This window comes from Pistacia vera, unplaced genomic scaffold, assembly GCF_008641045.1.
Source record: "Pistacia vera cultivar Batoury unplaced genomic scaffold, PisVer_v2 Contig595, whole genome shotgun sequence".
NCBI lineage: Eukaryota > Viridiplantae > Streptophyta > Magnoliopsida > Sapindales > Anacardiaceae > Pistacia > Pistacia vera.
In genome coordinates this window covers 392,235-445,310 of record NW_022196440.1, presented here as the reverse complement: position 1 = coordinate 445,310, position 53,076 = coordinate 392,235, and the positions used below count along the sequence as shown (strand labels likewise).

Genomic DNA, 53,076 nt, shown 5'->3' with positions numbered 1-53,076 from the left:
CGAACAATTATAAAATTATGTACAAACTGATGTGGCAGAAAATGAATGGAAGAGTGAGTACAAAAAGTCAACTCTCATATTCATTCTTCCATTCATTTTCTGTCACGTCAGTTTGTACACAAATCTTGTAGAAGTTTGTTTGTACATTAAGCATTATTGATTTTTATATATATATGTATATGTGTGGTGTGTGTGTGTGTGTATGTATGTATGTATGTATGCATTACTAATTAAATTAATTCAAAGACTGGTAAGGAAAAAAAAGGTCATAAATGATATAAAATACAGTGATTGATGGTGTGATTGATGCACCTCCATGGTACTTTTAGATTTTTCCTTTATAAATTATGTTTTTTCGGTTAATCAATTTAAAATGATACTAAATTTTACAACTTTTTCTTAAATATAATTATTGATGCGTGTTTCCTACAACATGCAATATATAGCAAGTATACTAGCCGCACTAGTAATAATGATGAGTGAGTATCGTTCTCACGAGGATGTTGCTAAGCATCAGTAATTTTCTACCGTTTCAAGTTGAAGAAATCGAATTCTTTTGGATTAAAGGGAGCAATTAAACTATAATTAAAACAAAATTTTACTAAAATAAACTTAAACTATGAAAGCAGATTTAAAACGGGATAAAATTAATTCAAACAAACGGTAGGGTTTTGACTTCATTCGGACTCTATGGGTTAAACCTTAAGAATTAAACTAAATTCATATTCTCATGCATTGATTGTAAATCGAACTCTCTAAAGTGTCCAACATACCTTCTCAGGCTATGTGTGTCCTACTCTTCCCTATTAACCTTCCGCACCCAACAAAATGAAAGTTAATAAATCTAAGTTCATTAAGCACAAGAATCCTACATTGATTTCATCGGTTCTTAAATCTATCTCTAGCATCCAATAATACAACAGTGATTACCCAAGAAGCTAACAGAATTATCTCTCAATCTCATCATGTTCGTCACATTAAACAATAAAAATAGAATAATACACAATCAAAGCAAAATCATATGAAATTAATAATCATCAACTTTCTAACCCATTAGAATCCGAACTACATCAAAACCCTAACCCAAATTAGGTTAGTTCATGGCTAAATCTATAAAACAATTAAAGAAATGAAAAACTCCAGTGGTCACATAATGGAAACAAAAGAAAAGGAAAAGAATCTCCCCAAATTGATGAATCCACTGGTTTCCTCGAATCTTCCAACTTTGTTAATCCAAAATCACAAAAAAAATTGAATCTAAAATAAGTAAAAACTCTCTCTATCTCCCACGAACGCCCTCAACAAAAAGACGAGTATTTCTTTTGTACCTCGCCCAAAATATTACAACTTAGCCTAAACACGAAACTGTGCGTTTTACAAAAAATGGAGTACGTAGACTTCGCCGCAGCGAAGAAGGAACTCGCTGCAGCGACAAAGGAGCTGAATCTGGTGGTGTTTGGCCCATTTCGTCGCAGTGAAGAACAACCTTCGCCGCGGCGAAGCTTCCTTCTAAAATTCCAAAATTGCCCTCTGCGTGCTTCTGAGTCCAAAAACTCCAATCTGCCTTTATTCGCAAAATTCCATTTTAACCTGAAACACGAAATGTAGGAAATTAAGTCGCAATTTAGGCAAAATAGACTAAGAAGTATTTAAATCGGCCTAAAAATTTAAATAAACTAGTATAATCCTCGGATTATCAATAACCCCCAAACAAAGGACATGCTCGTCCCTGAGCATCAGGTACAAAACAAGATAACGAAAAATACAAACGTTCAAAACACAAAACAGCAACTGACAAAATTAAATAAGAGAAACAAAAGCTCGACTACCAAAACAACTGCCTAGAATTTATACCAATCTAAAAGTTGTTGCAAAATTATTAATAGAAAAGTTTAACCCCTCAAGAAGTTATAAGTTGCATCGACTTTCTTTCTCAATTGGTCCCCCGAGTAGGTAATCCCACTTCAATCCACCTTCCGACTTCCCAGATTATTTTATGCAAGAATGCAAAGTTTATCAAATGTGGCAGACTCCATAAGCCTAAATATCGAACTACTCTCCACTAATGAGGACTAGACAAAGATAAGAATCAGCAGGTCTTTATAAGCTTGTAACGCTAGGCTCGGGAAGTGGGTTCCAAGAAAAGGATATGAAATACAAAGTAAGAGAACTCGGTTTTCCTTATGCAAACACTCAAATCAAATTGAACTCCACTTCTTCTCAACCACCACTCAACGTTCACTAATGTACAACCCTCAAACTTGTATCTTCTTATTTATGATACCATTATGCGGCGGGAAGTGCGTCTAAGGTGTACGTGGCGTTGTACACCAGAGGTCGCCAAGTACTGCCAGGCAGTTTTTAAGGCGGTTACTGGTTTCCAGCCGATATACCCTTAAACTTGGCAAATGTTTTTTCGTTTTTCGTTTTTTTTTTTTATGTATCAAACTAATAACAAATCAATGTGAATTGAGGTGAACTACCTCTTTTGTTTTATTGCCTTCTCCAAACCCCAAACTATTCTTTAGTTTATTCGTAAACTCTTATGTTCTTTGTGTTTGCATTAGGATCGAATTCTCCTAAGGTACGACAGAGTGTTTGGGTTAAGGATCAGACAATTTTTGGGTTGCCAAGAAAAATAAAGCAATAATGATTCATACGGCTCAAACGGGTGACTAGGGACAATTTCATTCGTAGGTCGGCTAGAAAGGCTCAAACGTTCCAAAAAGAATGCCTAATCATCTCCTCAACCATGTCTAATCCTAGAATTTCGCCTCAAGCACTTCTCTACTAGGTTCTAGAGTCCACTAACATTATCAAACTTTACCTAAGTACATAAATGAATCTAAGCATGCCGAAAAAGCGAAAATGGTGGTTGAACCACTCAAAAACCTCAACCAAAATTCAGTCAATAAACCTAAATTTGAAGCAATCTTAACATTTCTCAACAATCCAATTCGCATCATTGATTATACAATTCATCATCGGCAAAAAACAATCAAACCAAAGTAAAATAAACAAAATCAAAATTTTTTCTAATTTTCCTACCCCCAAACAAAAGATGACATTGTCCCCAATGTCCCATTATGCATACATTAGGAATAGAAAATAAAAAATAACAAAGGTACGAGAAAGTTCCTGGTCAATCCGTGAAGTGTTGCTCCACAGTGCACACCCAGTCTTTGACTTTTTCATCACCCAAAATCTGTCAAAACAATTGAAACTGTGGTGTCCATTATTACAACCTAATCTCGTCCTTGCAACAACTACAAATTAAAGGAAAATGAAACAACTAAAACGACTAAACAATCCAAACACGAATATAAACTGAGTTTAATGTTTGAAATGAAAAACAAAATCAACTAAAAACTAATAAAAATACAGAAAAACAAAACAGTGTTCCGATGCTCATTCTTCTCCTCCTTGTCTTCCTCTTCCTCCTCTTCTGACTCTGAGCCCATCCACTCATCTGAATCCTAGTCGACCCATTGGAATCCTAAAGTGTCAACGTTGAGTTGTTAAAGCTACTCTTCTGCATCTCATACATCATGGGTCTGTTCAGCCAACCAAGCTTGACGTTTTTTCATATGTCATCATACCCATCATCTGCTGCATTATCTCCTTTTGTGTAGCTGTGGAGCTGGAGGATGTGACTAGGCTTTGTGCGCTCTGCCGCTTTGTTCCTGCTTTGGTTGCTCAGCTTCTGGGCGTTCAAGATGCTTCTGAAAATAACTGAATCGAGGAGAGGGGCAGCATCAATACGTTGCTCATCACCTTCCACCTTGGCTCCATCTTTAATGCACAAGGCTGTAATGAGATGTGGGAAAGAGTAACTTGATCGCCCTGGTTTGGCCGCATGATGAATGTTGTTCAAGATAATTCGTCCCACATTTATACTCTTTCTTGTGGCAATTGAATAAAGCAGTAATGCCTTCTCGTAAGTTACCATGCTATAGTGTGTTTCCGACATCAATCTCGCACTAACAAAATATTGCCACAGCCGAGCCATCGGTGTCAAAGAAGTTCCCTTAATGGTCTTCTTTTGTTCTTCGACACTGACCAAGTTGCATCCGATTTTGCAATGACTGGAAGATATACTATCCTCAAATTGTGTCCTCCTAAACCTTCCGTACTCATACTGATCAAACCCAAGCAAGTTATAAAACTTATTGATCACATCTTCTGTAATGGCACATCAATCCCTCTAACAATACGGTACCCTCTTACAGTTCAGGAAATTGGCATAAAACTCCTTACTAGCGGCTCTACAGCCGACTGGCAGGAGCACTCAAACAGTTCCCATCGTCTCCCTCGACTCTAGTCCAACGCCTGACTCGCAGTCAATCCGCGCTCAGAATAAAGCCCTTATCTCTTCTTTGGATAGCCACTTGATATCATTTCTGGGCCTCTTCATTCACAAACGGCTGTCCACTTTCTTTCCTTTTCCCTTTCCTTTGTATGGCAACTTAACTTTGGGTGCCATTTTCTATAATTCAACTCACAGGCACCCCAAAATTCAAGCCTAGGTCCCACAACAACCAATTCAAACCTGAAAATCAAATTGAAAACACTTCCAAAAATTCGTAATCAGACCCCCAAATTACAAGTCTCCAAATTAACAACACACTCCAAAACTCAACACACACTCCTCAATATCACAACATGCACAATAAACCCTTCTTCAACAAAATCAAACTCACAAAATTTGCAACTTAACCAAAATAAAATTTTCAGATCTAAACTTAAAACTTGAAATTTTGTGAAATGTTTAGGAACTTGAGATCTTACCATATTAAGGATTATTCGCCACCAATTTACTCAGAATCAGCCCAGATTGGAAAGCCCCAAATTCTTGAACTTGAAATTTTCGTGAATTTTCAAAAAATGTGTTGGAAATGAGTTGTTTTTGTGTTTAGGAGGGTTAAGGAGTGAAAACTTTGTTGGGAAAGCACTTGGGAGGCAAAGGATTGAAATTGGAAAATTTTTCTCTCAAATGTATTTGAAAAAAAGTGTGGAAAATGAAAAGACAAAGTGGATATATAGAAAACATTCTTCGCCGCGGCGAAGTTCTTCGTTCTTCGAACCCTAATTTTTTTGCAGTGCTAACGTCAGCATGATGACATCACCAGTCCAACCAGTTGGACCGATTGACCCGGGTAGCAAAGCAGGTTGCCCTCCGATCCGGGTTTTAAAACAGTGATCTTTAGTTTATTTTCTTAACCGGTTTGTTTGGGCTTCTTGGGGATTTTTGGTTTTTGTTAGTTTGGGTTGTGGATTTCCGTCGTTGGCCCTGTTTTGGTCAGCGATTTGGTGATGGCTCATTTGCAGGTGGTTGCTTAAATAAATTTGATAAGAGTTTGTTGGGATTCTTGGTGATGAAGTTTGTTTGGATTGAAATAAAATTTTGAAAGTTAGGTGTTGATACTGGCGATAGTGGCTAGGTCGTTGTGGTAGTTAGATTCTCTAATTGTTTTAGTTTTTGGATCTAGGGTATTTTGATTTCATGGTATAAAGTTTGGATCCGGGTTTGCTGTTGGTCATGGCAGCCTCGGTGATAGTTGATAGAGTTTCTGACGACAAAGACTAGGTGATGGTGACAGTGGTTGGGTGGTTAGAGATGGGGATGATGCGAGGATTGAAAATAAATGATGTTATTAAAATAAATTTGAAAGTAACTGATTATTTTTCTAATTCTACTAATTTGAGGATTAAAAATTAATTTAATTTATTTGTCAATGGTAGTATAGTAATAATACCCTTTATATATGTATTAGAAAGTAAAAATCGTTAACGATGCTACTTTAAGAGTAAGAATCTAGAATATATAAAACCAAAGATGAAAACTTTGCAAATATTTGGATGGAAACATGCCTTCGCTCTATTCATTATGTTTCTTCCATATCATTGTATTATTGTAACCATTTCTCAGTATATAAATGGTATAACTAACAACATTTGTACACATATATTAAAGGTGAGATTAAGTGTGATTGATGTTTGAATAGACATTCAGTTTGAATTTTGATAGAAGAAAAATTTTATTCTACTTTTCTACTATATATACATAGATTTTATTTCCTTTTTTGCCCTTATTTTATGACAGAAAGTGATTTTTATCTTATCTACATTAGATTGTACTTGCAGTATATTATTTGATTTTATGCTTTACTTGGTGATACTAATTAAAATTAATAAGATTTGATTTTGAATGATATAAATGGGTTGATTTGAGTTGCTTCACTGTAACCCTTGGAAACCGACACGTGCAACCCTACTCAAAATAAACTGCAGTTTCAACCATTCAGGAGGAAAATCATTGAATTAGTTTCAGCTCTGAAGATTCAATTGAGCCAAAATGGTAAATTGCTTCCCTGTTTAAACATGCAATTCAATCAAAGTAATAGAAAATTAAAGCAATTCAATCATCCATATATAAATACCAGAGCTTGTCGCTGCCCATCAGGAACATAATAGGAAAAAACAAAAAAAAGAAAACATAGAGATTGTCCATGGAAGTAGACAAACTAGAATTAAAAATACGCTACAAGAGTTTTTAATTTGTCAAAATACTAAACACAATGTATAGCCTCTTCCAACTGGGAAAGTCTTTGAAAGTAATATTAACACCAACAAATACATCATAGCTTTGGCAAGTCTATAGGAACTTAACTTTCACATCGTTAACTGTTAAGACAGGCGGGATAGAGAGAATGAGGGTGAGAAAAGAGCAGAGAAAATTACCTACCTATGGTTGCGAGGCGGCGAACTGCTACTGCTGCTGTTGCTACTGCTTCTTCCTCTCAAAGGCCTACAAATAAATCAGTTTCTATCAGTGCAAGCTTAAAAAAAAAAAAAAAAAAAAAAAAAAAAAAAACCAACTACGTTCGGTTAAATTAAAGCTACCAATCAAAGGAGCTATGCTAGCTAGCTCTGAACACTATTAAATCTTTCTGATGACTGTCAAAAATTCCCAGGCCAAAAAATGGGCATGTACGATATTCGAGATAAAACTGTCAACTGACAAATTAAAGAACAAAATTTAAGCCACAGGGTTTAAGTTCCAACTAGACCACATTCATTGAGCTACACCAATACCTAAAAATTGGTGAGAAAACCAATTGCAGCATCCCTGGATTTATCTGTTGCCCAAATATCAAGCACACTGAAACATCTAACCAAATGCTAGTAGGTCGGTCAGCCCTGCCCACTACTCTTTTCTCCCACTCACAATTATTAGTTAATCAATTCCAGAAGTAGCCTCATATTTATCCATCATGATTTTTCAATCTGATTTGAATATTTTAGTAAATATAGTAATAATAATCTGTAATAATTGATTGAAGAGAAAATGTGTTGTGCACTAGTTTCGTTTCATCCACATTGCATTGCATAGATTCAGTACTATGTTTAATAGAAAAAATACATTCCCCACAGATTTGAGCCTATCCCACATCTATAATTCTAGTCCTTTTCCACTCTCCATACCACATCCTCATTGCCAACCCCTCATCTTCAACTTCTTTAAAGGGAACTATATGATAGCATGAAGATTATCAAAGTCTAATTGTTTTAAAATTAATTCAATTAAAAAATTATAGCAAAATTATCATTAGTTGCATGACAGTGTAGACAGACATATGTTAATAAATAAATAATATATAGAAATCTAGGTAGGACCAATGATTTGCCAAATACATTATATAATTGTGATAAGAAAATTACTTTCTAGGACTACGACTCCTTGATATCCTTCTGGGTACCTGTTACAATGCAGAGACAGATGGAGCTAAATATTAGACATCAAGCAAGGAAGGTTTCTACCTCAAAACAAAAACAAATTACACTAACCCTCCGTGGACTAGGTGATCCAGAGTAGGATGATGACCGCCCGCGTCTTGCAGCTGGTACTCGGCCTCTTTTAGACAAAAATCATCAAAAAATGCATGTTTAGAATTTTCAGAAAGTGGAAAAAGGTTGTAAAGCAAAAACTTAATAATAAAGGGCAAGAATCATATCTTTCCTTCCTAATAAACTTCCATTTGTCTTCCTTTTTAATAAAGTTATCTCTACCATGAAATAAAACATAGGATAAAAAAAAAGGATAATAGACAAGAGACCAAATTTTTTTTTTTAATAGTTTTAAAATGAATGTTGCAAAACTAAAAGTGAATAACATCCATTGGAGACCCTTTAAAACTCCCAAAAAAGTGAATGCCATATGTCTTAATATCATTCAACTGGAATGAGTCTGAAACAAATTGTAATGTAATAAAGGGAAAGTACGATGCAGGGCGGAAAGGGGGACAGACAAATACACCACCAAGAAAATGTTTAAGACAATCAGATGTTACCTCCTAGGCGAGAGAGACCTTGAACGAGAACGAATTGGCCTACGAATAGGGGAGCGACTGCGTCTGCGCAGTGGAGACCTTCTTGGAGGACTGCGAGCTCGTCTAGGAGGAGAACTAAGTGAAATAAACTTTGATTATGAGATAAGAACCAGTGACATGAATGTATAATGCACATCTATTTTAGGAAACTAAATGCTTGAATGCTAAAATTACATTTATAACATGCAAATTTAGAGTACGAAATTATACCCAACCATGTACAGTGACTTTTTCTTTCTCTTGCCCTCATAATAAAGGGCAGAATTCGCTTTCACTTTTATACTGAAAATACTGCTCATATTTTCCAAATTCAAGCAAAATGGAAGTTATATCTCCCATGCTATTTGCAATATTCTTATTCTTATCCAAGTAAATACCACTAGCACTTAAGGGTGGGTGGGTGCTCATTGGGTTGGTTAGGGGTTGGGCCTAAAACAAATTATCTGATTACATGTTGGTTTATCCTGTTTTGGACCTCATGAATCTGACATACTTTTTTAACCATTGAATTTTTCCAACTTAATCAATCAGTAAATTACCGGCGCCTTGGAGGAAGCGGAGAACGTCTGCGGATTGGACTACCGCGCATTCTTCGGGGAGAGGGCCTACATGGACAGTAATTAGTCAAACACTTTAAAACCACTCAATACTAAACAAGCAAAAAATTAATGAATGTGATTAGTAGCCAACCTTGGAGGAGATCTATGCCGCCTTGGTGGAGGGGATGGAGAACGACCTCTAGGAGGAGAAGCAGGTCTTCGCCTGGGAGGTGTGTCACCTCGGTGATAAGGAGATTCTAACCTACGACGAACAGGAGACTCTGCACGTCTACGTGGAGGAGAATCTGGCAGTCTTCTAGGAGATCCACCTCTTCTAGGTCCAGGAGATCTCCTCCGAGGAGAGGGTAGTGGCTTCCGCCGGGGAGAAGCTGATATAAACAGTAAAAAGTTAAGCTTTTACTAAATATGTACTAAATAACTGTAATTATCCATAAAATAGATCTACAGAAAGTGGCATACATTCTCTAGGTCGTTTCGGTCCATCCTTCTCTACATCAGCAGTAACATTATCAGTTCTAGAAGCATCTCTTTTTGAAGCAGCAGCAACAGGCTTTGGAGGTGGTGAAACCTTTTTGGGCAGAGATAAGGTAAACGTCGCATGAACAACATTACCATCAATTTGGGCCTGCATTAAGGCAATTAAAAACATCAGTTTCCCAACATCCCATTTCTCAATAGCAATCAATTTTAACCCAATTTTTTTGTTAGACCTACACCATCCATGTATAATTGTGCCTTTTCAGCATCTGCCCTTGTCTTGAACTGAACATATCCACTTCCTCTTGGAAGATTAACCTAAAAATGCAAACCAACATTAGAGCAGGGGAAATACAAATAATTCAACACCATGGAAGAACTTATATAAACTCACTGCACGGTCCATCACCAGCTCCACATTTACAACTTCGCCAAAGTTACCTGCAAAGTAAGAAAAGGAAACAAGGCCAGAACAATCATAACCTAATAAAACAGCGAAACCAAAATATTAGCTTGCAAAATTTCTTCAGCTTTATAATGATAGCAGGATCCTTCAATAAAGTTCTCATATGTTGTCACTGAGATGCATAAAATAAGCAAAAATCACATATATACTCAATAACATAATAATTAATTAATTACGGAATGTTTGAGTTATATAATATTTTATCTGCAGCCCATGTTCCTCTGGTTTGAGATATAACCCAGTCTAAAATTCAATTATGATGTAAGGTAAGTCTTATAACTACCAGCAACCATTGTACTACAACGAAGATAAACCACCCCAAACACCTAAAAGATTCAAATTTGCTGGTCCAGTGCGAACAACTACTAGGAAACCTTCCTCATCTGGTATGAAAATTTTTTATTCCACACTTAACTCCCCCTAACCGAATAAAAGCTATATTAAATAAATAAAAAATGGGTACTTTTTTGTAGGATTCTGAAGACCAATTTTCCCTGTAGATGAAAATAATGACTCCCCAAAAAAAGGCAGAACTCTATAAAATAAATTCCATAATCAAAAAATTCTACTTGTTACTTAGTTGCAACAGTTAAAAAAAAAAAAAACACTCGCCAAAGAAACTACTGGCCCAAAAAGAAGTTCTACAATGTTATAGTATACTGGATGCGTTAAACCATGTGAACTTTCTATACATTCTCGCAGAGTACAATCTCTCTCTCACAATACTTTCAGAAATTAATAAAATCCAATACTTAAGATGCAATCAAAGACCCTGATGCCATCTAGCAGATTTATTTCTATTACGCCTAATATTGTGCAGCTGTTTCAAAAACCCTCCCCATACAATGACAAAAAGTTAGATGTACTAGATAGACTATTTTGATAATAAGTATTGGTACAGGACCATTCTATTAATCTTCTCCTTCTATTTCTTTTTCTATCTTCTTCCTTGAAAAACTAATTCCTAAATTTCATTTGTTTAATGAAAAAAATAATATTATTGGCAAAAGTGCTCCTACACAGAAGTTGGCTGTTTAACAACCGTCCAAGTGAGTATATGAACAACCACTTGCCTTTCGTTGCACAGACCAAAACTATGCCACCAGTTACATAATAAAAACAAAAAAGCTTGAAAAGCACAAGATACCAAAAATCTAATGGGGCCACAACAGAATACATTTGCCACATCCATGCAAGCATAGCAGGACAGTACCCCAAATTCTAAAGCACAGAAAGCACAATCTCTAAAGCAACATTAAAAATCATTGAAGTCAGAAAAAAATTCCTATGCAAAATATAGTTTCCAGGTAAATAAATGAAGTTTTAATCTTAGAAACACAGCAGCTTAACCAGAAATACGAGAGACAACTAAGAAAAGCAGAAATAATGTATAGCCACCAAAAAGCAAAAGACCAACAACAAAACCTAAAGAGCAAAGAAAAAAAAATTAGAAAATATGGAGACAACTTACTGAATATTTCTCTTAAATGGCCCTCATTCACATTCCTGCTAAGCGAGTCGATGTAGAGAACAAGAGAGTCATTTTCAGAAGCTTTCCTGAAATCAATTATACAGTATAGATAAAATGTCAAAAATGTAAATACATTAAAAGGAAGGGTGGGTTTTTAATCTGATGAGCCATCTGGGCAAAAACCAGATTGCAAACTTACAAAAGGTTTATGAATAAGATATAGAGTCTGGAAGATGTATAATCTACAGTAAACAAAAAATTAAAACAACAATTGCTAGTGTATGCTTGGTGAAACCCCAAAATCCATAAATAAAACTGGCAGAAATGAAAAACACATTTCTGTCAAAGTATTGCTTGAGAGTGTCCTGTTAGCATCTCAAAGATATCCTCCTGCTTTCCAAGCAAACCCCAAAATTAACTACACATTAGAAAGTACTTCTCTAGGAGTAGTAAAAAAAAAAAAAAAAAAATAAGGTTTTCAGCAAAACCAAAAAATTAAAATTAAAAAGTCTACTATTTCAGAAGCAAAACTTTAATTGTCACCAAAACTACCAGCAATAAAAATGAGTTTCAAATGTAACTATAACAGAGTCTCAACATCAAAAAACTAGAATGCTATAATTAGACAGCTACCAAATATATTTTACAGCATAAAAACTTTTTTTCTATAATATAAAATAAAAAAAGTCAAACCAAACACTAACACCCTAAAGCTTTCTCTACAAAAAAATCATACATCGCCCCCTCATAAACCTTGAACTATTCCAAAGCCCAGAATTACATAAAGACACGAAAAAATAGAAACAAATAAAAATTGAATGTTTGAATTTCAACTGAAGAAACAAGTTTAAAAATTTAAGTTTTTACCTTGGAGGTGGAGATGCTCTTTTAGATTGAGGCAGTGGAGACTGACCCCGCCTAGCTCCTACAGCAGGACTGTGGAAACACGAGTATTTAAAAGGTAAGTTCAACCATCAAATGTAACACAATTATATTATACCATACAACTTTAAATTTCAATTACTAAACTTTTTTTAAAAATTTGTTAAAGTACTAGACCACAACATTAACAACTAACTGTAAAAAATTTATTTTACATTTTGTATCACAAACAACTAGATGACTTACTAAAATACCTAGTAACAAGTATACACGAATATGTAACTAAAACCATTGTTGAGATAAAAGTGCCAATTATGTAGCACTTCTTTGAATGGTAAAATTAAAATCAGCCATCTTATCTTATCACTGATGATCAAAAACAGGTATAAAATATAAATCTTGAAACAAAGCACACTAACTATAATTTTTCCTCAATAGCGGAAATGCGTTTCACAATACAGCCAATAGAGGGGCAAAATGGTAAAGTCACCTCTTCTTGCGCTGGGGCGGAGGACTGCGGCCACGAGAGCTGCCGCTACGCGAAGGGGAGGAAGACGAAGAGAAGGATCGGGAACGAGATCGCGAGCGAGAAGGGGATCTGGACCGGGTGGAGCGAGAAGGGGAGCTGGACCGTGAGGAACCGGAGTAGGAGCGTGAACGAGAGCGAGAGGAAGACCCGGAACCGGACCGTGACGGTGGCGAGGGACGGCCTCGTGTCGGGTTCGCCATACGAGCAGTTGAGAGAGGAAACCCTAGATAAACCCTCACTTCGCTTCAGTGGATAGAAGGAGAGGGATGTTTTGAATTGATTTTGCTTTGGCAAGTAATAGCGTAATGGGCCTGATTGGGCCGAATTCAGTTATTATGTTAAAAAAAAATTGTTGTTTTTTTTTTCTTTTTTTTTTTACTTCTTACATAGTTTTAAAATAAATACTACATGTCTACATGTACAAAGAAATCTTACAAAGATTTATGTACAAAGTGATGTTGCAAGAAATGAATGAAATAGTGAACATGAAAAGTCAAACTTATCATATTTACCCTTCTATTCATTTCTTGTCACATCACTTTATACATAAATCTTTGTAAGATTTCTAGCATTATTGTTGTTTTAAAGTTAATGCATTTGACCCTTGAATTTAAAATAAATAAATAAAATTCTAACATTTTTAATGAACTATTAATAAGTCAGTAGTCAGATTTTAATGAATATCTATCTAATTTTCTTTCTATGCTTTATTTTAATAATTAAAACTTAATAATAAGAACATTTTTGTTTTTTCAAAAACTTAAAAGAATTTTTTATTGTTTATCAGATCTTCAGGGAAATTATTATCATTAACCAGGTTTTTAATAATTTTGTGAACACTTGCATTTACTTTAAAAATAGTGAGTATGGTATCCACAAGTGCTTAAGCTATTATTAATAATAATTTTATTTCAAAAGTAGTAAAGTTTTTTTTTTTTTTTTGGTGCTAACGTCACCTGTCCAACTGTTGGACGTTTGACCCGTGACCCGGGCAGCAGGGCGAGTTGCCCACGGTCCGGGTTCTAAAACAATGGTTCAACCATTAAGGAGGAAAATCATTGAATTAGTTTCAGCTCTGAAGATTCAATTGAGCCAAATGGTAAATTGCTTCCCTGTTTAAACATGCAATTCAATCAAAGTAATAGAAAATTAAAGCAATTCAATCATCCATATATAAATACCAGAGCTTGTCGCTGCCCATCAGGAACATAATAGAAAAACAAAAAAAAAACAGAGAGATTGTCCGGAAGTAGACAAACTAGAATTAAAAATACGCTACAAGAGTTTTAATTTGAAATACTAAACACAATGTATAGCCTCTTCCAACTGGAAAGTCTTTGAAAGTAATAAACACCAACAAATACATCATAGCTTTGGCAAGTCTATAGGAACTTAACTTTCACATCGTTAACAGTTAAGACAGGCGGGATAGAGAGTGGGGTGAGAAAAGAGCTGAGAAAATTACCTACCTATGGTTTGAGGCGGCGAACTGCTGCTTGCTGTGTGCTACTGCTTTTCTCTCAAAGGCCTACAAATAAATCGGCTTCTATCAGTGCAAAGCTTAAAAAAAAAAAAAAAAAAAAAAAAAAAAAAAAAAAAACCAATTCGGTTAAATTAAAGCTACCAATCAAAGGAGCTATGCTAGTAGCTCTGAAACACTATTATCTTTCTGATGACTGTCAAAAATTCCCAGGCCAAAAAATGGGCATGTACGATTTTCGAGATAAAACTGTCAACTGACAAATTAAAGAACAAAATTTAAGCCACAGGGTTTAAGTTCAACTAGACCACATTCATTGGCTACACCAATACCTAAAAATTGGTGGAAAACCAATGCAGCATCCCTGGATTTCTCTGTTGCCCAAATATCAAGCACACTGAAAATCTAACCAAATGCTAGTAGGTCGGTCAGCCCTGCCCACTACTCTTTTCTCTCCACTCACAATTATTAGTTAATCAATTCCAGAAGTAGCCTTATTTATCCATCATGATTTTTCAATCTGATTTGAATATTTTAGAAATATAATATAATCTGTAATAATTGATGAAGAGAAAATGTGTTGTGCACTAGTTTCGTTTCATCCACATTGCATTGCATAGATTCAGTACTATGTTTAATAGAAAAAATACATTCCCACAGATTTGAGCCTATCCCACATCTATAATTCTAGTCCTTTTCCACTCCCATACCACATTCATTGCCAACCCTCATCTTAACTTCTTTAAAGGGAACTATATGATAGCATGAAGATTAAAGTCTAATTGTTTTAAAATTAATTCATTAAAAAATTATAGCAAAATTATCATTAGTTGCATGACAGTGTAGACAGACATATGTTAATAAATAAATAATATATAGAAATCTAGGTAGGACACTGATTGCCAAATACATTATATAATTGTGATAAGAAAATTACCTTCTAGGACTACGACTCCTTGATATCCTTCTGGGTACCTGTTACATGCAGAGACAGTTGGAGCTAAATATTAGACATCAAGCAAGGAAGGTTTCTACCTCAAAACAAAAACAAATTACACTAACCCTCGCTGGACTAGGTGATCCAGAGTAGGATGATGACCGCCCGCGTCTTGCAGCTGGTACTCGGCCTCTTTTAGACAAAAATCATCAAAAATGCATGTTTGAATTTTCAGAAAGTGGAAAAAGGTTGTAAAGCAAAAACTAATAATAAGGGCAAGAATCATATCTTTCTCCCTAATAAACTTCCTTTGTCTTCCTTTTAATAAAGTTATCTCTACCATGAAATAAAACATGGATAAAAAAAAGGATAATAGACAAGAGACCAAATTTTTTTTTTTAATAGTTTTAAAATGAATGTTGCACAACTAAAAGTGAAAACATCATTGGAGACCCTTTAAAACTCCCAAAAAAGTGAATGCCATATGTCTTAATATCATTCAACTGGAATGAGTCTGAAAAAAATTGTAATGTAATAAAGGGAAAGTACGATGCGGGGGAAAGGGGGACAGACAAATACACCACAAGAAATGTTTAGACAATCAGATGTTACCTCCTAGGCGAGAGAGACTTGAAGAGAACGAATTGGCCTACGAATAGGGGAGCGACTGCGTCTGCGCAGTGGGACTTCTTGGAGGACTGCGAGCTCGTCTAGGAGGAGAACTAAGTGAAATAACTTTGTTATGAGATAAGAACCAGTGACATGAATGTATAATGCATCTATTTTAGGAAACTAAATGCTTGAATGCTAAAATTACATTTAACATGCAAATTTAGAGTAGAAATTATACCAACCATGTACAGTGACTTTTTCTTTCTCTTGCCCTCATAATAAAGGGCAGAATTCGCTTTCACTTTTATACTGAAAATACTGCCATATTTTCCAAATTCAAGCAAAATGGAAGTTATATCTCCCATGCTATTTGCAATTCTATTCTTATCCAAGTAAATACCACTAGCACTTAAGGGTGGGTGGGTGCTCATTGGGTTGGTTAGGGGTTGGGCCTAAAACAAATTATCTGATTACATGTTGGTTTATCCTGTTTTGGACCTCATGAATCTGGCATACTTTTAACCATTGAATTTTTCCAACTTAATCAATCAGTAAATTACCGGCGCCTTGGAGGAAGTGGAGAACGTCGCGGATGGACTACCGCGCATTCTTCGGGGAGAGGGCCTACATGGACAGTAATTAGTCAAACATTTAAAACCACTCAATACTAAACAAGCAAAAAATTAATGAATGTGATTAGTAGCCAACCTTGGAGGAGATCTTGCCGCCTTGGTGGAGGGATGGAGAACGACCTCTGGAGGAGAAGCAGGTCTTCGCCTGGGAGGTGTGTCAACTCGGATAAGGAGATTCTAACTACGACGAACAGGAGACTCTGGATCTACGTGGGAAGAATCGGCGTCTTCTAGGGATCCACCTCTCTAGGTCCAGGAGATCTCCTCCGAGGAGAGGGTAGTGGCTTCCGCCGGGGAGAAGCTGATATAAACAGAAAAAGTTAGCTTTAAAATATGTACTAAATAACGTAATTATCCATAAATAGATCTACAGAAAGTGGCATACATTCTCTGGTCGTTCGGTCCATCCTTCTCTACTCCGCAGTAAAATTATCAGTTCTAGAGCATCTCTTTTTGAAGCAGCAGCAAAAGGCTTTGGAGGTGGTGAAACCTTTTTGGGCAGAGATAAGGTAAACGTCGCATGAACACATTACCATCAATTTGGGCCTGCATTAAGGCAATTAAAAACATCAGTTTCCAAATCCCATTTCTCAATAGCAATCAATTTTAACCCAATTTTTTTGTTAGACCTACACCATCCATGTATAATGTGCCTTTTCAGCATCGCCCTTGTCTTGAACTGAACATATCCACTTCCTCTTGGAAGATTAACCTAAAAATGCAAACCAACATTAGAGCAGGGGAAATACAAATAATTCAACACCATGGAAGAACTTTATAAATCACTGCACGGCCATCACCAGCTCCACATTTCAACTTCGCCAAAGTTACCTGCAAAGTAAGAAAAGGAAACAAGGCCAGAACAATCATAACCTAATAAAACAGCGAAACCAATATTAGCTTGCAAAATTTCTTCAGCTTTAAATGATAGCAGGATCCTTCAATAAAGTTCATTATTGTCATGAGATGCATAAAATAAGCAAACAATCACATATACATCATAATAACATAATAATTAATTAATTACGAATGTTTGAGTTATAATTTATCTGCAGCCCATGTTCTCGGTTTGAGATATAACCCAGTCTAAAATTCATATGATGTAAGGTAAGTCTTATAACTACCAGCAACCATTGTACTACAACAAGATAAACCACCCCAAACACCAAAAGATTCAAATTTGCTGGTCCAGTGCAACATACTACAGGACAAGTTCCTCATCTGGTAGAAAAACACACTTAACTCCCCTAACGAATAAAGCTATATAATAAATAAAAAAGGGTACTTTTTGTAGGATTCTGAAGACCAATTTTCCCTGTAGATGAAAATAATGACTCCCCCAAAAAAAGGCAGAACTTATAAATAAATTCCATAATCAAAAAATTCTACTTGTTAATTAGTTGCACAGTTAAAAAAAAAAAAAAAAAAAAAAAAAAAAAACTCTCCAAAGAAGTACTGGCCCAAAAAAAGACTGGCTGCATAAACCATGGGAACTTCTATACCTTCTCGCAGAGTCAATCTCTCTCTCACAATACTTTCAGAAATTAATAAAATCCAATACTTAAGATGCAATCAAAGACCCTGATGCCATCTAGCAGATTTATTTCTATTACGCCTAATGTTGTGCAGCTGTTTCAAAAACCTCCCCACACAATGACAAAAAGTTAGATTTACTAGATAGACTATTTGATAATAAGTATGTACAGGACCATTCTAAATCTTCTCCTTCTATTTCTTTTTCTATCTTCTTCCTTGAAAACTAATTCCTAAATTTCATTGTTTTAATGAAAAAAATAATATTATTGGCAAAAGTGCTCCTACACAGAGTTGTGCTGTTTAACAACCTCCAAGTGAGTATATGAAAACCACTTGCCTTTCGTTGCACAGACCAAAACTATGCCACAGTTACATAATAAAACAAAAAAGCTTGAAAAGCACAAGATACCAAAAACTAATGGGGCCACAACAGAATCATTTGCCACATCCATGCAAGCATAGCAGGAAGTACCCCAAATTCTAAAGCACAGAAAGCACAATCTCTAAAGCAACATTAAAAATCATTGAAGTCAGAAAAAAATTCCTATGCAAAATATAGTTTCCAGGTAAATGAAATTGAAACTATTTTGCTCCAAGGACAATTGTTGGATCTCAACCATCAATTAGGAGTTGTTTAGCTGGAAAAGATGCAACGTGGAGAGCAGACATGGCTTTTACAAGATTCTTTTATGATGCTTGTATCCCAATTAATGCTGTAAATTCAATTTATCTTCAGCCTTTGGTGGATACTATAGCTGCAATTGGGCCTGGGTATAAACACCCAAATTATCATGGTTTGCATGTCAATTTGTTAAGAGATGCTAAGAAGGAAGTGCAGCTTCTTGTTGATAGTTACAGAAAGATTTGGGAAAATGTTGGATGTACATTAATGGCTGATGGTTGGACTGATAATTCACATAGGTCATTGATAAATTTTATGGTGTATTGTCCTAAGGGAGTTTGTTTTGTGAAATCAGTTGATGCTTCAGATGTTGTGAAGGATGCTAGGATATTGTTGAAGATGTTTGAGGAGGTAGCTTTATGGATTGGACCAAATAGTATTGTCCATTTTGTCTCAGACAATGGATCCAATTATAAAACTACTGGATGAATGTTGTCTGAGAAATATCCGAGTATTACTTGGTCAACCTGTGCAGCACATAGCATAAATTTGGTGTTAAAATACATAGCTGAGATGGATCACATAGTTTATCTTGCGAGACGTGCTTTTGAGGTGACGAAGTTTGTATATAATCATACATTCTTGATAGCTTGGCCAAGGAAAAGACAGGTAATATACCTTTAGCTCATGTTCTTGTCAAGTCATAACATAATATGCATTTTTTATAATTGACTAACGCCTATTATTTATCAATTGAACAGGGTTAGAAAGAAATTGTCTGTTCGGGCGCAACCCGTTTTGCTACAACTTTCATTGCAATGAGAAGCCTTTATGAGCACAAACATGACTTACAAGCCATGGTGACAGACAAGTCATTTGTCGATTCTCGATATGCAAAAAGTAATAAATTCATACATGTTATTGGCATAATTCTAGATAACAATTTTTGGAATGATATGGCTAAGATATCCAAAGTTGTGAGTCCATTGATGCGCTTGTTATGGATTGTTGACTCAGATGAGATGCTTGCAATAGGATATGTGTATGATGGCATGTACAGAGCGAAAAATATAATTAAGAAGTTGTATAAGAATAAAAAGAGATTGTACAAGCCTTATACATGAATCATTAAGCTACGCTGGGATAGGACGTTGCGCCGTGATATCCATGTTGCGGCTTATTATTTGAATTCTACTTTTAAATATGACGAAGCATCTTTTTACACCAAGCCAGAAGTCTTGAGTGGTTTCCTTGATATTATTGAAAATAAAGCAAGTACGTTCAATTTAAACAAGACAAGGTTAATGGAAGAGAGTAGATTATATTCAAACCGGGAGGAAAGCTTTTCTCGTTGGCTTGCTCTTGAAATCGCCAAAACCACACTTCCTGATACGTAATAGTTATAAAATTTATGAGTTCTTTTGTTTTTTAAGTCTAATTTATTTAGTATGTTTAATTTTCAATTAGATGAATGGTGGAGATCATTTGGGTATAGTACTCCAAATTTGTAAAAGTTTGCAATAAAATTCTTAGCCAAACTTCAAGCTCTTCGAGATGTGAACGAAATTGGAGTGTTTTTGAGCGCATACATACTAAAAAGAGGAATAGATTGAAGCATCAAAGGTTGAATAATCTTGTTTTTGTTCAATACAACTTGCATTTGCAAAACAGGTATAAAACAATGTTAATTACTCAATTATGCATCACTCTTATTGTTATTATCTATTATTTTCCTTGATATTTTACTTGTCATGCTTTTGATATTTTACTTTTCATGCTTTTAATATTTCATCATAGTATTTTAGGAGGTGTTACAATAAAATAAGTTTCAATCCTATTGATTATAAAAGTATCAATAAAACTGAAGATTGGATAATTGACGATGAAAATGAGGTCAATGAACTTAATTATGAGAAATTGGAACAAATGTTATATGGAGAAGGATCTATTCTTACCAGAAACTGGAGTTACTGATCACTTCTCTTTTTATGATTCAACTGATGGTCCAAAAGGTTGATTTCAAATATTTAAGCAACTTAATATCTATTTTAAATTAAATTACAAGTTTTAACTTATGTTTTCTATATTTTACTGAAATTTATGTAGATGATGATGATGATGATCATTATGATGATAGTGATGAATTTTGATGTAGTGTGTAAAGCTCAATCAACATAAAGACGTATCAAAGAAAAAACAATTGTAACAAATGTTTTGTTATTAATTATTATGTATTTTGTCATTTAAATTTAATATGTAATGGATGAAGATGAAGACAACATTATGTTTGAACTTTGAATTTGGATTTTAGATTGTTGTTAAATACTTAAATTATGTTGAGATTGTTATTAAATTTGAACTTTGAATCATATTAGACAGTAGTTAAATTGTTATTATCTTATTAAAAAATGGAAATGTTAAAAATACAAAATAAAAAACAGGTTCTTTTTTTTTTTTTTTTTTTTTTTTTGGTTCTAAAGTAATATTTGTTTTTCTTATATTTGAGATATGAAATTATTAGATTCTATTTCATTGATGATGAATTATATTGAGACGCATTTAAATAACTTTGATAATTAAATGTTTGTTAGTTTAGATTGAATTGTTTTAAATTTTTTACCTAATTGGTTTAGATTGAGTCTTTTTTTTTCTTTAAAGACATGAAGTAATATTGTTTTTCTTATATCTTACTACAGTAGTTTATAATGTCAAACTAATCACTCACATCATATGTTTAGATACAACTTCAATAGTGATTTTTTTGTATTTTTATTATATGTTTACTTTCTACTTGTTGACATGTAAAGTCAATGGGTCAAAAGTCAATGAATGAAAGATGGAAGGTGTGTTCTGCGNGACAGGGAGAGAAAATGTTGTTGGCATGTGCCATAGCATCATGCATTACGATATCACTTATCCATACTAATATGTTATTGTCCATCCGATATCTCTAGAAAAAATAGTATTTTGGGTGAGGATATTTCATTTATGCAAGTCTACACCCAAAATGAGCAATTTCTACTTGATTTGACCCAAAATATAACAAATGATTTTAGACCCAACTCTTGATATCAAAACGGATAATATCTATTGGTTATATTCGCAATGTAACCCTATAAAATGGCTATTTACAGTAAATTGTGGCCTAATGAAATGATAAATAGATCATAACCATTCCATCTATGTTCCTTAATGAAAATATGTTCAATTTTGAAAAGACCTTATTACCCTTTTACCTTAATTTGTTAATCCAGATAGTACCCCTAAACTCGTCAATATCTCACTCACTATGCACAAACTTATTAAAATTTCTTTTTCACCAGACAAACTTGATCATATTTTTCCTTCCACCCGACAATTTAAGAATCAAGTGGAATAATTAAACACTAAATTCAACCAATATTACCCACCATATGGCATATACCACCAAAAAGCTACCTATAGTTCACCATGAACCACCACTAAGTGCCTCATTAACTACTACCGAACCACTTCCAAAGTCATTGTAAACCACCGCAAAAGCTTCTATCTAGGCATGGCAATGGGGCGGGGGCGGGGACCCCATTCCCCACCCCTGTTATAGGGATGATGGGGATTCCCCACCCCCACCCCCACGGGGAATTTTAGAGGCCCATCCTTGTCGCATTAATTTTACATTAACATCAATTATGAGAACAAACACATGACAAAAACTATTTGAGCATTGTCAAACACAATAGTTAATTCTTTTTCCCACATGACAAACACTTAAGTTAATCGTCTAAACTTGAGCTAAGACATTGCACTTGTCCAAAATACAGACTCATTATGTATTTGATAAATTACACCAACTGAAGAAACAAAACAAAAACCATTTAAGCATTACTGTTTTGATTTTTTATTTTATATACAGTATAAGAAGGTTATAACTTAATAGAGGTGTAGTTACAAAAATTACTATTTTGATTTTTTATTTTATAATTCACGTTTTAATAGTATATATAAGGATTTCAATTCATTGTTTTAGTAGTCATTGTTGTAATTAGACAAGAAGATAAAGGGAATAATCTTAAGAATGATAAAACGAATATACAAAAAGTTTCGTGCCAAAAAACTCTAAACATGCTTAAGAAACTATAAATATTTTAGCTTCAACAAAAATGTATCCATGCTAGAGAGGTATTACATACCCACAAGGTATCCATGCTAGCGATGTATTACGTACCTGTAAGTTAAAAGATGTGGTAATAACTCTAAAGTATAAATCATTGTCCCAAAGAATTTTAAATAAATGTTTTATTTCATCTTAAACCTTTAATGTAATATGACATATATTTTTTTCTTTTGTAATATACAAATAATTATTATTATGTGGAGATAACTTTCTTAAAATGAAAATTAGAAAAATTATAACTTATTATAATATAAAATTTATTCTTATTTATAACTATTTCAAGTTGAAACTAGAATTTGTATAACTATATAAAAGTTATTCTTACGTAAAATATCACTATAAATTGGTCTAATCTTGTCCCTACCCCTATCCTCTCCAAAACCGGGGAATCTCTGCCCCGTGATGGGCCCCGGAATTGCCATGCCTACTTCTATTGCAGCTCCTCAGGTTGCTTTTCCATTATTTGACTTGGTTGGAGATACGAGAAAACAAAATGGAAATAAAAAGCGAGAAAGGCGATAAAAGGAAAAAGAGAAAAGAAAGAAGGAAGATAGTTGTCATTTTGTGAAATAATGGAAAAGTCAATCATATCTTTAACAAAGATAAAAAAAAAACAATAATTAATTATTAATGAAACTATTGATGAAATTGAAGAGATGGGTTTAAACTCCTATTTTCCAAATCAGAACCACTATTTTAAAACTCAGACAGGAGGACAACCCGCTCTGCTGCTCAAGTCACATGTCAATCGTTCCAACCAATTGAATCGTTGGTTGGACTAGTGATGTCACTATGCTGATAATAGCATGATGACATCAATACTAAGACAATAACAACTTAATTACTGTTAAACATGATTCAAAGTTTAAATTCAATAACAATCCCATCATAATTTAAGTATCTAACAACAATCCAAAGTCCAAATCCAAACATGATGTTTTGTTTATCCATTCCATATTAAATAACAAAATACATAATAATTAATAACAAAACATTTGGTGCAAGTGTTTTTTCTTTGATCCGTCTCCATGTTGATTGAGCTTCACACACTAGCATCCATGTTGATTGAGCATCACACACTAGCATCAAAATTCATCATCACCATCACCATCATCATCATCATCATAACCATCACCATTATCTACATAAATTTCAGTAAAAAATAGAAATCATAAGTTAAAACTTGTAATTTAATTTAAAATAGATACTAAGTTACTTAAATATTTGAAACCAACCTTATGAACCATCAGTTGAATCATAAAAAGAAGGGTGATTAGCAACTCCAGCATGAATAGATCATTCTCTATATAACATTTGTTCCAACTCCTCATAATTAAGTTCACTAACCTCCTCTTCATCGTCAACTATCCAACCTTTAGTTTTGTCGATACTTTCATAATCAATATGATCGAAACTTATTTTCTTGTAACACCTCCTAAAATACTATAATGAAATATTAAAAGTATGACAAGTAAAATAATAGATAATAACAATAAGAGTGATGCATAATTGAGTAATTGACAATGTTTTATACCTATTTTGCAAATGTAAGTTATAGTGAACAAAAACAAGATCATTCAACCTTTGATGCTCCAATCTATTCCTCTTTTTAATATGTATGCGCTCAAAAACATTTGTTGGATGATGACAATGACATAGCTGAAATGTGTTTGACGAAAAAGCTTATTGCTATTTCATTGGATCAGGCATCATTAGAAGAGGAAATCAACCTTGCACCTGAAGAAGAAGATGACAGGTGATGGCTAATTCCAGATCTCTAACATTATAAAGGTGATTCTTACATATAGTGGTTTTGAGGAACTTGGAATACGGTTGCTTTTTTTTTTTTTTCATTTCTTCATCGCATGGTTATCCTATAAGAAACATTTTAAACCATTTAAAAGAGAAGATTAAAATCATTTCGGTACTTGAACATGGTAAGTAACAGGATCTTGGCCTAAAGACAGTCACAAATGTTCAGGATTAGAAAAAAATATCATAGTTATTGCTAATGACCTCATTTTTTTCCCCTTCTTTGTTTGCTTTAAAACATAAGTTATGCCACATATTTTATAAAGATGTAAGAGGACCAAACAGAGGTTAAAAGTTTATGCCTAGATTTTATTTATGAGGAAGAATTATCGCTCTCTCTCTTGCACTTACAATCTGACCTGTTTTTTGTTTACCTTTGATAACTTAAGAGGGCCAATTGGTTTTGTTAAACTTGAAAAATACATTTAAAAGGCACATCATTTTATCCTGTTATATGCTTTGATCTGATTAATTTATATTATGCATCACTCTTATTGTTATTATCTATTATTTTACTTGTCATACTTTTAATATTTCATTATGGTATTTTAGGAGGTGTTACAAGAAAATATGTTTCGATTCTATTGATTATGAAAGTATCGACAAAACTAAAGGTTGGATAGTTGACGATGAAGAGGAGGTCAGTGAACTTAATTATGAGGAGTTGAAACAAATGTTATATGGAGAAGGATCTATTCCTGCTGGAGTTGCTAATCACCTTTCTTTTTATGATTCAACCGATGGTTTAGAAGGTTTGTTTCAAATATTTAAGCAACTTAGTATCTATTTTAAATTAAATTACAAGTTTTAACTTATGATTTCTATTTTTTATTAAAATTTATATAGATGATGGTGATGATTATGATGATGATGGTGATGGTGATGATGATGATGAATTTTGATGCTAGTGTGTGAAGCTTAATCAACATGGAGACGGATCAAAGAAAATACACTTGCATCAAATGTTTTGTTATTAATTATTATGTATTTTGTCATTTAATATGTAATGGATGAACACAACATCATGTTTGGATTTGGACTTTGGATGTTTGTTAAATACTTAAATTATGTTGTGATTGTTATTGAATTTGAACTTTGAATCATATTGAACAGTAATTAAGTTGTTATTGTCTTATTAAAAAATGGAAATCTTAAAATTTAAAAAAAAAGTAGGTTTTTTTTTTTTTTAGTGTTGACGTCATCATGCTAACGTTAGCATGATGATGTCACCACTCCAACCGACGATCCAACCAGTTGGATCGGTTGACCTGTGAGCCGAGCAACAGAGTGGGTTACCCTCCGGTTTGGTTTTTAAAATAGTGACGAAAACACCCGTGTCATTAGTGAAACGTTAGAGTATAAGGTGTTATGGGTCAACTGATATTTACCGAATTGCCATTTTACCGTTGATTTTAACGCCTAAATAGTAAATACTAACAGTAGGGTAATTTCTGTTAGTTTAGAAACCTCAAGGAAATTTTGTTATTTAATCAAACCTCGGGGGAATATTTGTCATTAACAAATTTAATAAACAAAAAATTACCTGACTAACTTTACCACATTGTCTATGGTGTTATTGTACTATCGAAGTTTTGGCTTTCATGGTTGTGTCCACCAAAACCAAAACCAAAACCAAAAAAGCTCTCTTTTTTTTTTCTGCAAATAATGTAACTTACCGAATCTCTGCAACTTCCCAACTTCTTCTTCTTCAAATTGGGTTCTTAACTGACGTGTTTCACCCTCTAAATTGACCCCACCTGTCCTTTTCTTTACCATCTTTCAACTCCTCATCAGTGAGTCTTCTTTTTGTTTTCGTTCCTCTTTTGTGCCCTTTTCATGCATGAATTTGCTTGTTTTGAAGCTCTCTATGATAAAGCTTGACTTTGCTTTCCGGGTTTGCTTCTTTTTGTTGTTTGTTGTTTCAAGTGGTAGTTAATTTTGCATGTTTTTGTGTGAGCTTGATGATTTTCTTTGTTTGTATAAACCGTTTGGATAAATAGAAGCGATAGTTTGAATCTTGAATATGAAAGGAGAAAGCTTTTTAATTCAAGAAATGAAATTTTTTTCATACACGGTACATTAGTAAAGTCAGATGGTGGAAAAATAGAAATGTTCATTTTCTTTTGGCCCCTTTTGGTGTAGTGTAAAATATTTTCCTAGTTTTTGTGTTGAAGTATGTTATAGTTTAAATAGTGTTATTTGGGTAGTTTAATAGTGGCTGTAAGCTTAAGGGATTACTGGTTACCCAAGTTTGATTTGATACTAGAATATATTTGATCTAGAATCTTATGTTGGAAGCCTTACAGATGAGGGGCATGCCATAATTTACATACTATGGTCGGCCTCTTTTTTTTTGTATTTTTATTTTTAAACTGTTTGTTTATAAGTTGAATTTTTTGGGATAATGGTGTTTTAGAGCCAGGTTGATCAAGAGGTCTGTGTTCAAAATCCCACTCTATTAATTTATTTATTGAAAAGAGCAAGTTTTCAAGTGTTTGAGGTTGTGTATTTGGATCCAAATGATTGAATGTATTTGAGCTTTTCGTTTCGTTAGAAGCTAGAGAACAACACGTTGGAATTTTTTACTACTGGAACTCTTATAGTAATTTTCAGTTTTGGATTTTGTTAACAGAGATGTAACTCTGGTGTTTTAATCATTCTTCTCTGTACATTTTTGGTAGATAAACTGCAGTAGTAAGTAATTTTTTGTAGCATCTGTATGGTGTATCACAGTTGTTGATTACATTGGAACCATGCCTTGTCATATCCGGACCTTAATGGATACATATAGGATTTTGTAATGGGGCAAAACACCCTGTATTATTATTATTATTTTGGTTCAAGCATGGAGACTTATGTTGGTGCTGGGAGTGAATTTGACTCATTAATGAATGTGAAATTTTTGGACCCGTGGTGGATAACAATAATGAACTTGAATGCAAAAGAGTACTGCATTTTGCAAATGGTGCAACGTATATTGTCGTTATAAAATCACGTGGCGTAGTTGAGGACATTTATTTGAACATCTTTCATTTCCATGTTTTCAAATTGTTTCATTGTTACCTTAGTTAACGTGCAAAGTAGACTGCTTCAATTCTGGTTCTTTTCAAACTTTGATACAATTATCAAAGAATAATTTTAACTTTCAGTCTTTGTGCAAAGTTAACTTGCATATGTTTCTTCTTTTTTTGGGTAAATTTTTTTATTGAATCATCATTCATGATCTGTTTTTTTGACTAATTCTTTTGTAGTCTGTTAAATGGAGCGGAGCAGACTTAGTACTAGGGCTCGCTATTCTGGTTCTACACCATCAGAAGAATCAGCTTTGGATTTTGAAAGAAACTGTTGCAGTCATCCTAATCTACCTTCATTAAGTCCACCAACACTTCAACCTTTTGCTTCAGCTGGACAGCACTCTGAGAACAGTGCTGCTTACTTCTCATGGCCTAGCCGAAGTGAGGCAACTGAAGAGAGGGAAAACTATTTTGCTAATCTACAAAAAGGGGTGTTACCTGAAAATCTTAATAGATTACCAAAAGGACAGCAAGCAAATACGTTGCTGGAGCTGATGACTATTAGGGCATTTCATAGCAAAATCCTGCGATGTTACAGTCTAGGCACCGCAATAGGGTTTCGTATTAAACGTGGTGTGTTGACTGACATACCAGCTATTCTTGTTTTTGTTTCCAGGAAAGTTCACAAGCAATGGCTCAGCCCCATACAGTGTCTACCCACTGCCTTAGAGGTTAAGAAAGGATGCTCAGTTTTACTTTCTATCCTATCTCTTTATTGGTTCCTCATGTATTTTTGAGCAGGTGACAAAGAAATTGGGGTTCCCCCATTTCCATTTTATCTTACTCAGGTTTATTAATAGTTGATATCTTAATATTTAATCAGGGACCTGGAGGTGTATGGTGTGATGTGGATGTGGTAGAGTTTTCATATTTTGGTGCACCTGAGCCAACTCCAACAGAACAGTTGTACACTGAAATTGTGGATGATTTGCGTGGTGGTGATCCCTGTATTGGTTCAGGCTCTCAGGTATTCTAAAGTTCCTCTGCAACCTTCCCCTTTCTGATAGACCAATAATAGATGAGAATATGAGAGTTTTTTCTCTCTGTAAATGAGTCTGGCTATCAGGTATATATGTTTTTTTTTTCCTCGTTTTGAGTATATCATTTTGATTATTCACCTGTGAGCAGCGTAAAATCTGAGTAGACAGAAATAATGCTTCTCTTTCATGGGTTGTTAATTTCTATGTGGCAATCAGTCTAGTGTACCATTATTCACTCATGTCCTTTTTTTGGTTCATGAACAGTCCATTATATTTCTTTTTTTTTTTCCAGTTTTTTTTTTTTTTTTTCCACTAGGCACAACTTTAATTACCGATGATTCTCATCTTATATGATTCATATGATGATTGTTAGTAATATACAGTACATGTTGCTTTTTTCAGGTAGCAAACCAGGAAACATACGGAACTCTAGGTGCAATTGTCAAAAGCCAAACTGGCACTAGACAAGTTGGTTTTCTTACAAATCGGCATGTTGCAGTTGACTTAGATTACCCAAATCAGAAGATGTTTCATCCTTTGCCTCCAACACTTGGACCTGGGGTATATCTTGGTGCAGTGGAGAGAGCAACATCATTCATCACAGACGACCTTTGGTATGGCATTTTTGCGGGAATGAATCCAGGTAAGACAGTTTAAAGTAATATACAATTAGTTTGGAAGACAAATTTCAAGTTCTTTGTAGATTATGCTCCTTTAATTATATTTCAATAGCTCAAACTTCCATTTGTCACTTGTTTTGCAACTATGCTCAGTGAAATTGAGAATATGCCAAATGAATAGGTTTAAGTAGAATTGGAGGGCTACAAATATGTGTAGATAGTGAGCACTATATATGCCAGCTCTAAATTGAGCTTGGAGGTACATGGTACATGCCAGGGATCCAAAAGTCATTTTTAATTTCTCTTTTCTTGTAATCTGCTTATCTATCCAAGAAACCCATCTAAATAATCCAGACGATTACGTAATTATCCTGTGTCATTTTATACATATGTTCTGTATTAACATTATTTAGAGACTTAAACAGATTTTGTAATTTGTAATATTAAGTCATATAGGAATTCCAACCTGACATTTTCCTTGTATGGCCAATTGAATGTAATAGTATTTACTTAAGGCCATTCTTCTTTAGACGATAAAATGTTGTCACAAGTCTTACTGTCATGCCCCTAACAACCACACCCCTCACATGATGACGTAGATGACAACCGGCCACATACTTGTAGGTCTACTTCAACAAGCTTCAAGTCGTAATAAACTAAAAATTTCAACCCATAAGAAGTATAAAAAAGGATTTAGTGGAAAAGGCATATATTAACACACAAAAGCAGACTAACTTCTAACATTTATTCTCAAATTTCTTAAATATAAACGAAATTCTAACTATGATTTTAAAACCTCAAAAGTAGAAGCCCTTTTACATGAATGCCAAACTAGGACCTCATGCTATTACATAGTAACAATGTGTGGGAAAAATCAATGTCATATGAAATTGGTGTTTCAAAACATAGTAGAGTATAGTAGTGGAAAACCGAAGTCTAGATAACTACAACCACACTTGTTCCTGTGACCCAGTTAACCCTTTGACTGGAAAGTCCAAAATTTCACATATATGTCAGTATAAGGCCCAAAACTTACAAAGCTTAAGTAATTAAGGTACTGATTTTAACTCCTAATAGGGGACTCTAAAGCTAGTAAGATTGAGAGCCAAATCCAAAACAATTTTTGTTTTGAATTTTCGTAAAGGTTCTAGATCAGTCAATAATACATTGAATAATTTACATATTAATGCAATATTTTAGTAAATGTTCATTTCAAATATTGTACTTAATAACCAAGTCTGAAATCTCCATGTTCCTTCAAAACCTTAAGTTCAAAGACAACGTAATCAAGAAGGATGCAATTTAAGCAGGATCTACTAACACAGTTATCCAAACATGTTTTATAAACTATATNAATAATTTACATAGTAATGCAATATTTTAGTAAATGTTCATTTCAACTATTGTACATAATAACCAAGTCTGAAATCTCCATGTTCCTTCAAAACCTTAAGTTCAAAGACAACATAATCAAGAAGGATGCAATTTAAGCAGGATCTACTAACACAGTTATCCAAACATGTTTTATAAACTAAAATATATATATATATATATATTTTCTGAATAGTTTCACTTCTTAAAACAGCTAGCCAAAATATAATCACTTATTTTAAATTCTCAATCTGAAGGTTTTACAAAATCTGGATTAAGGAAAAAAATACCCTTTTTTGGAGACTCAAAATTTTCTAAAGTCGTCTTCTGGAACATCATTACAAGTTCATTAAGATTTTTTCCCTAATCAAAACAAACTTTAATGACTTACTCTTTGACATAACTCACTACAATCCCAACCAGCAACTTATAACTAAAATCAACTATCTCAAGTCACTTGTTAGCCTAACTCAAAAAACTTTTTAAACTGAAAATTTCACTGAATGAGCTACCTATCCAATGAAATGAATATTTTAAGCCCTTCGAAAATTAAATAAAACTTTGACCTCTCCAGATCAAATATCTGTTCTGATGCTATTTTGTATATAATGTTCCCTAGGATAGCTTTCCTTATGTTCTCTAGTACCATCTTGAAGATAGATTTTTTAAACACAAATATGGCAATTTATTGTATTTAAGCTTTGCATAGTAGCTTATTCATAAAACGTCTGTGTTATTCTTTTTTTTTTTTCCCAGTTCCCTTTCTCGTCTTCTGTTCTTGTATTGTCTTAACGGCTATTAAATAATCTTGGTCACTTTTACTTTATATATTTTACCTTTTCATGATTTATGTAAAAAAATCTGATATCATCTTGCTTCCTGATCTTGAGACTTTCTTGCTATGACTTGTTGCACTGTGCACATGCAGAGACATTTGTGAGAGCAGATGGAGCATTCATCCCCTTTACTGATGATTTTGACATGTCTACTGTCACTACATCTGTGAAAGGCGTGGGAGAGATTGGTGATGTCAAAATTATAGACTTGCAGTGTCCTATAAGTAGCCTTATAGGCAAGCAAGTAATGAAGGTTGGAAGAAGTTCTGGCCTGACAACTGGAACTGTGTTGGCCTACGCTCTCGAATACAATGATGAGAAAGGCATATGCTTCTTGACTGATTTCCTTGTTGTGGGTGAAAACCAACAGACTTTTGATCTTGAGGGAGATAGTGGAAGCCTTATTTTAATGAAGGGTGAGAATGGTGAAAAACCACGGGCTATAGGGATCATCTGGGGTGGGACTGCTAACCGTGGTCGACTTAAGTTAAAAGTTGGGCAACCTCCGGAAAATTGGACAAGTGGTGTTGATCTTGGGCGCCTTCTCAACCTACTTGAACTTGATATCATCACTACTGATGAAGGGCTTAAAGGTAAGTGCATTCCAGAATGCCTAATTGTTGGTGCTTTTATATGTGTGTCTGTGAGAGAGTGAGAGCGAGACACCAACACACACATATAATCTGCATATATTGCTCATGCAATGCTTCCATTGTCAAATTTCCATTAGATATCTGGTTTTATGTAAAAAGGAAACTCATTTGATGTCAACATGCTTAATAAAATTGGGGACGGGGACGGGGATGGTGATCCTCGGCCCGCCCCAGCAGTTGCCATCTCTAGCGTTGAACAGATGTAAAGACTAAATTTGAGGATGAATCTAAAACAGGCATGCATGAATAGATTGATGAACTGGTTAAAAGACATAAACAATGTTCATAATGATATGTTTGTATTTTTGTTGTTATTAGTGGCAGTGCAAGAACAACGAGCTGCCTCAGCAACAGCAATTGGCTCTACCGTAGGGGATTCCTCACCCCCTGATGGAATGGCTCTGAAGGACAAAGCTGAAGACAAATTCGAGCCACTAGGCCTTCAGATTCAGCATATCCCTTTGGAAGTCGAACACCACAGCCCAGAAACAAATCCAACACTAATGGAAACCGACTTTCACTTGGAAGATGGTGTCAAGGCCGGCCCCAGTGTGGAGCATCAGTTTATTCCAAGCTTCACCAGGCGGTCACCTTTACATCAAGACAGTCCATCAGATAAGGCAGTTTCTGAGAATCTTGCTTCCTTGAGGAACGGAAGCGATGAAGATATTTGTTTTTCATTGCAATTGGGTGACAATGAAGCCAAGAGGCGGCGTTCAGACGCTTCAACCAGTAAGGAAGAATCAAAGTAAACTGGACTCACAGTAGAAGTGTGAACCGGGGAAATAACTCATTTTGTGAACGGAACGTTTTTTGTTGACAACGGCTAACCTATGATGTTATGTTATGCTGTACTCTTGAAATTCAAATTTCAGCTCAAACAATGGAGCTCTTACTACAGAAATTTGGATGTCAAGTTACCAACTTAATTTACTCAGTTTACATAAGAAGACAAATGTGATGTGCTTTAGAATTTTGATAACCCCATTTTAGAAACTCTTGCAAAAAAGCAGTAGAGTTGCAGCTTTGTGTGTTTTATGGTTTATTTGTCATTCTACTTGTGTATTTATTTCTATTTGCTATTCCATGAATAGATAAAAGGACGGAATTTAGGAGGAGGGGAATGACAAAATGTAGGGGTGTAAAGTACATAAATAATAATTTTTTGTTAATTTATTATAAAATGACCACATAACCTGCTGTGAGGACGAAAATGCCCCTAATTGGCACAATGTGGGGACTTATACTTCTAGTTCTCTACTCATAAAATAAGGAGAGTTCTCCTTATGTATTCAACTCGGGATAAGTTGTTTGTTATCTGATGGTTTTTCAATGGCAATTTAATCGAAGTTTCAATGTATAATTTTAATCAATTTTTTAAAACCCGGCCCGGCTGGTCGAATACCTGGCCAATGAGTCGGTTGGGCCGGTTGATGCAAAGAATCGGAGATTTTAATTCACCCAGTGCAGCCAGTGGTTGGACTGGAAGCACTGTATCAACTCGTTGGTCTAACCGTTTTTCCAATAAACCTGGTCAACTTAAAAAAAAAAACCCTTTTATTCCCTAAACTCAAATTGCAGCATTTTCCCCCAATTTTCGGCGTTTCCCTTCGACATTTTCCTCTGAAAATCTTCCACCGTGACTCCCATTTGCCCGATTTCGTCTCTTCACCGTCGTTCTCCTCCTAAATTCGAAGGATTTTCACCCATTTTACGCCGTTTCCCTTCGATATTTTGCTTGGAAAATCTTCCACAGCGACTCCTAGTTACCCGATTTCCTCTCTTCACCGTCGATCTCTAACTTCTGCATTTCATCTCTCATCGATTTCCTCCTTCTACGACGGTGGCTCATCTTCGGCAGCCTTGTTTCATCAGAGGTGGAGGCTTGCTTTCATCCTCGACAGCAGCTTATCTTCGTCGTCAACTCCAGTTCATCTTCCCATGTCTATTGATCTCTTCCTTTCTTTTGAGAACTTGACTGGGGGTTTGTGTTTTTGGTTTGAAGTAAATGAATGGAGGCGTTGATTGTCGATTATGGTTGTGTTTATCTGGGTGTCTCTTTTGGCAACAAATGTCGTGGTTTATAAATTTTTTTGCTATAAGCCTATATCATAATGCTTTAGAATGGGCCTTAAGGTAAAAGCAAATAAGAAGCAAACAAACTAATTTGTTTTAGCTTCTTCTGCTTATGGGGTCTGTGGCTACTGCAGTCCCCTCTTTTGTGGCAGATATTTGCTTGGCAGGTGTGTTTTTGGTTACTGTAGTCCTTGCTAGTGTGGGCTAAGGTTTTCTGGGTTTTTGGTTTTGCTTGGTTGGTGTGTTAAAAAGCAATTTGAATTTGGTAGCTAGATTAAATTCAATTAGTTTAAACTTTAAAATGAGAAGTTTTAACTTATGGTTTTCATTTTTTGATGGAATTTTTTGTAGATGGTGTTGATGATGTTGATAATGATGATAATGATATGTGATCTGACATATGGTGAACTGAGGATGGATTGAAGAATGAAGATCATTGGGTGAAGAAGACCATATTTTGCTAAAATGTGTATTAATTGTTATGTAATTTCTTTATGAATTTTGAACCCTAAATCAGTTGTAACATGGATGATATTGATGTTACTTTATGCTTTGTTAATGAATTTCTCTCAAAGAACTTAAATTTTGAAATTTGTTTCTTTTTTTTTTCTTGATGTCACCATGCTGACTTCATGGTTGACTTGGCTGGTTGACCGGTTCAATCAGTCGACTCGGGACCCGGCATAAATATATGAGAGAAGATTATAAACCTAACGTTTGTAAAAGCATAATGTTTGTAAAATCATAATGTGAAACTGTAAAATATATTTTTTAATACAATTGTATATAAGTATTGTCAAATGTATCTAACATATATATTATATGGGTTTGGATATATATGGTCAATTCAATAATCACATTTAACCAAAATGTACAAAATTATTCAAATGATAGATCTAACTGTAAAATTCAGTGATTTGCTAATTATACCTTTAATAAAATAACAAATGATATATTCTTAATTTATAGCACTAGATTATGTTAGATTCGATAGTCTAAATCGAATCTAGCATTCAACTGTTTGGTTTAACAGTCTAATTAAAGTATACTAAACTATGCTAGATGGTGTTAGACTTTGGTAGTCTAACATATTCCGACTATTTGTCCTTGTTATTTTTATAAAGGGTAATTAAGTTAAGTCATCTGATTTTTTAGGTTAAATCTGTCCATTAAACAAAACTTTGACATTTTGAGAATTAAGATTATCAAAGATAGTTAATTAGTTATATATGAGAATATTTCCATATTATATCATTTATACAGTTGTTTAATGATGTTTTAATATTATTTTTACTTAATAAAGCACTATTTAATTGATTTTCTAATATGTGTAATCAATGGTTCAATCTTATTGGATAGACGTGCTAATGATATACTCATCCTTTTAATTATTAAATAAAAAAAATTATAAATACGACAAAGTCTCATATGATTAAAAAATGTAGACTTGATAAAATAGATTGATTTAAATTTGAAGTAAAAAAGGTCCCTGATAATTGGATTTGAACATGATTTTAGAAAAGAATAATCAGTAATGTCATATTTATAAATGAATAATCTTAAATGATCGATGTTTAAATATTGATTTCTATTATGTCGAAAAAAGTAGGGCTGACGTAGAGCCTTGTCAGTAAAGGATGGTTAGAGTTTAGAAGGGATCTGCGCCGTCTAGGTGTGGCCACGTCATGCCTAGCGCAAGTGGCATGACTCCTGTCAGTGCAACATGTGAGTGCTAGGCCAGCAAACGGCGGGAGATTGTCCACGTGTCAAAGCCCTGCTTTACTCGAGAAAATCCCTCGGGCAAGTGATCAATGGGACGCAAAGAAAGGATTTGCACGACACCTACCCACTTGCAGCTTTCATAATCATTACCTTGAGTTTTCCCACTATAAATAGAGGACTTCCCTCTCATTTGGGGGGATTAGTTGATTTTACGCTGAAATAGCTCTCTCTCTCTCTCTCTCTCTCTCTCTCTCTCTAAACTGTAACTTAGCTCACTGAACGCGACCTGATCACTCTCTGTTATTAATACAATAGCAGTGGACGTATGATTCATTTTAGAGCATCCGAACCACTTTAAATATTGCTCTTCACCTTTTATTCGATTCAATCCCCTCATGTCACGTGTGACTTCCAAGTCATTTTAGCATTTTACACATGTGAGTAGTTGGTGTTAAAATCAAGCATCAACAGTTTGACGTTAGAAGGAGGGCTTGATTTAGTACTTACTTTTCATCAGAAAAATCTCTGACTAATCGGTCTCACAACAACAAATGGGTCATGGTTTCAAATCTGAGCGAACCAATTATGGCAATGAAGAAATCCCCCAGATCTAGGAGGACACTTCTCCCGAAATGCCGCCAGACCAGCAGAATATCATGAGGGGTATTCCTTCAAGCTCGCGGCTCGACCCAGCCGTCATGAGTTTCCTGGAGAGGTTCAATAATACTCTTCAAATGGTCTGCCAATGGCTAGACCGATTGGATCGGGTCATGCCACCCGAATCCAATGAGGCGATGCCTCCGTAAAAAACGCCTGCAGGTCACGTGAACGCATAGAAAATGACGAAAACCCATACCGCGCACACTGCAGCGAGTCAAAGAAAGGGAAAGCAAGTGGCGTACGATAGACCTAAAGGCTCTAAGGGACTAGCAAACAACAATCGCGCCCTAGGTAGAATACCTATGGTATTGCGACTCGGCGATATGTCGTAGCATGAGCCGTCCCACGCCACAACACACAGGCACTCCCATAAAGATGCAAGGCGGGGAGATTCCTAATATTGCCAGAATGACAACTCCGGTCGTCATCGTGCAGGGGATTCCCATCCTCTGCGGGTCGGTTCGTACCACCACGGAGGTCAAGAAGACTCCCCGAATCACACGGCTCTAGCCAGCGTGTGCCAAGATTGGCTAGAGCTTTCGGTCGAGGTGAGGAAGCGTCCAATTTGTGATCTTTGCTTAACCGCAATCGTGAGCATTGAACCCACGTTGCGAAAAGTGATCCCCAGGTAGCTTCACTGCCTCAGATTGAGGAACTACATCGAGCTCTAGATCAGCTTAGGGCTCAGCAGAATAAGCAAGGGTAGGTCGTAGAGGCGTCTCCCTTTTCTCTGACAGTGTTAGCTGCCCCTCTCCCATCGAGATTCAGAATGCCCAACATGTGAGCATTCGATAGGAATTCTGATTCGCAGGATCATTTATACGAGTTCAACAACCTCATGGAACTCTACCAAGTCTTTGACTTGGCAAAATTTCGTTGCTTAGTAGTAACCCTTACCTCCCATGCCAAGCGCTGGTTTAGGTCACTTCCCGCAGGATCGGTTGGCTCATGGCCTCAAATGAGCTTGACATTCTTGAGGCACTTCCAGGCGAACAGGAAGTTCTCAATGCCGTTAAGCTACCTGAGCAATATACGGCAAGAGAGGGATGAACCCCTCCAATCTTATATAGACAGGTTCCACAGGGAGTTCCACAAAGTGGCTCATACTCTCGATGTTTGGACTCTCTTCGTTGTAGGAGTTCGCCCGTAGACAGACTTATGGAAGTAACTACAATCTGAGGATGATGTTTCCCTCACTCGCTTCTACAGCCTTACTAAAGAGTACCTCCGGATTGAAAGTTCTATGGCAGCTCTTAGTCACCATGACCCCGGTTCGTCGGGTAGTGCTCCCGACCAGGGGGAGAATATGAGGGTTGATCGCAGATGGACTAATGATGATCAACGAAAAGAAAAGAAACAACAGTATGAGTCCAAGAAATCTTATGGCCCAGTTCCTCGTCACGATCGTGACAAGAGTCAATACACTCCTCTGAATGCCTTGGTATCGGCTATTCTGGATAAATCAGAGGAGGCCAGTTTGCTCGGAGAGCCTAAGCCCATGAAGAATCCCTCTTCAACCAGAAGCAATAAAAAGTACTGCCGTTATCATTGGGATAATGGGCACCACACCGATGAGTGTTGGGCCCTCAAGCAAGCAATTGAGGACCTCATTAAACAGGGGCACTTTAAAGAGTATGTTGATGACTCAGCCCCCATTCAGGAGAAAAATCAAGAGGAACCAGGGAAGAGCTGTCGTGGTCGCAAATGGCTCTACAGTGTGGGGATCATCTTTGGAGGACAACACCCTGCAAGGAACTCTTGAGGTGCCCAGGAAAGGTATGCTCGAGCAGCCCGTCATGACCCCATAAGTGTCATGAGCACGATGCCGCGACCCACCAAGGCTTGCAGAGAGGAAGAAATCACCTTCTCTGAGAAAGACGCAGTGCGATTACATCATCCCTATGAGGATGCTCTCGTCATCACGCTTGAAATATGTTGGTGTGAAGTCCACAGGATACTGGTGGACAATGGAAGCACTGTGAATATCTTATTTCAGCGAGCCTTTGAGAAGATGAAACTGGACAAGGCAGATCTAAAGCCTACCTCTATCCCTCTGTACGGTTTCACTGGCGATCATTTGATTCCCAAGGGGATGATCTCGCTCCAGGTCACGTTGGGAGAAACCAATGAGTTGACCAAAATGACTGAGTTTTTAGTAGTAAACTGTCCTTCCGCTTTCAATGGCATCTTGGGACGACCTCTACTATGAAGTGATACGTTTACAAGTCCTAAAACACTTGTAAACATGAGTGGACAAGGAATTACAAGTCCTAAAACACTTGCTAATTCGGTTGAATCAAAGAGTTTCATTCCAAGTCCTAAAACACTTGGATTGTGGAATCTGGAAAGCAATGGAGGAAATTCGGCCCAAGCAAGTTCCAAGGGGAGAGAGAGCCCAAGCACTTCGGCCCAAACCATTCCAAGTCCAAGCCCAACAAAGGAAGCTCAAGCCCACCAAGAGAGAAGCCCAAGTGTTGAAGTAAACCCATTCGGCCCAATTCTCATTCCAAAGGGGAAAGCCCACTTGAACCCTTATTGGATCCATTTGCAAGATCTTCAAGGCCTAATCTCTTACACCCTTATTAGTAGACTTGATTAGGATCATTGATCAAGTTTTGAGCCAATAAAGTGAGTTTTTTCAACTAATGGGGTGGTTAAAGACATGAACCCTAGAATTAGGGAACCATGTCCCTTTTTGCATTAAATGGGTATGGCCTTATTTTTGAATGGAAGGCTTGTAATTATTTTGTGTAATATTTATTATTTTTCATTTTCTTGTATTGTATTTGTTGATTACTCTTTTAACCTTGTAATTGCCTATATAAAGGCAACTATTCTCCTTGTAAAGCTAGTTCATGAAATATCAAAAACTTGGTTTAACCATTGAGAGAAGTTTGTGTTCTTGTTGTGATTTCTTTATCTAAGTCTTGGCAAGGAGATTTGATGGTGAATCAATGCAAGTTGGTGGAGAATTCCTTTATGCTTGAAATGTTCATTCTTGTCTTAACCCAAAATTGCAAGTAAGTGTGACATTGCCTCCCTAGTGTTTTGGCCGAATCTAAGCTTGAGATTAGGGCATATTTTGTTGTGTTTTGTTGTTGCAAATTGGTTGGAATTGGATCATTTGGTATCAGAGCTTAGGTTGTGAATTGGAGTAGGATTGATTTAGGGTTGATTGAATGTAGTTGGCTGGATTTTGGAGTCTACATTGCTGGATTTGGAGTACTTTATCTTAAGTTTTTTTTTTTCTCTTTTGTTACAAGTGATTGAACAATTTTTCTCTCTCATCAAGCACTATTCCCCAACCAAATCCCTTTCACCTTGTTCCCTTCTAACCAAACCCATTGCCACCTCACCCAAACCCTAACCAATTCCCTCCAAAGTCAACTAAACCCATTCCTTCACAACCCAACCAACCCTAAACCCTTAACCCAAACCCTAAACCCTAAACACAATTAAATTAACCTAATTCCATCTCCATAAACACCATTCCTTAGCCTAATTACAAAGCACTATTCACAGAATACTTACACTTAAACCAAAATCACCAAAACTCATACACTTGACCTTTCCCTCCCATTTTTCATTTTTCTTGAAAATTCCAAAGTTACTGTTCATCCGGAGTTACTATTCACAGTAGCTAAATTTTCCCCAATTCTCATGGCAAACAAGTCCCCTTCCTCCCCAATTCCACCCCCAACTCCATGGGAAAGTGCCAACAAAAAAATTCAAGAAGAACTTGATGAAGTAAAAAGAAATATGTCCAGCATGATGGAATTGATGGTTAACATGTCTAAGGACATTGTCCACCATGGGAAAGTGCCAACAAAAAAATTCAAGAAGAACTTGATGAAGTAAAAAGAAATATGTCCAGCATGATGGAATTGATGGTTAACATGTCTAAGGACATTGCCAACCTTTCACAACCCAAACTGTAATAGCCACTTTCTACTCAAATACTCATAATGAAATACATATAAAATAATATAAAGAAATTGGGCCCAAAATTTTCTTTTTATTAAATATATATATATTCTTTACAAACATATAAATTTTTACACAAACATATAATGTGTATAAAAGATATTAAAACACGGTGAACAGTGTAACCGCTTCCTCTCGCGTGTCGACGTCCATCCGACTGCGTCCTCACTTGGATCTTGCAAAACATAGGAAAACAACGGGGTGAGCACTAAAATAATGCTCAGTAAGTAAATCCTCTACTCATCTATCCCCGTAACTTTCTCTCTCTAATTCTTTCCTTACAACTTCTCATTCAACTTCTCTTTGGTACTTCTCTCTCTCTCTCTTTCTCTTTCTCTTTCTCTTAGAACTCTTTTCTAGATATCTCTTTAGTAAGTCACGGCCCCATCTTACCGGGGGCACGGCCGGGACTCGCTTCCACTCTACGTGACCTCTACTCGTTCTAGCCGATCGAACTCGGTTATGCATGGATTCGGAACCCTTGGCCACATGAGTGTATAATCTCTCTCTCGGGTACTCGGGTATAGCCCTCATCCGCATGCACTCTCACGGGCTACACCACTTCTCTATCTCATACTCGTGCTGCTCTCTCAATGCGGCGTACATGCGGGAATACTCTACCGATTACTCACGGGTTCCCCATCGCACAACCTACTTTATTCTCTTTCTCTTAGCTCTTAAAGTAGCTTATACTCAAATTCTATACTATGTCTCAAGCTACTTCTTAAGTGCATAAAAATGCGTATGGATAGCTCATGCTCACTAATGCACTTATGAAATGCCAAATACAAGATTTCCTCAAAACAGTCATTCTGCACAGTTCACACTAAAAAGGCCATAACTTGCGTTATACACTTGGATTGCTACGGTTTTGGTCTCGTTTTAAAGCTTAGAAACAGGGCTATAACTTCTANTATATATATATTGTCATTTTCTCTCTCCTATTGACTTACTACCATTTCTTTTATTCCATTTCTTTTATTCTGTTCGTCTTCGTCACTTACTTTTCTTTTACTCTGTTAGTCACTCATTTCCATTTCTTTTATTCTGTTCGTCCCTCACCATGACTATCTCTTTTTACTGACTTTCATCTCTCTGATTCTGTTCATCACTCAACATGGCCAAACAATGTAATAGTAGAGGTGTGCTTGGGGAAATTGATTTAAATGTTCTTGCAACATTAGAAGCTACGAATGAAGTTGATGACATAACTGAAGAAGTTAATACGCATGTGAGCCGAAAAAACCTCACAAATGAACAAAGGCAAGCAATTTTTGAATCTCTGTTGAAGCGAAGTGTCAATGGACAATTGAAGAAAAACACTACATCTGAGGTGGCTCAATTATTTTCAGCTAGTATGCATACAGTCCAACGCATTTGGCAATGAGGAAAAGAAAATGAAGTATTAGATTCTAACACTAATTTGTCTAGCAGAAAGGCACTCAATTGCGAGCGCAAGCGTCTTCAAATTGATGTCAATCAATTTCGACATATCCCATTGCGAAGAAGGACGACACTGAGGTCTTTATCTACTGCCACAAATTTGTCAGTGACAACGTTGTTTAGGCGGTTAAAAGAGGGCTACATACATCGTCATTCAAATGCTATAAAACTTTTATTAAACGTGGAAAACATGAAAGCTAGAATATGCTTTTGTTTATCGATGATTTAACAAGGCAACAACCCCAGTTGTTTGAGGTTTGTAACCATGGAAAGTATTATTCATGTTGACGAGAAGTCGTTCTACATGATAAAACAATCAAAGAAGTATTACCTCCTTCCTGACGAAGACGAGCCTTTACGCACATGTAAGAGTAAGACTTTTATTACTAAAGTCATGTTTATGGCTGCAGTGACACGCCCAAGGTTTGATGAATCAGGGAATGAATTATTTTCTGAAAAAATCGGGATATTTCCTTTCATAAATAAACTTGCAAGGAGGAGCAGTAAAAATCGTTCTGCTGGAACCATGGAGACTAAAACAATCAATTCTATCAATAAAGAAATTTATTGATCTTACATAGTTGAGAAACTCTTGCCGACTATCAGAGATAAGTGGCCAAGAATTGATGCAGGAAGTCCAATATTTATCCAACAAGACAATGCGAAACCTCATATTGGTTTGGATGATGAGTATTTTCAAAGTAATGCTACTAAGGATGGCTTCGACATACGTTTGATCTGTCAACCACCGAATTCTCCAGATATGAATGTTCTAGACCTTGGTTTTTTTAATGCGATACAGGGACTACAATACCAACAGGCGCCCAACTCTGTAGATGCGCTCATAGAGGCTGTTCATAAGTCATTTGATGAATACTCGCCAACAAAATTGAATCATACATTTTTAACTTTACAGTCATGTATGATTTCAATTTTGAAAGCTAGAGGTTCAAACAAATATAAGGTTTCGCACATGAAAAAACATAGGTTGGAGAGAAAAAACTGCCTTCCTAGGCAGTTAGATGTTGACCCCGCGTTAATTGGAGAAGCAATTGCTCAATGTCAATAAGTGTTACAATTGACCTATCTAGTATTGTAGACTATTTTTGTTTTGTCTATGATGTTCATATGGGTTCTGATATGATATTGTCTTTTAGGAGTAGTTTGTGTTTCATTTTGATTTTTGTTTTTTGTTTTTTGTTTTGCTGTAAAGAAATTCAACTCCAACATACAAGAAAAGAACTTGTTCTATTTTGTAATATAAGCTTTTGTTATGGTAATATATAAGAATGAGTCCCAACCAAAGGACCCTACAAAGTCACGGTCCTTGGACAAGCCCAAGAAACAAAAGCAAGAACAACAGCCAAAAAAAAAAAAAAAAAGGAGGATTAAAGTCCGAACAAAACATGTAGTTAGTTTAAGAAATACTAGACAAAAAAGGCCAATAGTAAAAAAAGCAGGCTATTTGGGCACAAAGCAAATTGCATAGTCTGTACATAAAGGTCCGCAACCAAAAAGTCTCAAAACTCCAGCCACCCTCAAGGAAATCCAGCAAAAGCTTCAATCTCCAACTAGCAGAAAAACCAAGACTCACCATAGCAAAACTCCTGCAAGCACACACCTAAGGATAGGAGAAAACAAGCAGCACCTCCTGGCAAGAATGAAATCTCCAACAAAGAAGGTTTTGTAACCAAATCCATGACCTGCAACTTAAGGCAGCCACATGCCATTCTCAACACCAAAGGCCTCGCATCATAGGCTAAAACAAAACATAGGCAAAAGTCACAAAAATTGAGCCAAAACCCAAATAAAAAGTAGCAACCGACTGAGAAAAACTAAAACACCTGAAACACCCAACAATCACTCTCACCAAGGAGTACAAGGCCCGATCATCTCCTAGTGGCCATGCGAGCCATAACATCAGCGAACATATCCACACTAACAGGCACTTTATAGACTTCAACATATGTAAAGGAATCAAGCAAATCACCCAATACACATTTTTTATCACCATTCCTATTAAGACTGTCAATTAGTTATTGAGAGTAGGACAAACATTGGACTTCTTTAACACTATTTGCACGAGCAACACACAGTCCATGATATAAGGCAAGATATTCTGCATGTAGTGTGTTAGAAGCTGACACATACTGTTCCAGTAAAGTCAAATTTCCACAGCGTGTATCATGCATTACAATGCCCATTGCTGATTTTTCTTGGTTATTCCAAACTCCAGAAATTTCAATTTTGACAATCGGTCTTGATGCACCTTCTACATTGTTTTGTGCAACATGTATTGTATAAGAGAAAATATTGTAACTAATTAACTGAATTGATGAAAGCAAAAAAAAGTGTATTGACATCAACCAAAGAAAAAATCAAATAAACTCACAATTGAAATCCACCATTCTAGATGAGCAATGTTGTACTGCCTTCAGTGTCAATTAATTTGGCTTCATTGTTGATGCTATGATATCTTCAAACTAATCATTCATAAATTAAAGAGTCAAATGAGTCATGCAACAATGTACCTTATCAATTTAAGAATAAATAACCTTACTAAAAAACAAAAGCCACTTACATGATAAGGCACCCATATCCTCATTGTTCTAATTCTTCATTCGAAAGTTCATGACTCATAACTCCACTGGTTACAGCCTGATGATTTACCGAACCTCAATTTGCATAACACAATAACGCAACAACATCAACCATAGCCAACCAAACATTTTTTTTTTTTTTTTTTGTCGCACACATTTACTTCATAAACAAACAAAGCACAAAACAGTGGCGGCAAGACAATTAAATGCTATCAAAGCAAGAAGAAATACTACCATCAACCATTTTTCGGACTGCTAGATTGAGTAATGCCGGAGTCGCAACATCAAGGTCTGACCAAATTGAGCAAGGGCAGCCACTTTGGTTGTTGAAAATCTCAATAACCTAAACAAAAATGCAACTTTATTTAAAAAAAAAAAAAAAAAAAAAAAAAAAAAAAAAAAAAAAAAAAAGAGGGGAGTACAAAGTACACAAGAGATCATAGCATACATGCTTTTAATTGAAAGGTGCTTCCTTCCTTTTTGCAGGTTCTACAACCTTAGTAGAGAAAGAGAGAAAGGGATGTGTGTGATAGAAAAGGGAGGAGAGAGAGAGGAGTAGCGAAGAGATAGAGAAAGAGAGAGAGGAGATTGGCCATAGAAGAAAGTGGAGGAGAGGAGATTAGAGCAGAGTAGAGAAAGGAGACGTGGGCGATGGAAAATGTGGAAGAGAGGAGATGAGGGGAAGAGATAGAAAGAGAGAGAGAGGAGACGTGGCCATAGAAAAAAAGTGGAGAGAGGAGATGAAGGGCAAAGTAGAGAATAAAGATGTGGGTTAGAGAAACATTGAAAGAGAAAAGACACAGCATCATTTATTTTGAAAAAAGTTAATACCCTCAAAACGACATTTATAAAAAAACAGAGAATATATTATAAAGGTTTGGACAATATAGTTAACTCAATAATCACATTTTACCAAAATGTACAAAATTTATTCAAATGATGATCTAACTGTAAATTAGTGATTTACTAATTATACCTTAATAAAATAAAAAAATGATATATTCTTATATATATAACACTAGATTATGTTAGTTCGATAGAGGCTATCGAATCTAACATTCAACTGTTTGGCTTAACAGTCTAATTAAAGTATACTAAACTATGCTAGATGTGTGTTAGACTTTGGTATCTAAAGTATCCTGGCTATTTGTCCTTGATTTTTTATAAGGGTAATAGTAAGTCATCTGATTTTTTAGGTTAAATCTGTCCATTAAACAAAACTTTGATATTTTGAGAATTAAGATTATGAAAGATAGTTTATATGGAATATTCTAATTATATCATTTATACAGTGTGTTAATGAGTTTTTATATTATTTTACTTAATAAAGCACTATTTAATTGATTTTCTAATATGTGTAATCAATGGTTCAATCTTATTGGATAGACGTGCTAATGATATACTCATCCTTTTAATTATTAAATAAAAAAAATTATAAAAACGACAAAGTCTCATATGATTAAAAAATGTAGACTCTATGATAAAATAGATGATTTAAATTTGAAGTAAAAAAGGTCCTGATAATTGGATTGAACATGATTTTAGAAAAGAATAATCAGTAATGTCATATATAAATGAATAATCTTAAATGATCGATGTTTAAATTTTGATTTTATATACAAAATGATATGATATTGATCAATTTATTCTTTGAAATCCACAATTAATATAATATTATGTCATTGTGATTTATACAAATTTAGGATATAATATATAGTATTTATACAAATAGATATTATTTCAAATTTGCTTAATTATATCATCTTATTATCTGTGTTTTTTTATAAAATGGAAATTCAAAGCATCTATTTCTCAAAAATATCCAAAAACATAAATTAAATTTTTTTGCAAAATTGAATATGATTGGGGTCCAATAAGCAATAAGAATGGTGTCCTAGGAGAAGCGTTTTGTTTGTCCATAAATATACTTGGCGTCTTGTCAGGATAATGTTTATAAAATTAAATTTGGACTTTCACAATATAAATATATATTTTAAAAAATATAATATTGACTATATACATAAAACATAAATTTGTTAACATTTATCATTATAATATGTATCAGTTCAGTGTTATAGTTCTCATAATTTTTTTTTCCTTTTACACCTGATCCAATAAATAATAATACGTACAGTGATTGTCTAGTTTAACTTTAAATTTCTGAATTTACGTTACAAAATTTAAAATTCTACAGTGACACATCATGTTTACATCTATGCGTAACTCTTATATATATTTTATGATCAAGGGTGTCTGGATCAGCTAACATGGATCTAGGGATGGACCCAACCCTTTGGAGGATGGCCCAGACCTACCCTCACATTTAAAAAAAAAAAATTGTTTATCTAAGCCGTAAAAAAAATCTATTATATATACATATATCCAGGGCTACCTTCAGATTAAAAAAAAAAAAGAGAAATATTATACACATATCAGACTCATAAAAAACTGTTATTAAATATATAATCCAGGCCTACATCATATTAAAAGTTAAACTCTTTTCACTTTTTTTTACGTCCACTGTTTTGTATGATTTATTCCTAAAATTCTTTACTCTTCTTTCTTTCTTTCACTTTCTCTATGTTATTTGTTCTTAAAACTTTTGAAGACTGAAATTGTTGAAGCTTTCACTAATCAAGGCAACATTGACTTATATAAGAAGTTTGAGTTTTATCTATGTTTATACTAAGAAAATTTCCCTTTTTTTTTTTTTTTTTTTTTATTAATTATTAAAAGTCAAGACAACGTTGACTTAATTTAAGTTTTGATTGGCTTTAGCTTAAGCTAGGCCTGATCAAAGTCATGAAAATTTACATTAAACGTTAAAAGCAAAAAAAATAAAAAATAAAAAATAAAAAAGGAGAAATAAGAAATTTGTGTAGAACATTTTGGTGGATTGTGTTGTTGTAAACTCTTTAATTATGTTGGATTTAAGTAGATCGTTAGATTCCCGTGGTCTTTTGCTCTTTAATTGAAGAGGTTTTTCCACGTAAAAATTTTTTTGTGTTTTCTTGTGAATTGGATGTTATTTTCAATATAATTTGCTCAAGGTTTTGCTTCGCATCGATTTATTCAAGTAGTAAAGTATTGTGTTATTGCATTATTTTCTTTCAGATTATTGATATTGTATTATTTCCTTTGCTTAAGGTTTGGTGGTTTTTTTAAAGTTTTCACTAGTTGTTTGACAAACAATGGTGGAACCATGGAGGCTCCCCCTCAGCAAAAATCATGGGTCTGTCATTATGTGTATCTTAATTAATCTTTCGGAACCCTAAAACTATTAATTAGCTGGATAAGAGCTCTATTATAAACTTTGAAATTTAAGGATAAGTATATAGGTACATTAATTATGCAAAAGATAAAGAGTAATGCTATGTCTAAAACTCGTTCTCCGGACAAAAATAAAAGGTTGAACTTTATTTACATAATTAAAGAAATTGGGATATTGAGGGGACATCAAACTAATTCTAATTGTGCATATTTAATTAGCTCCAACAAGAACCAAAAAAATAAAAATGAAAATAAAAACATTTCCATTGTTATTAATGCCTCACGACTAATCGAAACTTGAAGGATTTATACATAACAATACCCCTGTGATAGATATTATGCATAGACTATCTTCGTGAAATTAAACATCAAAATCTCATAAATTAATCACATAAAATTATTTGATCAGATACAAAACAATTCGTCAGAACAAGATATATAAATTGTGCAATACTAAAAGAAAAAAAAAAAAAAAGATCACATTACTCACATCAGTGCACCATAATAATAATAATAATAGTAATAACGAATCAATATCACATTGTAACAAATAATCAAGAATTCTTTCTTGACTAGATCGATCAAATGGCCAGCAGTTTATAGCCAGCTTTTACATGCATAAGAAATTCATGCAAAAAAATAAAAATAAAAATCAAAGGGCATAAAGATAAGCGAGTTCCTCCAAAGAATCGAGAATGAGATTCGGTTCAGAATTCTCAAGCATCCAAAGAAGATGATCAAAGAGAACAACTTCACACTTAACCAAAATCAACTCTCCATTTTTTTGCTTCGATTTCTCCATCAAAGCATTCAACAACGGATGATTTAAGTATTTAGAACTAATCACGTACCGTTTCCTCGTGCTGCCAACAAAAATGGTTTTGCAATTCTCCTCTTGTTGAAGCTGATGATGATGGTCATGGCGGCCCCATAGTTCGTGATCTCTGGTGGATTTGGACCTCAAGCTACTGTAGGAAGATGATCGGCCGAGTTGCCGCGACAAGCTCTTGCATTTTCTGAGGATCAGATTGATCTTCTTCATTGAATGAAAAGTGTAAATAACTTGAGAAATACTCAGAGGAAGAAGAAGAAGGAAGGTTTTTAAGGGGGCCAGGGGGAGGAGAAGAAGAAGAAGAAGGTTGAGGGTAGTGGGTAGAAAGTCCTTGTTTTCCGGTGCTAGAAAATTGGTGGGTCTTATTATTGTTATTATTATTGTAACTTGCAACCCAACTTATTTATCAATCACTACTTAATATTAATCATCAACTATTAATTCTTCCTTCTTTGATTATTGAGTTTAGACACTTGTCGGGTGGTGGAGCGTTTTAGTTTGGAGTTATTACCGTAAATTCTCTAACTCGTCATTCAACTTTATCGATGTATATTGTTTTCAGAAATAATATGATATATTGTTTATGGAAAGAGTCGTGTTATATATATAATGGTAGACAAAATCTTATATACAAATGTTTCGTTATTACTCTTGTACATCATGTCATTCAACCTTAATTATTATGGATTTATTTAGTTTACTCTTTATATTAATTTAGCCATATCTATGATTTATATAAGTACATTGACCATTGTTTTAAGAAAAGTTGGTATATAAAGGAATAGTTCCTTTGTCCTTTCTTGTCATTCAACATCCTTATGTTATGCATTTATTAAGTTGAATTTTTATATTAATTAATGAATTCATTCATTTTGTGTCACGCCATTTTTATACAAGATTTTATATACTGTTATGCTTAAAAAATCAGGGCTTACGTCAATGAGGACCAGTTGGAGCTCAGGAAGACATTGTGCCGTCCAGGCGCTGCCACGTCGTCCAAAGACAGAAGAAGTAAGGTTGTCATCAGCTTGACAAGTAAAGGCTTGGCGAGTGAGTGGCCGGGAGTCATCCACCTGCCCAAGCCCTGCGCGATTTAAGGATATCTTCCGTGCAACTGGCCAATGGGAAGCAGGGTAGGAATTGTACGGCATCTGCCCACTGACAGACCCGTAATCATTACCTAGAAACCTCTTACTATAAATAGAGAGCTCCTCTCTCATTTTTTGAGATTCTAATTCTGATAATATAAACACTCTCTCTCTTCCTTTCTATATTTATGTTTTCTTTGATCGCTACATGCGACCTGATTGTAATCTTTCATAAATAAAAAGACAGTGGATGTAGGATTCGCTTTGAGAATTCGAACCACTTTAAAAATTGTCTCCTTTTTATTTATTTTGTTTTTCAGTTCACGTGTAATTCCTAAGTCCGCTTAGCGATTTGCACGTGCGAATAGTTGGTGTCAAAATCGAGCATCAACAGTTTGGCACTAGAAGGAATGCCTGATTTAGTATCCGCTCTTCATCAGGAATCTTTGATCAATAGAGTCTGTTCGCTAGCAAATGGCCCATGGTTTCAAAACCAAGCGAGCTAGCCCCGGCAACGAGGAGGTCCCCTAGGTACAGGATGACACTTCTCCCGAAGTGCCCCCGATTCAGCATACTACCGTGGCGGACATTCCTTCGAGCCCACAGCTCGACCCAGCTGTGATGGATTACCTGGAGAGGTTCAATAATACTCTCCAAATAGTTAACCAAATGTTAGACCGTTTGGATCAGGTCGTACCACCCGAGTCTGACAAGGTGGTGCCACCGCAAAAAACGCGTGTAGGTCGCGCTAAAGCGCAGAAACTGGTGAAGGCCTATGCCGTGCGCATTACAATGCGTAAAGGTAAAGGAAAGCAGGTGGCAAATAATGGGCCGAAGGGCTCCAAGGGACCATCAAATACTGGTTGTAAAATAGGTAGAATACCTATGGCTTTGCGACTTAGCGACATGTCGCATCATGAATCATCCCACGCCACATCGCATGGGCACCCCTATAAGAGTGCAAAGCAAGGAAACTCCCAGCAACTGCGGGTCGATTATGACCACCACGAAGGTTGGGCTAACTCCCCAAACCTTTCATTGCCTTCACACAACTCCAATCAGCCTATGTCAAGATTTGCCAGAGCCTCCGGCTGAGGAGAGGAAGAGTCCGATCTGTAGTCTTTCCTCAACCGTAATCGTGAGGGTCGAACCCATGTTACAGAAAGTGATCCCTTGGTACCTGCACTGCCTCAGATTGAGGAGTTACAGTGAGCTCTGGTTTTATTTAGAGCTCAGTAAAATGAGTGTAGGTAGGTCGCCGAGGCGTCTCCCTTTTCTTTGGCAGTGTTAGTTGCTCCTCTCTCGTTGAGGTTTAGAATGCCCGATATGCGAGCATTCGATAGGAATTTCGATCTGTAGGATCACCTCTACGAGTTTAACGACTTTACTTCACCAAGTTTCTAACTTGGCCAAATGTCGCTGTTTGGCAATGACTTTGACTGCCCATGCCAAGTGCTAGTTTAGATCGCTTCTACCAGGCTCTATTAACTCGTGGCAGCAGATGAGCTAGTTATTCTTAAGACACTTCCAGGTAAATAAGAAGTTCTCAATGTCGTTGAGCTATCTGAGCAACATACGGCAGGAAAAGAATGAATCCCTTCACTCCTACATTGACAGGTTCCACAGGGAGTTGCACAAGGTGGCTAACACACTTGAAGAATCTGTTCGGACTCTCATTATTGTGGGAGTTCACCCGCAGACCGACCTGTGGAAGATGCTACAATCCGAGGATGACGTTTGCCTCATCCGCTTCTACAACCTTAAGGAGAAATACCTCCGAATAGAAAATTTCGTGGCCACTCTCAATTACCATGACCCCGATCCTTTGACCAGTGCTCCTAACCAAGGGGAGAGTAGTAGAAGAATTGATCGCAGGTGGGCTAATGACAATCAGCGAAAGGGAAAGAAGCAGCGGTTTGAGCCCAAGAAATCCTATGCCCAGGTTCCTTATCGCGATTACGACAAGAATCAGTATACTCCTCTGAACGCGTCTGTATCGATTATTTTGGACAAGTCAGAAGAGGCCAGCCTGCTTGGAGAGCCGGCACCCATGAACAATCCCCCTTCGGCAAGAAACAACAAGAAATATTGTCGTTATTATTGGGATAATGGGCATCACACCGATGAGTGTCGGGCTCTCAAGCAAGCAATTGAAGACCTTATCAAGCAGGAACATTTTAAGGAGTATGTTGATGGTTCAACTCCCGTTCGGGAGAAGGATCAAGAGGAACAAGGGAAGAAACGCCGTGGTCGTAAAGGTCTCTACTTCATAGGGATTATCTTTGGAAGACCGCACCTCGCGAAAAATTCTCAAGGTGCCCAGGAAAGGTACGATCGGGAAGCTCGCCATGACCCCGTGAGTGTGATGAGCACGGCGTCGCGACCCACTAAGGTTCATAAAGAAAAAGAGATTATCTTCTCAGAGAAAGATGCAGTGCGATTGCATCATCCCTATGAGGATACACTTGTCATCGTGCCTGAAATAGGTCAGTGCGAAGTCCACAAGGTGTTGGTGGACAATGGCAACACTGTGAACATCCTATTTCAGTAAGCTTTTGAGGAGATGCAGTTGGACAAGGCAGATCTGAAGCCTACCTCTTTCCCTCTCTATGGTTTTACTGGGGATCATCTGATTCCCAAGGGAATAATCACACTTCCCATCACATTGGGTGAGACCAATGAAGTGACCAAGATGACGAAATTCTTAGTGGTAGGCCGTCCGTCTGCTTTTAATGGCATTTTAGGATGACCTCTACTATGAAGTTTCAAGGCTGTCACCTCTATTTATCATTTGAAGATGAAGTTTTCCACTCCAACAGGGTGTGGGAAAATGAAAAGGTCTTAGAGCGAATCTCGTGACTACTATGTAAGGGCAATGCAGATGGCGTGCAAAGGGAAAGAGAAGCCGGTGGGTATTCCCGAGTAGGCAATGACAATCAGTAGGATCGAGCCATAGTTGGGTCTACTAGAAGATTGCATAGATTCTCGTGTTCAGGAGAAATATTCCCATAGTGGGGCTTGTTGAATCTCTGTCGGAGGTAACTGTCGACCAGAATGAGTCGACGCGAGTGTTGAGAATCGAGAGTAATCTCAGCCTGCAGCTCGCTACATATTTTACGAGCTTTCTCAGAAAAAATATCGATGTTTTTGTATGGACTCATGCTGATATGGTCGGGATCATCCCGAATATAATATGTTATGCACTCAACATCGATAGCACAGTCAAGCCGATTCGCTAGAAGAGAAAAGCCATAGACCCGGAGCGTTATGCTGGCTTTAAAGTTGAGGTGGATAAGCTCCTCTCAAAC

The 53,076-nt window shown here is 35.7% G+C and overlaps 3 protein-coding genes across 3 annotated transcripts; 1 reads left to right on the top strand and 2 right to left on the bottom strand.

The window, feature by feature from the left end:
* Window positions 1-6,597: 6,597 nt before the first annotated feature.
* Window positions 6,598-13,054, bottom strand: LOC116110082 (serine/arginine-rich splicing factor SR45-like). The gene is made up of 12 exons (XM_031396315.1): window positions 12,737-13,054; window positions 12,232-12,300; window positions 11,365-11,450; window positions 9,822-9,868; window positions 9,665-9,745; window positions 9,410-9,575; window positions 9,081-9,318; window positions 8,930-8,995; window positions 8,352-8,465; window positions 7,849-7,915; window positions 7,723-7,760; window positions 6,598-6,808 (listed from the first exon to the last, which is right to left on the bottom strand). Exons 1-12 carry the CDS (start codon window positions 12,973-12,975, stop codon window positions 6,742-6,744), a joined length of 1,278 nt encoding a protein of 425 aa, XP_031252175.1. The 5' UTR covers window positions 12,976-13,054; the 3' UTR covers window positions 6,598-6,741.
* A 14,241-nt stretch (window positions 13,055-27,295) lies between these two features.
* On the top strand, window positions 27,296-33,067 carry LOC116110085 (protein NARROW LEAF 1-like). The gene is made up of 5 exons (XM_031396317.1): window positions 27,296-28,304; window positions 28,457-28,600; window positions 29,016-29,256; window positions 31,533-32,033; window positions 32,412-33,067. The coding sequence occupies exons 1-5, from the start codon at window positions 27,819-27,821 to the stop codon at window positions 32,843-32,845; spliced, it is 1,806 nt and encodes a 601-aa protein (XP_031252177.1). The 5' UTR covers window positions 27,296-27,818; the 3' UTR covers window positions 32,846-33,067.
* Window positions 33,068-48,351: 15,284 nt separating this feature from the next.
* On the bottom strand, window positions 48,352-48,948 carry LOC116110069 (auxin-responsive protein SAUR78). Its single transcript, XM_031396303.1, has one exon. It carries the CDS (start codon window positions 48,888-48,890, stop codon window positions 48,501-48,503), a length of 390 nt encoding a protein of 129 aa, XP_031252163.1. The 5' UTR covers window positions 48,891-48,948; the 3' UTR covers window positions 48,352-48,500.
* Between the last annotated feature and the right edge of the window lie 4,128 nt (window positions 48,949-53,076).

Bases quoted from the DNA above. Each gene is read 5' to 3' on its own strand.
- LOC116110082 (XM_031396315.1), bottom strand. From the start codon at position 12,975: ATGGCGAACCCGACACGAGGCCGTCCCTCGCCACCGTCACGGTCCGGT. The intron at 11,451-12,231 runs GTAAAAACTTAA...AATTGATTTCAG, and splicing joins AGAGCATCTCCACCTCCAAG to GAAAGCTTCTGAAAATGACT. The intron at 9,746-9,821 runs GTGAGTTTATAT...TTGCATTTTTAG, and splicing joins AGCTGGTGATGGACCGTGCA to GTTAATCTTCCAAGAGGAAG.
- LOC116110085 (XM_031396317.1), top strand. From the start codon at position 27,819: ATGGAGCGGAGCAGACTTAGTACTAGGGCTCGCTATTCTGGTTCTACA. The intron at 28,601-29,015 runs GTATTCTAAAGT...TGCTTTTTTCAG, and splicing joins GTATTGGTTCAGGCTCTCAG to GTAGCAAACCAGGAAACATA. The intron at 29,257-31,532 runs GTAAGACAGTTT...GTGCACATGCAG, and splicing joins TTTTGCGGGAATGAATCCAG to AGACATTTGTGAGAGCAGAT.
- LOC116110069 (XM_031396303.1), bottom strand. From the start codon at position 48,890: ATGAAGAAGATCAATCTGATCCTCAGAAAATGCAAGAGCTTGTCGCGG.